Source organism: Poromitra crassiceps (assembly GCF_964638095.1).
Source record: "Poromitra crassiceps genome assembly, chromosome: 9".
Taxonomy (NCBI): Eukaryota; Metazoa; Chordata; class Actinopteri; order Beryciformes; family Melamphaidae; genus Poromitra; species Poromitra crassiceps.
In genome coordinates, this window is record NC_139630.1 from 42549787 (window position 1) to 42621875 (window position 72089).

At 42.3% G+C, this 72089-nt stretch overlaps 1 protein-coding gene across 1 annotated transcript; it reads right to left on the reverse strand.

Moving 5' to 3' along the window:
- Positions 1-15781: 15781 nt before the first annotated feature.
- dlgap2b (discs, large homolog-associated protein 2b) lies at positions 15782-56962 on the reverse strand (the record flags this gene model as incomplete). The annotated part of the gene is made up of 5 exons (XM_083642541.1): positions 15782-16581; positions 26705-26924; positions 29437-29590; positions 35626-35837; positions 55889-56962. 5 exons carry the CDS (start codon positions 56960-56962, stop codon positions 15782-15784), a joined length of 2460 nt encoding a protein of 819 aa, XP_083498667.1.
- Positions 56963-72089: the final 15127 nt, after the last annotated feature.

The following is a 72089-nucleotide window of genomic DNA, read 5'->3' on the forward strand; positions in this document are numbered from 1 at the left end:
GGGGAGACAGACTGGTCTAAGAGAGCTAGTGTGGGGGTGAGGAGAGGAGGGGGAGACAGACTGGTCTAAGAGAGCTAGTGTGGGGGTGAGGAGAGGAGGGGGAGACAGACTGGTCTAAGAGAGCTAGTGTGGGGGTGAGGAGAGGAGGGGGAGACAGACTGGTCTAAGAGAGCTAGTGTGGGGGTGAGGAGAGGAGGGGGAGACAAACTGGTACCTGGAGGCGGCTGAGCTCGGTCCACGCTGCAGGAAGTAGGGAGACGAAACTGGATCCCTGCAAGGAGCAAGTGACACCCGTTAGAGACGTGCGATGGAGGACAGACAATCTAGTTCCCACATATTGTGGAGCATCTTTCCATACCTACCATAACTCACTCCCAACACTTGCAGAACTCAAGTGACACATTTTGAATATTTACACGTACATTTCCTCTTAGCTAACCACTGGTGTTAAGTCTATCGGTAACAGGCAGAGACAGAGACACAGATATGCTGGATTTATAGTGATAGAATGCTTCACAGCTGTGTTTTCTCAATTACTGAAAGGGCAGAGTGGGCGACCTCGCTGGGAGGAGCTGCACCTCGCTGAGAGGAGCTGCACCTCGCTGAGAGGAGCTGCACCTCGCTGAGAGGAGCTGCACCTCGCTGAGAGGAGCTGCACCTCGCTCAGAGGAGCTGCACCTCGCTGAGAGGAGCTGCACCCTACAACAGTTTATTTTGCACTCATTTAAACTGAGAGCTTACAGTCACAAAGCCTAAATGCTCCTTCACCCTGTAAAGAAATCATTCTGGGGGCAATCAGAATGTCTGATTGACACTCAGTATCCAGCATTAGCTGTGTTCCTATCCTCAATATGCAGACGCCCTAAATGCACTGGGACAGCGGGCAACTTTATGGACAACGCTCACAGGCAATATTGCCTAAGGAGTTGCCTGCGTCTTGTTGCATTGATTTCAAACAAGCTTATTTTAAACAGCAAGCATTTAAATTGTTTTTTAACCTGGTTTGGTTTCCGTTTGCTGGGAAGGTTGCCTCTCTTCATTGTCCATAAATTGCTTAATGAATTATAATACCAATAACAGCATCAGGCTGGTAGTCTGATAGAAATGGTAAAGGAGGGGAGTAGCAAGGCGATGATCCATGGGACCAAACGTGGGCAAACTGCCTTTAGCAGGGATAAGGCTTAATAACTGGGGCAAAGCTACGTAGGATAAACAATGCAGCAATAAATAGAGTCATCACTGTTCAATAGAGTCATGATAAATCACTGTTCAATAAATAGAGTCATGATAAATCACTGTTAGTCAAAGTTGTTCGCAAATTTGCCCTTCTGCATTGAAAATGTTGCCCATGTATCAGACTAGGCTCAACAGGTCAGTAAAACACTGTGGCACACGACAGAAGATAACATGCAGCATCTGAAAACTTAAGACATACTGTACATACGCATACACAGACATAAGACAAAGAGCAAAACACAAACAGAACTATGATTCATGAAAATCAAGTGAAATAAATAAGGATGTTTTTAGGGGCTGCATTATTAAAATTGAATTAAATTATTCTGATTCGTGATTCTAAATTACTATGTGAATTGGTCTTTGAGCTGCGTTATTTTCAGCAAGGCCCCTAAGTGATGAAATATACAGTAATATGCATGTTAAAAGAACTGGGTATTTAAAAGTAACAGAAATGTTCAAAGAAAACACCAAATGAAAGAGTTTGTATTTGTAAATTGTTTGAAAAGAAGAGAACATTTCAATAATTTTTAGTGTAAAGCAAAACAAAAATGTGGTGAGCAGACAGACTGAGAAGAGAGACAGAGACAGACATTAAAAACAAACATTAAAAACAACGATTGAATTAGCCAAATAGTACTACTGTGGGGAAATGCCACATGGATGTGAGCTTGAATTGGAACATTTGAGTTTGTGTCAAGGAGGTGGAGCTGCAGTGGCATTTTTGTAGCACTAGAGGCAGCAATGAGGTTAAGACAGTGGGGATACACAGAAAGTCCGACAGAGTGAGCTGAGGACAGAGACAAAGACCCCTTTAGAACAACAGAATAGCAAGGCTGTCACATCAAATCATCCTGGACTGCTTTTGGTGACGCAACAGTATACACTCACCGAGCACTTTATTAAGAACACCTTACTGGGTATCAGCTTTCAGCTCAGTATCAATCAGCTACCAAAGTGACATCCACCTCCAGGTTGGACGTGTTGCATTCTAAGATGTTTTTCTGCTCTCCACAGTTGTAAAGAGGTTATCTGAGTTACTGAAGCCTTTCTGTCAGCTCCAACCAGTCTGGCCATTCTCCTCTGACCACTCTCAACAATGCGTTTCCGTCTGCAGAACTGTCCTGGATGTTTTTTGCACCCTTCTGTGTCAACTCTAGATATTGCCGTGTGTGAAAATCACACACATCACAGGGGATCAGCAGTTTGAGAAATACTCAAAGCAGCCCGTCTGGCAACAACAGTCATGCCACGGTCCCAGTCATTCACTGAGATCACATTCCCGCCTGGCACCAACCGCCATGCCACGCTCAGTCACTGAGATCACATTCCCGTCTGGCACCAACAGCCATGCCACGCTCAGTGACTGAGATCACATTCCCATCTTGCACCAACAGCCATGCCACGCTCACAGTCATTGAGATCACATTCCTGTCTGGCACCAACAGCCATGCCACGCTCAGTGACTGAGATCACATTCCCGTCTGGCACCAACAGCCATGCCACGCTCACAGTCATTGAGATCACATTCCTGTCTGGCACCAACAGCCATGCCACCTTCACAGTCACTGAGATGAGATCACATTCCCGTCTGGCACCAACAGCCATGCCACGCTCACAGTCATTGAGATCACATTCCCATCTGGCACCAACAGTCATGCCACGCTCACAGTCACTGAGATCACATTCCTGTCTGGCACCAACAGCCATGCCACGCTCAGTCACAGATCACATTTTTCCCCATTCTCATGTTTGATGTGAACGTTAACTGAAGCTGCTGACCTGTAGCTGCATGATCTTATGCACTGCTTCCGCATGATTGGCTGATTGGATAATTGCATGAATAAGCAGGTGTACAGGTGTTCTTAATAAAGTGCTTGGTGAGTGTATATTGAAAATAGGTGCAGACTAAGCACAATCCTTGAGCTTTTTAACAATTATCACTCAAATCTTATTTCTGTAACGAAGGGGCATAAACCTGGCAATTCTGGTCATGGTCACAAATTTGGTTAACTTTAAGTCATAAAGAAGAATTAGTCATTTTAAATCCCTTTTGCACTCAGCTGAATAAGATCAAGTCACACTTTACATGAAGTAGTGTTTATCCCATGCTGTTACAGACAGTGCTGTACATAATTAGTTAATTACAGAGTAGTTAACTGCTAAATGATAATTATGTCTTGTGTTTAATCTTTGCAGGATGCAGTTAAGAGACGATACACACGATACCTAGGTAGCTAAAATTTAACTACATGCATGGGCTCAATGTAAAATGTGACCTAATGTAATATCATAAAGCTTTTTGGTATGGTGCAGAGAATGTCACAGACCTTCAGCCTCTTGCTCTTTCAACAAGTCCTCTCAAACCTTTGCTCCCTTGAGGACAAGACCTTATTTCAGAAAAATCGCTGACATGTTCTGACGGACAGCCCCTCCTCTCCGTCCGCCTCCCTCCATTTGTGCCAGAGGCCGTCCTTGCCATAGATGCAGACTCAGATTGGCAAAGAAGTTGGTGAGATACTGGTCTTACTTCAAGTCAGGGTGGACTGGCTTAATGAGGTGGAATGATTGACAAGCGGTGCACATGAGCATGGGGGCAGCAGATGTGACGGGGTGAACGGGCGTCTTCACGTTACTGCGGCACGTTAAATAATAATAATAATAGTGCTGATCATGCTAAATCAGTCTACAGCCTCAAAATCTTGGCTTACAATAATCACAATGCAACTCTTCCTCTCTGCCCTTTCCTCTCTTAACAACTTGCTTTTCTGTCTGAGCCGTCAGAGTGGTAAGGTCACAGGTGCACACAGGCACATCAAAGTACATAACATTCAGCTTCAAAGCATTGCAGCTATTTTACACTTTTGCAAAAATACGGCATTGACTATTACATCCGATTTCTGTTAAACCAATGCAACCTAAGCATCTTCTCTTACAGCATAACACATTACAGCTTCCTCAACCTGAGAGTGACTGAGCACAAATCTCAATCTGTCTAGTTCACTTGATATAAACTAACGCTAAGGTTCTATGCAACGTTAGAGAGGGGGAAGCTGACAACACAAAAGCTATAGCTGCAGTAGGAACGCACTAGATAGGGATGCTGGCTGTCCGGTGTGCTGTAACTAATTTATACTGTAGGCAGGGGGTTGAATTAGACAAGTAAATACTGTAGGCCTTGTGTTGACTAAATACTGTAGGCCTTGTGTTGACTAAATACTGTAGGCCTTGTGTTGACTAAATACTGTAGGCCTTGTGTTGACTAAATACTGTAGGCCTTGTGTTGACTAAATACTGTAGGCCTTGTGTTGACTAAATACTGTAGGCCTTGTGTTGACTAAATACTGTAGGCCTAGTGTTGACTAAATACTGTAGGCCTTGTGTTGACTAAATACTGTAGGCCTTGTGTTGACTAAATACTGTAGGCCTTGTGTTAACTAAATACTGTAGGCCTTGTGTTGACTAAATACTGTAGGCCTTGTGTTGACTAAATACTGTAGGCCTTGTGTTGACTAAATACTGTAGGCCTTGTGTTGAAGTAGATGAGTAAATACTGTAGGCCTTGTGTTGACTAAATACTGTAGGCCTTGTGTTGACTAAATACTGTAGGCCTTGTGTTGACTAAATACTGTAGGCCTTGTGTTGAAGTAGATGAGTAAATACTGTAGGCCTTGTGTTGACTAAATACTGTAGGCCTTGTGTTGACTAAATACTGTAGGCCTTGTGTTGACTAAATACTGTAGGCCTTGTGTTGACTAAATACTGTAGGCCTAGTGTTGAAGTAGATGACTAAATACTGTAGGCCTTGTGTTGACTAAATACTACAGGCCTTGTGTTGAAGTAGATGAGTAAATACTGTAGGCCTTGTGTTGACTAAATACCGCAGGCCTTGTGTTGAAGTAGATGAGTAAATACTGTGGGCCTTGTGTTGAGCAACTTAAAATGCCAATTCACTGATGGATCCTGGCATTGCATAACAGGGAAATCAGCCTCATTTGAGCTAAATTCTGGCCCATAAAGTGATTTTTTTTTCTATTGGAAACGTTCTGGGAAAACATCAGTTCCTATAGACCCCTTATACAGCTTGTCAACATTGAGCTGCGCGCGCAACGTGTAGGCAGAAAGCAGTAAGCTTTGCATAGACAGACAGCGAAAACTCTGTCAAAGCCCCGCTGTCAGGACTGCTCTATGCCCATCTGCAACACACAGTTATATTTTAGTTTTAAAATGCAGTTCTCGGCTTACTACCACAGCTTATCGCCTGGTGATAAGCAATGTTATGCATCGAAATTAACGTTGTTTAATGGGACATGTCTTACAGACCCATACGCACTGGCGCTGTCAATTGGCCAAGCCTAGTGGCCGGCAATTTATATAGTGCATTCCTTTATAACTGTGGATAGCGTAGATAATTATTCTGTAACTTGCAAAGATATATTGTTATGTTGATAATGCACACAATTCAATGACATTATGTAACGTTACTTGGTCGTTAACTAACCGAGCGATGTGGCTGAGCAGCCTACAGCTACAGGCAGCTTACCTGATTATGAAGAGCACTACAAAGTCGGGCATTTTTAATGATGTCCTCGTTCCAATCAGTTCAACTTAATAATGACATTATTTAACGTTACTTGGTCGTTAACTAACCTAGCGATGTGGCTGAGCAGCCTACAGTTTCAGTTCAGGCAGCTTACCTGATTATGAAGAGCACTGCAAAGTCGGGCATTTTTAACGATTTCCTCTTTCGGCTTGCAACCAAAGACACCTACGGTTAGCATTAAAAGCAGTATGAGTTGACGGGATTCGGTAAAACTTTACTCCTTGCTTTGTTGATAGTGTAACAGACTGTGTTGTGTTGTGTTCTATTGCGTGTGTGCGAGGCTAACCGTAGGTGTCTTTGGTTGCAAGCCGAAAGAGGAAATCGTTAAAAATGCCCGACTTTGCAGTGCTCTTCATAATCAGGTAAGCTGCCCAAACTGAAACTAGGCTGCTCAGCCACATCGCTAGGTTAGTTAACGACCAAGTAACGTTAAATAATGTCATTATTAAGTTGAACTGATTGGAACGAGGACATCATTAAAAATGCCCGACTTTGTGCTCTCATAATCAGGTAAGCTGCCTGTAGCTGGCTGCTCAGCCACATCGCTCGGTTAGTTAACGACCAAGTAACGTTACATAATGTCATTGAATTGTGTGCATTATCAACATAACAATATATCTTTGCAAGTTACAGAATAATTATCTACGCTATCCCCAGTTATAAAGGAATGCACGATATGTATTGCCGGCCACTAGGCTTGGCCAATTGACAGCGCCAGTGCGTATGGGTCTGTAAGACATGTCCCATTAAACAACGTTAATTTCGATGCATAACATTGTTTATCACCAGGCGATAAGCTGTGGTAGTAAGCCGAGAACTGCATTTTAAAACTAAAATATAACTGTGTGTTGCAGATGGGCATAGAGCAGTCCTGACAGCGGGGCTTTGACAGAGTTTTCGCTGTCTGTCTATGCAAAGCTTACTGCTTTCTGCCTACACGTTGCGCGCGCAGCTTGCTTTGTTGTCATTGTGACGTAGGCGTATAAGGGGTCTATTCTAAACCTGTATTTTCCTAAATAATTGATGTTCTAACCTGAACATCTTCTCAGCATATGCATGTAATACAGATATTACCATGGGCAAAACAAATTAACGTTACTGTGTTTTGCTGAAAAAGAGCATGGGCTAAGGAAAATCGATGCTTTCCAACTACTGACCCCACTATATTGAAGTGTGTTATTTCGTCAGACCTAAGAGCTTGAGTATGGCACTGGTGGTTTGCAAAGTGAAGTCTTGACATCATTTCAATCAGGAAGACTACTTGGCACGCCCAGTTTCATTCATACTTCTCTCTATCCAATCAGTTATCCACACTTTCCCATGCTATCAATAGCCAATCTGGGCAAGCCATCTTGCCTCACTTTGCCGCTGAACCAATCATCTAAGGGGTTGAGAACATTTCACGTTCACATCTCTTACTATGTGGTTTCGCTACTCACCAATATGTTGTCACTCTGCAGTTGCTGTCCTTGCCGTGTACCAGTTGTTTGGCCCCGCCTCCTCCCCTGCCACCACCAACGTCATGCTCCAGAGGGATTCCCCATGGGGGGGATTTTCTATTCTATGCATTCTTGACACCCTCCCCTCATCATCGCAGGAGGAGCGTCATCATGGAGCCATAGGCCAAACTTTAATCTTATTTGTTATATTAATAAATGCGATCTTGAACCTTTACACTAGTCTCTCCTGATTGAAGATGGGTAAGTGGCGGGAGTGATCAATGAATGATTGAATGGAAGAATGGTTTGACAGAGGACAAATAGGAGGACTGGTTGAGGGTGTGTATAGCTCATTAACCCCCAGCAGATTCCACTGGAGGACTGGAGGTGGTTAAAAAGTATAGTTGTAACCCTATTGTCAAGAGGTGTTGGAAGTACAATCAAACAAGCATGTTGTCCATAGACACATACATATATACATACAGTGGTGATGCCCCCATGGATGCAAGGTGGATTAACCTTTTATGTATGAAACATCACAACAAACCATTACAAATCAATGGCCTGAAAGAAACATTTAAAAAAGATAGACCATCCTTTAATTGCCTTTGCTCCTATGATGTAGTACAGCTAAATTTACACTAAAAAGTGTCGAAAATAAATATGTAAACAAATAAAAAGATTTAGTAAACCTTCTCCGCAGCCCTCTCTGAATTTTAAGTTGCTGAAGTTGAACTTGCAACTAGAGCAACGAACTTCCCACGTCTCAACCATTAAATTAACTTTGCTGCTGCAATTGCAGTTGAATATAAAGTTTGCCACCCGATATAGATGTTTCAATGTGAATAGACCGCTCTCCACTGTTATTGCAGGGTTAATGCATGTTCAACATCCATGTAACCTACCAGCCATATACTGTATACATGTCATTGACAGTGAAAGAGATAAAAACTATAACTACCCAATAGTATATCTGACGGCATAACTAGATTGTGTTGTAGAAATGTAGACTATTCTATCCATCAATCATCATCCATCTTCTAAATCCTCCCTAGACTAGTTTAGCAGTAGCAGTATTTATCCATCCATCTGTACTCAAAACCACTGCAAAAGCTCACTTTACTATACTTATGGAAAAACAGCAGTTCTCATTTTTCAACATTGCAAATTGTGTTGCTCAATGGAATATAACACTAATTGCCTAAAAGCAGCATTGATTTGTGGTGGTTTGTATAACAAAGCTGTTATGTTGCTCATAACCTGCCTTGCTGCATGCCAGAACATCTAAAATAGAGACACAATACTGTGCTGATTTTATTCCCATCTATTCATTTAAAGAAAAAAAGATATACAATGGTTAAAGTAAGAGGGTGATTCAGTACTACCGGTAATACTAATGGATTTGAACGGAACTATAATATTAAAACATAATAAACCAAACCAAACCAAATGAATTATCCTGTACCAGTAAAATGTGGGATTTGTTAAAGGTCACACGCTCTTCTCAGGTGAAGTACGTTAAACTAACTAAAGTTGTGCAGAAGAGATTTTAAATGGAACAATTATTCTCGTGTCTTACTGTAATTAAAAATGCCAGTGTTTTAACACAAGGCCAACATATGACATGAGATAGCAGTCAACAGGGATTTAGTTTTTGTTTGAATAGGTCAAGTAGCATAGAAATCATTATCCAGTACCTGTGCATCAAGCTGCACAAAATTTAGAGATTTCTATTGGATTCAATGTATTCAGTGGCAAACAGATGAAGACATTTACATGTATCTTCACATACTAAGTGAGTATGACAGCATCTTCAACTTGGGATGTATCTTACTTTACCAAGTGGTAAATGTCAATGAGTGGACAAAATGGATGAAAAAATGTATTAACAACATAGAAAAAAAGATATAATAAAGTGGTTCCCTACCAGACCTACCGTACACTCTACGCCCCCCAGCTAAGCTACGGGCGCCTACAATGAAAACAAAGGAAAACAAAAACAAAAAGGGTGATAGCTCAGTACAAAAGCAGTGCATATTGAGAGGATCAAAGTAAAAGACACTGTGCCATGCTGTGTATTCCGGTGGTTTAAGTGTGTGAACTGCCCTCCTCTAGGGACAAGTTGAAACAAAAAGTGTTGTAAGAATTATATCAACTTACATTCAGATTCATCTTTGGATGCCATTGTAAAGCTATGATCCCCATCCTACCATTTCAATTACCATCAACATAAACATCATAAACATCTTGATCAATTGTTTTATATCAATTTATGAAAAATACATAAGGCCAATAAAAGTTGTAACTGAAAGTTCACAAGAAACACCACAATAAGCAAAAAATAGAAGGAAATTAAAACAGAAATACAGTATCACTGGAATAATTTGTATAACAAAATCAAGCAGAAGCTAACAGATGCAGGCTAAACTTCATGGTCTTTAAAAAGGATCGTTTATAATTTTGACAAAATCTGATTCACTAAACATTGCAGTCTGAGATCCCTGAAATTTGCGACATGATTGGTGCAAAACAAGAAGCATGTTCCCTCCGACAAATGTTGGCTAAATGCAGGAGGGGAACAGAGGGGTTGCAGTGTTACAGGTTTCAGCTGATTTTTCAGGTTTCAGCTCATTTTTCACATAGATTCCATCCAAAAACCTTGGTCTCAATAACTGGACATCATAGAGGTGGCACAGTAATTCCATCAGATCTCTGGATGACAACAAAATGTCAACATAAAAAAACTCATGGGCTAAATGACAAGCCTGGAAAAGCCATCCTGATAACATGATCTCACATTCTGTTGGGCTCTACGTATCAGTCTTGACTTCTACCTGCTCACATCGATTTCAGTGGGTGGGAGTACTTGCCTTGACAGACCACTCCTTCAGCCAATCAGCGTCGCCAAATCCAAATCCACTCGGAAGAACGGGGGAAAAGTATTTTCAGCTGAGAAACTCCGCTGGTGCATACTCTTGTTCTTGTTTAATTCTTGGTATTGAGTATTTCTGCAATAACTGCACTTGTGGCTATTTACTCTACCAATGTCAACGTTACCGCTCATTGCTTAGGGAAATGCCATTACGGTTTCAAAAGTGGTGTCCCTGATTGGCTGGTTACCTTCTAATTTCTGGACTGTCTGTCTGGAATGTCTAGACTGATCCGTGGAGCCTAAGTGAATGTGAGTTCACGTGATGAAGAATGGTTTACCAGGCTACTACTTGGCTATGTAACATATTGGATAGACACAATCTGAAGTTCATACACATACGTATATATTTCAATACACAAAATATGGTTTCATGGATAAAAAAATATTTTAGATACCCTTGTCCATTTTTCTTTAGTATTTTTAGTATTCTCTCTTCAGTATTTTTTACATTTCATAAATAGAAATCTTTTTGTCATAATCTTTAGATCAATCTCAGCATTTTGCTACATCTCAACATATTTTAAGGGAATGTTAATTTCTTTGGGCTATGTAATGCAATGATAGTCAAACACTGGATTAAATGTAGGAAACAGTTCAATGGGCCACTCCACTGGATTAAATGTGTAATGGTATTTATAGTATGGGTGAGTTCCCCAGCATCGACTAATCACTACAATTCACAATTGAACAAGTTATAAGAATTTAGAGAACTTTCTACAGCGCTAATAAACATTTCAATAATATTATCACAGGCTTTGTTTACTAGTCAGTTTGAAATCAGAAAAGAAATCATGAATATATGATGTGCTTGTAATTGCTTTAATTTGATTTGTGATATAAAAAAGCATACCACTGTGATGCTGCTGCTACTATGCAGGTCATTCAGGTACAGATATGCACTGTGTATGTCAGCTCTTGAATACTTTTCATTTCTTGTGGATTAAAGGATGTTTTTGTTTTTTTCATGTGATAATCACAGCATTTGGGTCTCTGAGTTACAGCCAAATACATTCATATACAGTACTGTATGATATATATATACAGTATATATATATATATATATATAGAGTACTGTATGACAGAAGCGAAAGTAGACGACGTGACATCACATCCAGATATCTCCAGTGCAGTTACAATGGAGCTTGATAGCAGCTATCTACTGTAAACCATGAACGGAAAATGAAACGAGCGAGAGCTTCTTTCACTTTCATTTTGCACCGACGTTAAACAATCACAGAGGAAGAAATCCATCTTGGAAGAGACAGAGAGACCAATTTCTCCACTGACGGTAGCCTCAAGACCAGAATGCAACGCAGCAAAGACATATGTTGTGTTCTGAAGGGTCATAGACACCCCAATATTCACAAACTAGTTAGCTAGCTAGCTACAGTATATTATGCCCATCGGCCGCTTTGATGGAAAGCAATAAATTCACACCCTTTTTCTGAGGGTTGTTAAAAGTCATTCTGAGGAACACAGGAAATCTAACTGAAGTAGAAGTAGACAAGGCAGGTGGAGGGAAAATAAAAACACACTGAGCATCACTAATTGATATCAAAGAGTGTAAGATTTTCCAGTGGTAGATTTCTACTAGTGTTAACAGTGGCAAAATTCTCGAAAATCAAATTCGCCATTCCAATGTCACTAGGGCCATATACTGCACAGGGTCAAGACCCATGAATTACTACATGAAAAAAACCAAACTTGTACTTTAATGTCGAATATAGTGTCATGTGTCATATTAACAAAATGTGCATGAATAGGTTTCAATGTAATCAACATGATTGAAATTAACTTTCTGCTTTGTGCTACAGTACTATACTTTCAGGAATCTCACCCACAATCTTTTAGATTATAGTATATATGCCAATAGAAAATAAATAAATAAGCTATTGTTTCTGACAAGATCATGGAAAGAAAACATTGGCTCATGCAAATAATTATCCACAGAAAGTTTTAAATCCACTCCATTCTGGGCGCTGATGACTTGCATGAGGGTACTGTAAAGAGCTAACATCTACGATTGCAAATATTAAGATGACATAATATATAACGGAGAACAAAGGACTTGCATAGAATGAATGAATGTAGTTTTGAGACCTCAAGATTGGCCAGTCTTCATCATGGATTCAGCACCTTTAAATTAGTTTGCACTCCCCAGACATGGGGAATGATGCGAGTAAGGAATGCCACTACAATCTCTTCTTAATCATTCAAAAAAAGGAAAATATGAATACAAGCCTTCTCAAAGTTTTTTTATAGGCTATATATTATATACTAAAATGATTAAAGGCTGATTTGTTAAACGCTCTCAGTCATACATGTATGTCTTTCACTGAAACATGAGGATTTATGCCAACCCAGCATGTGGCTGTAGTGGTCTCTAATGAGAAACTCAAAATATTTTTGTTTTGGATTGATAACCATAAATCAGTGTAGAGCTATATTATTGTTACTCTGTATTGCAAATGGTGGACAATGGCAACAGTTGAGCTCATTCACAACTTATATTTCTTTGTACCAAAAGCTGAATGTTCACTTGAGTTTCAGAGTTGTTGCCAGAGAACAGAATTGCCAAGAAAACATGCCCTAAGATAGTCTGCCCCTGTAACAGAAAAAATTGATTATCAAGGCAAATGACTACTCAGTTGGGCATTTGACCTCAGGTTCAATGAGTTATTGTAACAGGTGTGTGGGGGATGAAGCTAATAACAGGTGAAAATGACTTTTTTTGTCTTTATTTTCCTGTGTGGCTTCAATTTTAATTTTGATGTTATCTCTAGTACAACCTTTGTATAAATATCTTTTCAATGTGCCACTTGTGTCTCAAGTATTGTCTTTTGGTCGTGCAAAGGGGGAAGAAGATCCACTTTCCTGATAAAGTGAGAGATGTTGCCTCTCCTTTATAGGAAGTCTTTTGGAAAGGTTCACATTTCAGTCAGGGGTCTGATACATACAGGCTTCCCATGGTCCTGTGCTGCAGTGACCGTCCAGAGATAAGTGCTGTGAAACGTGGAGAAGTTTGATGCAGGCCTCAGTTCCATGGGTCTCAGTAATAACTTTGGTATGCCATGTTGGTACAATGGGACAATGGAGCAGATGGGTATTTAAGGGGAATGCGAGTGGCTAATGACCAACTTTTTTTTAATGAGGAACAGACAAAATGAGCAATTGGCCCAATGTAGCAGATGATTGAGGGCTCCCACCCATTAAGGTTTGCCAGGAGCCCGGCGAAGCCATCACTAGTGAGGCGGTGTTAGTACATTCAGCGGTACTAGACTGCACCTCTGGACATGGTCGGAGAGGTAGAGGCCCTCGGCGGCTCTGATTGTCTACGAGTATGGACCAGTGTTTCTCTCTCATCTTTCAGCAGTGATGAGCCAGAGGTTTCTGGTGGCTCAGTCTGGCACGTTCCATGTAAGCATTCCATCTTGGGTTCGAATCAGGCACAAGAGCATTGTCACATATCCTCCCCTTTTTCCTGCCTCTCTCAACTTTTAACTATCCAATAAAGGCAATAATAATAATGATAATTATAATCATCATACTCATAACCATATATAATCATACACCACCAAAAAAACAGCAGGAAGCATGGTGATGCAGCTTTCTCCAACTGTGCACCATGGATTTGGAACATGCTCAAAACTTATTTTTATGGCCTTGCTTTTAATTCATTTACCTGTATTTCATATTGTTGTAATGTTTCTTTTTATTTGTATCCCTCTTACTAAATTATTAACCTAGTGGTTTCATTGCAGCATTTTCCCCTTTTATCACCATATGATTTTATCTCTTATTTTTCTATTATCTTAATATTTCTTATTGTTTGAATGTTTCCTATTTTTAAATAATTTTTGCTTTTAAATAATTTCTTCTGTAAAGCACGTTGAGCTGCATTTTATGTTATGAATGGTGCTATATAAATAAAGTTAATATTAATACTACTACTAATAATAATAGAGAAAATGCAGTGAACCACCACAAGAAAAATGCCCCAATGCCTTAAGAAAGTATTAAAGTAGCATAAAAAAACACCCAAATGTCTAGAATTACTACTTTTATCAAAACAAAGCATCAAGATACAACCTCCACTAGAACCAAAAATGGAACTAGATGGGAAAGACATTGAACCAAATGTTAAATTACCTTCGGCCACCACTGCTCAAACAACTATAGGAGAAACACTGGTATGAACTATGAGGTGCTCAAATAGTTGGGTGATGTACATGATGAAATGAATGGAGGCAGACCTCTAAGGTAAGCATTATGAATGGAAGCAGACCTCTAAGGTAAGCATCATGGAAAAAGTGCTGGGTTTGGTTTAGAACCGCAATTACTACCGTAACCCCTCTCAGAGCCATGTCAGAACACAGTATGGTTATAATTGCAAACAGTACAAGTATTGAATATAAGTTTCTCTATATACAAAAATGGTACATTTATATACATATATAGAGTTCAAACATGAGCGCAGTTTGTGCAGGAATGAATTTAAGCCAATACATTCATACTTCATGATCTTTCTTAATACCAAATATTCTCTTTGACTGTTTTCATCTTCTTTAAGTAATTTCACAGTCCTGAACAAATGAATCAATTGTAAACATTTTAACCAGGGACTCTGTACTGGAAGTCCACTGGACTGTCATCCACACAGTATTCCAGAGGAATACGCGTTTATAAACTTTTGTAGGGATATATAAACAACCTGCCTTGCCTTGCTGGGATTATAGGGGTTATTGGGATTGTATAAGGATTATTGACTACCATTACTTCCCACTGTGTTACAGTAAATGATTACAGTTACCACTACGCTCTTTGGGTCATCAGTTCACCATTGAGATAACTTTCTTAAAGATTACCATAAAATTAGAATTTTTCAAAATGCCCGTTTCTAGTGGTACTGGCTACAAAATGAATGGAAGAGGTAAGGGTAAGAGAATGCTTTGAATAACTAATGAGTAAATTACATAACAATATATTGATAAATAATGTATTTATCGTTTGATGCATTCATTAAAAAACTATAAAGTTATTCACAGTATTTTACCAGTATACTCAGGTGCTCAAGAGAATGTTTCTACATGAAGAGAAACTGGAATGAACATGAGCTTTTTTAAATTCCTCATGTGCAGAGACAAGCCAACTTAAGTCTCACCTTAAACTGATTCTGACACATTAGTGAGCTTTGTGGCTAAATGACCCTTGGGTATTACATCACTATTTTCATGCTTACTTGAAGTAACTGCTTATCTGGAGATTGGCTATTTAAGACAGGGGCGGATAGATAACACTGCACTTATTGGCACTTGAGGATCTTAACATCAGTCACATTTCTCTTTGACATTCTTCTGTCACCTCATTGTGTTTTAAAACAATTATTCTCTTTTATTCCACCCATGGCTAAGCAAGACACCTGTTGAAAGATTGTTTGAACATCATAACCTGTTCAAAAGATGACAGACTCTGTGTCTGCATAGAGTAAAGGGACATCTAACAACCTTTCTTGATGGATCCAGGTTTTCACCCTAGCTTCCTGGTCTGTCTCTATGTTTACAATGGGAATGATTAAAATGACATAGACAGGTATGACATGGGCCCACTGGGGTACTTCCTGCTCCACAGTTCCAGACTGGCACTTCTGTGGCCACCTGAGTCTGACTGCTTGCGGGCCTTTTGTTTTTTGATCTCCCATGTGAAGTCCTCTATGGGACGCGGGCTGGCAGGGCTGCTCGAGCCTTCCGGCGTGCTCTCGGGGGTTCCCTCTATGATCTCGATGCAGGGAGCGTCCATCAAATCCATGATGCTGAAGGGTGCTGGCTCCGGCTGACACATCACCGACTTGTCCTCTGTATCCTGCCGAACCGGCCAACTCGAGCCCGCTTGGATCCCTACAGACACTCGGTCGTCTGTTTGTGTGGTGCTGTCGCTACCGGGCTCGCGGCACAAAGTCCACATGTTGTAGCACTGGGTGAAGTTGAAGAAGTTGCTGTTGAAGGTCTTCAGCTCGCCACACACATCCCTGCGCAGCTCCGCCAGCTCGTAGCGCATCGCAGAGATCTCATCTTTCCACTGCATGTTGAAGGCAGCCACCATGTTGGCAGACTCCTTGAAGGCCTGGATGGCTTGAGGGACAGGGGGATCAGAGGTGGATATGGGGGAGGCAGCGGGGACCCTGTACGTAGGTGGGGATGCCGGTGGGACAGAGATTGCGGTTACGGTGGAGCTAGTACTGTGCTGGCTGCGAGCGGCAGCCGTCTCTCGCTCCAGCTTCTCTAGCTCCACATAGGCAGAGGAGCTCGCACCGTCATCGTCGTCTATCATGTCTTCATTTAGTAAAGAGGTGCCATCCAGAGCATCATATCCCTCTGGAAGACAGATTTAAATATGCAAACAAAGGGACATTCAAAGTGAAAGGAACAGCTGGAGTGTGATTTGATTTGGATTCTGAACTAGGAAATGAACACATATCTATGGAAAACATACAGTGTGTGAGTCATTCCAAATACTTAAAAAGATGGGACCTCAAAGCCTCCCTGCTTGGTACTGAGGATCCAAGAGTTGGTCAGGGGTAAGCACCCGCCATGGATTGGCATCCTGTCCAAAATGGTGTACTGTCCCTAAGATGCTTCACCCCACATGAACAAGAGGTAAGCTCTCACCCTATGGGCCATCTTTCACCCCACATGAACAAGAGGTAAGCTCTCACCCTATGGGCCATCTTTCACCCCACAGACAAGAGGTAAGCTATCATCCTATGGGCCATCTTTCACCCCACAGACACAAGAGGTAAGCTCTCACCCTATGGGCCATCTTTCACCCCACAGAAACAAGAAGTAAGCTCTCACCCTATGGGCCATCTTTCACCCCACAGAAACAAGAGGTAAGCTCTCACCCTATGGGCCATCTTTCACCCCACAGACACAAGAGGTAAGCTCTCACCCTGTGGGCCATCTTTCACCCCACAGAAACAAGAAGTATGCTCTCACCCTATGGGCCATCTTTCACCCCACAGACACAAGAGGTAAGCTCTCACCCTGTGGGCCATCTTTCACCGCACAGAAACAAGAAGTATGCTCTCACCCTATGGGCCATCTTTCACCCCACAGACACAAGAGGTAAGCTCTCACCCTATGGGCCATCTTTCACCCCACAGACACAAGAGGTAAGCTCTCACCCTGTGGGCCATCTTTCACCCCACAGAAACAAGAAGTATGCTCTCACCCTATGGGCCATCTTTCACCCCACAGACACAAGAGGTAAGCTCTCACCCTGTGGGCCATCTTTCACCGCACAGAAACAAGAAGTATGCTCTCACCCTATGGGCCATCTTTCACCCCACAGACACAAGAGGTAAGCTCTCACCCTATGGGCCATCTTTCACCCCACAGACACAAGAGGTAAGCTCTCACCCTGTGGGCCATCTTTCACCCCACAGAAACAAGAAGTATGCTCTCACCCTATGGGCCATCTTTCACCCCACAGACACAAGAGGTAAGCTCTCACCCTGTGGGCCATCTTTCACCGCACAGACACAAGAGGTAAGCTCTCACCCTGTGGGCCATCTTTCACCACACAGAAACAAGAAGTATGCTCTCACCCTATGGGCCATCTTTCACCCCACAGACACAAGAGGTAAGCTCTCACCCTGTGGGCCATCTTTCACCGCACAGACACAAGAGGTAAGCTCTCACCCTGTGGGCCATCTTTCACCACACAGAAACAAGAAGTATGCTCTCACCCTATGGGCCATCTTTCACCCCACAGACACAAGAGGTAAGCTCTCACCCTATGGGCCATCTTTCACCCCACAGACAAAAGGTAAGCTCTCACCCTATGGGCCATCTTTCACCCCACAGAAACAAGAGGTAAGCTCTCACCCTATGGGCCATCTTTCACCCCACAGACAAGAAGTAAGCTCTCACCCTATGGGCCATCTTTCACCCCACAGACAAGAAGTAAGCTCTCACCCTATGGGCCATCTTTCACCCCACAGACAAGAAGTAAGCTCTCACCCTATGGGCCATCTTTCACCTCACAGACAAGAAGTAAGCTCTCACCCTATGGGCCATCTTTCACCCCACAGACAAGCAGTAAGCTCTCACCCTATGGGCCATCTTTCACCCCACAGACAAGAAGTAAGCTCTCACCCTATGGGCCATCTTTCACCTCACAGACAAGAGGTAAGCTTTCACCCTATGGGCCATCTTTCACCCCACAGACAAAAGGTAAGCTCTCACCCTATGGGCCATCTTTCACCCCACAGACAAGAAGTAAGCTCTCACCGTATGGGCCATCTTTCACCCCACAGAAACAAGAAGTAAGCTCTCACCCTATAGGCCACCTTTCACCCCACAGACAAGAACTAAGCTCTCACCCTATGGGCCATCTTTCACCCCACAGACAAGAAGTAAGCTCTCACCCTATGGGCCATCTTTCACCCCACAGACAAGAAGTAAGCTCTCACCCTATGGGCCATCTTTCACCTCAGAGACAAGAAGTAAGCTCTCACCCTATGGGCCATCTTTCACCCCACAGACAAGAAGTAAGCTCTCACCCTATGGGCCATCTTTCACCCCACAGACAAGAAGTAAGCTCTCACCCTATGGGCCATCTTTCACCTCACAGACAAGAGGTAAGCTCTCACCCTATGGGCCATCTTTCACCCCACAGACAAGAGGTAAGCTCTCACCCTATGGGCCATCTTTCACCCCACAGACAAGAAGCTCTCACCGTATGGGCCATCTTTCACCCCACAGAAACAAGAAGTAAGCTCTCACCCTATAGGCCACCTTTCACCCCACAGACAAGAACTAAGCTCTCACCCTATGGGCCATCTTTCACCTCACAGACAAGAACTAAGCTCTCACCCTATGGGCCATCTTTCACCCCACAGACAAGAACTAAGCTCTCACCCTATGGGCCATCTTTCACCTCACAGACAAGAAGTAAGCTCTCACCCTATGGGCCATCTTTCACCCCACAGACAAGAACTAAGCTCTCACCCTATGGGCCATCTTTCACCTCACAGACAAGAAGTAAGCTCTCACCCTATAGGCCACCTTTCACCCCACAGACAAGAACTAAGCTCTCACCCTATGGGCCATCTTTCACCCCACAGACAAGAAGTAAGCTATCACCCTATGGGCCATCTTTCACCCAACAGACAAGAGGTAAGCTCTCACCCTATGGGCCATCTTTCACCTCACAGACAAGAACTAAGCTCTCACCCTATGGGCCATCTTTCACCCCACAGAAACAAGAAGTAAGCTCTCACCCTATGGGCCATCTTTCACCCCACAGAAACAAGAAGTAAGCTCTCCCCCTATGGGCCATCTTTCACCTCACAGAAACAAGAAGTATGCTCTCACCCTATGGGCCATCTTTCACCTCACAGAAACAAGAGGTAAGCTCTCACCCTATGGGCCACCTTTCACCTCACAGACAAGAGGTAAGCTCTCACCCTATGGGCCATCTTTCACCTCACAGACAAGAGGTAAGCTCTCACCCTATAGGCCATCTTTCACCCCACAGACAAGAGGTAAGCTCTCACCCTATGGGCCACCTTTCACCTCACAGACAAGAGGTAAGCTCTCACCCTATGGGCCATCTTTCACCCCACAGACAAGAAGTAAGCTCTCGCCCTATGGGCCATCTTTCACCCCACAGACAAGAAGTAAGCTCTCACCCTATGGGCCACCTTTCACCCCACAGACAAGAAGTAAGTTCATCCTATGGGCCACCTTTCACCCCACAGACAAGAAGTAAGCTCTCACCCTATGGGCCACCTTTCACCCCACAGACAAGAAGTAAGCTCATCCTATGGGCCACCTTTCACCCCACAGACAAGAAGTAAGCTCATCCTATGGGACACCTTTCACCCCACAAACAAGAAGTAAGCTCTCACCTTATGGGCCATCTTCCACCCCACAGACAAGAGGTAAGCCCTCACCATATAAGCCACCTTTCACCCCACAAGCAAGATGTAAGCTCTCACCCTATGGGCCATCTTTCACCCCACAGAAAAGAAGTAAGCTCTCACCCTATGGGCCATCTTTCACCCCACAGACAAGAAGTAAGCTCTCACCCTATGGGCCACCTTTCACCCCACAGACAAGAGGTAAGCTCTCACCCTATGGGCCACCTTTCACCCCACAGACAAGAGGTAAGCTCTCACCCTATGGGCCATCTTTCACCCCACAGAAAAGAAGTAAGCTCTCACCCTATGGGCCATCTTTCACCCCACAGACAAGAAGTAAGCTCTCACCCTATGGGCCACCTTTCACCCGACAAACAAGAGGTAAGCTCTCACCTATGGGGTACCTTTCACCCCACAGACAAGAGGTAAGCTCTCACCCTATGGGCCACCTTTCACCCCACAGACAAGAAGTAAGCTCTCACCCTACTGGCCATCTTTCACCCCACAGAAACAAGAGGTAAGCTCTCACCCTATGGGCTACCTTTCACCCCACAGACAAGCGGTAAGCTCTCACCCTATGGGACACCTTTCACCCCACAGAAACAAAACGTAAGCTCTCACCCTATGGGACACTTTTCACCCCACAGACAAGAGGTAAGCTCTCACCCTATGGGCCACCTTTCACCCCACAGAAACAAGAGGTAAGCTCTCACCCTATGGGCTACCTTTCACCCCACAGACAAGCGGTAAGCTCTCACCCTATGGGCCATCTTTCACCCCACAGACAAGAAGTAAGCTCTCACCCTATGGGACACCTTTCACCCCACAGAAACAAGAGGTAAGCTCTCACCCTATGAGACACCTTTCACCCCACAGAAACAAGAGGTAAGCTCTCACCCTATGGGCCACCTTACACCCCACAGAAACAAGAGGTAAGCTCTCACCCTATGGGCTACCTCAGCTCCAGCAATGATTACTGGTGTGAGGAAATGGTATCATCCCCTCGAATGGAAATTCACTTTTGATTCAAACGTAAATGTACTGGTGGCGGCATTCATAGCAAAATGCTTTTTGGCAGCAGTGCTTATCACTAGTAAAAGCTTATATAGGTGGATATATGTTTATGTATTAGCAGTGCTTATCACTAGTAAAAGCTTATATAGGTGGATATATGTTTATGTATGAGCAGTGCTTATCATTGGTAAAAGCTTATAGGTGGATATATGTTTATGTATTAGCAGTGCTTATCATTAGTAAAAGCTTATAGGTGGATATATGTTTATGTATTAGCAATACTTATCATTAGTAAAAGCTTATATAGGTGGATATATGTTTATGTATTAGCAATGCTTATATCATTAGTAAAAGCTTATATAGGTGGATATATGTTTATGTATGAGCAGTGGTTATCATTAGTAAAAGCTTATATAGGTGGATATATGTTTATATATGAGCAGTGCTTATCATTAGTAAAAGCTTATAGGTGGATATATGTGTATGTAAGAGCAGTGGTTATCATTAGTAAAAGCTTATATAGGTGGATATATGTTTATGTATGAGCAGTGCTCATCATTAGGACAAGCTTATATAGGTGGATATATGTTTATGTATTAGCAGTGCTTATCATTAGTCAAAGTTTATAGGTGGATATATGTTTGTATATGAGCAGTGCTTATCATTAGAAAAAGCTTATAGGTGGATATATGTTTATGTATGAGCAGTGCTTATTAGTAAAAGCTTATATAGGTGGATATATGTATGAGCAGTGCTTATCATTAGTAAAAGCTTATATAGTTGGATATATGTTTATGTATTAGCAGTGCTTATCATTAGTAAAAGCTTATATAGGTGGATATGTTTATGTATTAGCACTGCTTATCATTAGTAAAAGCTTATATAGGTGGATATGTTTGTGTATGAGCAGTGCTTATCATTAGAAAAAGCTTATAGGTGGATATATGTTTATGTATTAGCAGTGCTTATTAGTAAAAGCTTATATAGGTGGATATATGTATGAGCAGTGCTTATCATTAGTAAAAGCTTATATAGGTGGATATATGTTTATGTATTAGCAGTGCTTATCATTAGTAAAAGCTTATATAGGTGGATATGTTTATGTATGAGCAGTGCTTATCATTAGAAAAAGCTTATATAGGTGGATATATGTTTATGTATTAGCAGTGCTTATCATTAGTAAAAGCTTATATAGGTGGATATGTTTGTGTATGAGCAGTGCTTATCATTAGAAAAAGCTTATAGGTGGATATATGTTTATGTATTAGCAGTGCTTATTAGTAAAAGCTTATATAGGTGGATATATGTATGAGCAGTGCTTATCATTAGTAAAAGCTTATATAGGTGGATATATGTTTATGTATTAGCAGTGCTTATCATTAGTAAAAGCTTATATAGGTGGATATGTTTATGTATGAGCAGTGCTTATCATTAGAAAAAGCTTATATAGGTGGATATATGTTTATGTATGAGCAGTGCTTATCATTAGAAAAAGCTTATATAGGTGGATATATGTTTATGTTTGAGCAGTGGTTATCATTATTAAAAGCTTATATAGGTGGATATATGTTTATGTATTAGCAGTGCTTATCATTAGTAAAAGCTTATATAGGTGGATATGTTTATGTATTAGCAGTGCTTATCATTAGTAAAAGCTTATATAGGTGGATATATGTTTATGTATGAGCAGTGCTTATATCATTAGTAAAAGCTTATATAGGTGGATGTTTGTGTATGAGCAGTGCTTATCATTAGAAAAAGCTTATAGGTGGATATATGTTTATGTATGAGCAGTGCTTATTAGTAAAAGCTTATATAGGTGGATATATGTTTATGTATGAGCAGTGCTCATCATTAGTAAAAGCTTATATATGTGGATATATGTTTATGTATTAGCAGTGCTTATCACTAATAAAAGCTTATATAGGTGGATATATGTTTATGTATGAGCAGTGCTTATCATTAGTAAAAGCTTATATAGGTGGATATATGTTTATTATGTACTTTTTATGTGCAGAAGGGTAGCTTTTTCCTAAAAATCCACAAGAGGTTCAGCAGCTCCAGTTAATGGTGAAGAATGATAGTTAATTCTTATCATAAACCCTACAGAATAGAAAACACATGTTACTGAAATAGGTTCTTGAGTGTTATTGATCTCACATACTACTGAATATCATTGGACTCACATACTGTAGGCTTTTCATAGTGTTTTTACACTGCCTTCTCAATCATCTCAAATAACATCAAGCTTCTTTCCAGCTTTTCACAGCACAGCACAGTGTAGAGCAGAATCAAACATATGATATATCAATCATTTTAAAATGATAAATCCATTTTCAGAGAACCTCTCTCAAAACATATCTCTCAGATCGATGTTTCTGAGTTTAAATTTGTGCCATTTTTGTGCAAAAGAAAAGATGTAAAGGGAATAGGAGAATCATTACCCATTGGGCCAAGAAGCAGATATGAACCCTATTGAACATATCAGGTCCATCGCCACAAGGCTGATTGGACCATGTGGAGTAACCCGGTTGGGGGGGACTCTCCCCCCCTACAGGGTTGCACCAGGGAGAGGCTGCAATCCCACAGTCAAAAACAGCTGACAGACTCAATGCCAAGGGTTAGACTGGCACACACATGTGGCCTTTACGGGACTTTTACAACTTTCAAGGAAGGAAAAAAATATAAAAATAAAGTTCACACATGTACAGCAGACACATGCTGCTCTCACAAATGATTGGAGACAGTGGCAATGCGACAACATTCAGTGCTATTTTATGGTTACGTTATGAAAACATTACGAGAAGTTTGGAAAGTACATTTGTGTCATACATTTACACTGATATGGTGGTCTTAGCACACTTAAAATAGAGACACAGCAAACAACTCACAAAAGCCAGTGTGGCATTCATCAATATACTGTCATCAATATTCCTCCTTCCATTCAAAGAATTCATTCAAACGTAAGAAGGAAAACAATAGAGCAAGACCAAGCGTCTGAGTTTTGTGAGTTGTTTGGAACCCTGTTTGCTGCTCTGTATACCATAACAGAATATTTCTACCTGCTATATATATATATTTATTTATCTTTACTGAGAAGGCAGTGCAAAAACACACATATACATAGATATATGTATGCATGTCAACATTAAAATACCTGCGACAATCATCATTGACGCCTCCAGCTGTTCTTTCCCCCAGGTGATGTCTGGTCAAATGGAGAGGGATTTGCTGCATCATGGGATCCCTTCCCCACTCAAGGGCCCACTAGCTTCACATGGGGTTTGGTTGGTAAGCCACTTAGAATCAGTTCTTAAATAGTGTACTGTACTAGCATACTGTATAGATATCAATACTTGTCCTAGTCAAGATAGGTTGGAGAATTTCCTTTATTTATTTATTTATTTATTTTGCGGCCACTATTCCCTCATAACACTGCAAAGAGGACACCAAAGGTTTATACCAGAAATATTATTTACAATATGGCTTGCTTGGGAGGTGACAGCATATAACTAATCACCCTCCAGGGAACCCTCCGTCGCCATAGCCTTGTCTCATATGCTGTAATTGATGCATCAAGCCAATCTTCAAAATACAGCTTCATAACATAGAGCCAACTGCTTTGTTAATCCATTTAGAGCTAGCAGAATTGGAGGAGAGAGCTTATTGGCTGAATAGAGTTCAGCGGGTAAGACAGTGGGATTGGAGAACGCTCCTTTATCCTCTGTACTTCTGTCACATCCAAGAAATCGTAGACACCCAATCGAACATGAGGATAACAAAACAAAATTCCAGATTGAACAAGAAACAAATCCCACAAATGATTAAAAGTGCAAATGTCTCCAATATTAAATTGACAGAATCAAAAAGTGTAGAAAAACACTAAAAATCCAGGTCATAATATAAAAAAATGCACATAATTAAATAAAAGTGTTTCAATAGGGTTCATAGCTTTACTCTTGCAGGCAAACACCAAATGCACTTAAGATTGAGGGAGTTACTGCAATTGCTCTGTTTGCACAAAGAACCTGTTGATTTTAGGGCTATATTGTGTGTACTGTATTGCATTAAGCTTTGAAAGCCTTGCAGTATGTCGTACAAATAACATTTCAAGAGTCCAAAAACTTGGACTACAAACATGCACTGTCATCAGAACTCTAACATTTTAAAAAACATCTATTTGAAAAGTGTTTTTTGTGCATTGTTACACAAAAATGGAAGCTCAAATTGAAATATAGTGAATAATATTCCATTTGCTCAATCGGAAACTTGCAATTCAAGGGAAAACTGACTAAGACCCATCGAGGAGTGTTGTGGTGATATCTACTTGGCATTACTAAATGAGTTATTTGGACTGAGAACACTGCTCAAGCGTTATACAGTTTCATGCAACACAATACAACAATCTTGTCAATAACTCAGGGCATAACTGGGCAGTTCCTTTGTGCAACCAGCATGTGTGTACTGTATGTGTGTGCGTTCTAGTCTCTAGACGTTGTTGACTTACCTTAAATTGTTACATGACTGACTTGTATTTTTCTGCCTTGTGTTCTGTAAACTTATGATGTCAATCACAAGGTCAGTTAAAAAAATGTTCTGCTAATTTATTGGCGTAACGGAGCAGGGGGAGGAAAGGCGGGAGGCGTGTTCAGTGTATCCTCTCAACACAAATATGTCGCCAACCTAGCCCTCCCCTACCCCTGACCCGTTTCCTCCTTTCACCCCCTCCCTACTGTATGTAACTCACACTCTCCTCACAACACATAAAGTACACCACAGTTTCACATGCTTAGGGTAGGGCCTGGTCCTCTTAGGCATGCCATGTAACGTGACTGTGGCGTGTTGTGATGCCGTGTACAGTGGCCATGTGTTTTGCCGTTTGAGCGGCTTGAATGGGACCCTCCCACCACCCCTTTACACTTGTCTCCAGCTCCTCCCACCGCCCCTTTACACTCGTCTCCAGCTCCTCCCACCGCCCCTTTACACTCGTCTCCAGCTCCTCCCACCGCCCCTTTACACTCGTCTCCAGCTCCTCCCACCGCCCCTTTACACTCGTCTCCAGCTCCTCCCACCGCCCCTTTACACTCGTCTCCAGCTCCTCCCACCGCCCCTTTACACTCGTCTCCAGCTCCTCCCACCGCCCCTTTACACTCGTCTCCAGCTCCTCCCACCGCCCCTTTACACTCGTCTCCAGCTCTGCAACATCACAAGTGACCGAGCGGAAGCTTGGCTAATTATGCGTGGATCGACCGGAAGCTTGGCTAATGATGCGTGGATCGACCGGAAGCTTGGCTAATGATGCGTGGATCGTGCAAGGTAACACACACAAGCAAACCCATCTAAACACTCAGGAGTATGCAGAGGCAAAACAAACACGCACGCACACACGCCATAGCTTCCAAAGAAAATGACTGGACTCATTCAGCCCGGCATCTCTCAAGCTCAAGGGTACCCCACTGTACATATGTAGGTATGTCAGCTTTGTGCGCATGTATAGGATGTATGAGGATATGTAGTCTAGGCCCTCTCTCGTTTGGGGATTGGGGGGGATTTTTTACCTGTTGTGGATCTGAGAGTTGAAGTGACAGTGGAGGATGTCATTGAAGGCAAGCAGTCGTCATCTTGGGAATAACCAGCCTGAATTGCACGGAGGTAACTGTGGCTTCGAGTGCGGAACGAGCCAGGCAGGTCCAAGGCCTCCATGGCCTGGGATTCTACTTCACTAAAAACGGACTCGCAAACTGACTCAAACTGGCCATTGATCTCAGTCTCACTCACCTGAGAGACAAAAACAGGAATAGCAGTCCTTAATTTTTCCTCTTCCTTTCTCTTTCTCACTTTGATTCTTCCCCTTTGCACAGCAAATATGAAGGAGTGTTAGCATAAGGAAATGCCACTGTCAATTCCGACCTTAAACTGAATCAATGTCTTGACCAAATGAAAAAAATGGGCAGATAACAAAAAGACAATCAACAAAAGTATTCAATTTGTTATAAAGCATTCTATTTAGCACAAACCCAAAGTTATCAAAGATGTATACGATATGTTACTACATGAAAAATAGGAAAGCAGGTGTCCTTTCAACCTAGTCAGAGGCAGAAAAAAGATTTAACACAGTAAAATAAAAAAAGAAAGAAAGAAAAAACACTGCATATAAAATAAATAAAAATAAAAAATGGTATCTGGTAGCTCTAGCAAGTCTCTTTTTGTGATAATTTTATTCTAAATTCTTCTAGCTGACACAAGATGATAAATTCATTTGGTTCATATTTGGGAACATGCAGTAAAATCCTCTCACTATAAAACAGAAACAGTCTATTCTATCATAGTCATGCTGTAAACTGTATAGTTTGGATATTATGAATATTATCTATATAGCTCAGTTGAGAAAATCAAATAATATTGATGGATGCTTTAAACATGCAAAGACAACAATGATCTGGTCAGCAGAATAGCATTAACATAATATTTTCCTCATCTTTTCAACATTTTTACTAGTATATTACCAAGGAGAGTGGGGTCCCACAATTTATTCCTAGATTAGAGATCTTATTCCAGCAATTTTGACTATCAGTGTGCTTTAAATGGGTGATAGCCCCCTCAATAATAAGTAGATTGTTCAACCATTCCCATGGACAGAAATGTCTCCTTCTACTCCTACTCATAGAGGCTACATAAGGTTTTTCATCTACTCCTACTCATAGAGGCTACATAAGGTTTTTCATCTACTCCTACTCATAGAGGCTACATAAGGTTTTGAATTCCTACTCATAGAGGCTACATAAGGTTTTGAATCTATTCCTACTCATAGAGGCTACATAAGGTTTTTCATCTACTCCTACTCATAGAGGCTACATAAGGTTTTTCATCTACTCCTACTCATAGAGGCTACATAAGGTTTTTCATCTACTCCTACTCATAGAGGCTACATAAGGTTTTTCATCTATTCCTACTCATAGAGGCTACATAAGGTTTTTCATCTACTCCTACTCATAGAGGCTACATAAGGTTTTTCATCTACTCCTACTCATAGAGGCTACATAAGGTTTTTCATCTACTCCTACTCATAGAGGCTACATAAGGTTTTTCATCTATTCCTACTCATAGAGGCTACATAACGTTTTTCCATCTACCCCTACTCATTGAGGCTACATAACTTTTTCATCTACTCCTACTCAGAGGCTACAGAACGTTTTTCCATCTACCCCTACTCATTGAGGCTACATAACTTTTTCATCTACTCCTACTCAGAGGCTACAGAACGTTTTTCAGTTATGTCACGAATCTCCTAGCAACGACAGCTGGTGCCATCATGGAGGTCCACTAGAGAATTGGCTGTGCACAAATAATGGCTAAATATATGACATCGGGGCAACAAAAAAAAAAGAGCCACTTTCAAAAGATTGTTGAGGAATGGGTGTAGGTCAATTCAGCAATGCCATGGGCAAAAATTAATTGTCTGATAAGGTAGGTTTGTTTGCAAATGTAGGTTTAATACTGTGATACCTGCACAGTAAACTGTCTCATCTTCAGCCCCTAGCCTTTACTCCAAAACACTCTGAGAAGAGTCAGCTCAACAGTTGTTTCTTGGCTTTGTTAGCTAGCTAACTATAGCCAGTAGGCTAATTTACTGTAGCAAAGCAAATTATGTTAATGTCAACATGCAACTACAGGCCACTACTCATGCTCGCTTCAACAAGATACATTAGCTTGTGTGCAAATCAGATGTGATAACAACAGGACAGTGTTGGATAGTTACCATACCAATCGGCCAATTTCCGACATCCTTTGGCCAAATCCGGACACACAATTGACTGGTCTGAAACTGAAATCTTAGTTCATCACTTGCATTTTGGTAGGAAACTCTTATGAGAAAAGACTGTAAACCACCTCAAAGAGCATGTCCAGAATTGGCCACTGGTACGTTAACTAACCAGATACTATGGTTAGCTAGCTAACAAATTGACATTATCTAAACAGAATTGATTAGATGATGAAAACAGCACAAAAATTAACCATGTCTAAGTCTATTGAATTATGTTGTGCTTCTAGACAATTAGCTGTTTTCAGCGGTTGTTGTAGCCCAAGAGTTGTGGACCTCCAATATGGCCGCCAGAGAGTGCGTTATGTCACCTGAAAGCCCTCTACACTAAAACATAACATTACTGCTATTAGTAATCATACCAATTACCCCAATACTCCAATTAGCTAATTCTCTGTGCTCCGCCTGTTGTTCCTGATCCATGTCCCCAGGTGTTTCCTCTGTGTGATGCATGTGTGTGAGACTCACCTGGCTGACGCAGCTAGCCTGACTGAGGGTGCTGACGGCGCGCATGTAGCTCTGGTTGCGAGAGCGGAACGGCGGGGGGTTGAAGGTAGCTGGGTCCAGCGTGACACTAGGGTGCGGCCGCATATCTCTTGTGGTTTGCAAGTGGTAGCCCTGGCTGAACAAGGAAAGGGGGTAGGGACGGACACCAATGCACAGTTCAAAAGCCACACGTGGTACATCACTGGATAATACTGTGCTTAGTCTGTGTGCTAGCATTTGATCTGTCTGGGATCATTTATGGTCAAGTGGAGAGGAGATTCTCTTCTCCTCTGCCTTCTCTAAAGTCCGCCCGCCTATCCCTGTGTGTTTGTGTCATGTTTGTCCATTGTCTGTTGCACTATCATCGTCGCCTTAGTGTTTAGTGTATAGTGTAAAGCATCTGAGTCCTTCAAAAGCGCTATATAAGTCCCATGTATTATTATTATTATTATTAGTCTAACTGCCTTGCACCGACATTTGACTTTTTTGATGGGTGGGTCATTACCGCCTCAGAGAAGAGTACAGCTGGGCCCCGTTCCAATACCCATACTTGTACTTCTTTCTTGTAGTATGTACTGCCGCTGCCCTCACAAAGTATGGATTGTAGTGTGCAGCATGCATGCAAAATGCATACTATTGGGACACACTACATCTGTCGTCACGTGAGCTTCCTGAACTCCGACCTCTTGCTCACTTCCGCCGACGTCCGCAGCGCCACATTTGAGTTTTTTTTTTTTTTTTTTTTTTTTTAGTTTTTTTTATTCAATAAACAAAGTCTGGCAGTAACAAACAGTACATTATACAAAAACTTCAGACTAAACATTTACAAAATTGGAACAGACAATCAAATAAACAAAATAAAATAAATAAAGCAAAAACATTAAGTCAGAGATCTAAACAGGAATCAAGATATACATGTTTTGGTACACACCATGCTTGTTTGGTTTTAACATATTTCAAGGCTTTCTTAAAGTTAATTATCTCATTCATGAACACGCAGCTCAGTCAGTGCGACGTAACTCCAGTAGGTGGCGGTAATGCACAAAAAGTTGTTTGCCAACCGCCATAAAACATTAGAAGAAGAAGAAGAAGACATAACTTCCTGCTGCGCAAAGGATTGTGGGGAAGTTTGGCTGAAGCAGCATGCATCGATGCATACTCCGAAATAGGAGCTGATGTAGTACAACATCCTGGTACTCTTGGCATACTGCATCTGACATACTATGTATTGGGACATACTAAATCTTTTTTTGCCTACTAAATAGTATGGAAGTATGGGTATTGGAACGGGGCCCTGGTCTTTGATGCGCCTTACTGACACAATGACAGCAAGGAGGTGCAATAATATAGAGCCTCAGGAATGAGTCCAAAAGTATAGAGACAGTCGGCATGTGTGAGAACGCCCACAAAATGTTATACGGCTGGCGCGCAAGTGGGGTAAAACTGCCCATATATCTCAATGGGCTGACTCACCAAAGGACGGTGCTGCAGCTCTAAACTACAGGTTTGGGGATTCTAGAGCAGAACACAAGATGTCTGTTCAGATGTGCGTTTACTGCGGTGGTTAAATCCCCCATCACATCTGCCTGGGCTGGGCTAGCAGCTAAATTCTAACTTTGCTGAATGGATAGAACAGGGGATTTATGACGAGACATCGCCTCAACCTATACTTCCGGGTTCGTGAGAGGAAAAGTCTATGGGATTTAACATGTGGGTTTCTCTTAAATGCATAAAATAAGGTCTGTGGTTAACAAAAGTTTATGGGAACGCGAATTTGGGTTCAGCATGATAATCATCACAAACGTGAATAACTTTTATGACTTTTGGAACGTAAATGGGGTTTTTTAACGCAATTTTTAGAAAACACTTCAAAAAGGCATAAAAGTTATTCACGTTTGTGAAGAGTATAATGCTGAACCCAAATTTGCGCTCCCATAAACTTTTGTTAAACACAGACCTTATTTTATGCATTTAAGTGAGATCCCCATTCTAAAACCCCATAGATTTTTCCACTGACGAACCAAATGGGGGCGATTTCTGGATAAAGCCTACAAAAATACGTCATCCCTGCGGTACTCTATATGACATGTTTAAATTCTTCACCGGAGAGTAGAAGAAGAAGAGAGATGATTTGTTTGTGGTCAAAGCAGGAAGTGATCAGAATCCCGGTGCGATGACGGTAAAATTCTGGTAAGAAAAAGTCAGAATGTGAGTGTGGAGTGGTAGTAGGGATGACAGATACATGAGGCTTCCACAGGCTCACAGACTTTGGCTCTACGTGGAAGCTGCACTGCCTGAAAGCACAGATCTGCTACAGCGATTGCAACACGCAGCGGAATAACAATAGGCTGAGCAGCAATACGAAGGTGACGCAGCAGCATCCTCTGACTGGGTCACAATTACACTTAAAGGAACATAGTGTAGTTTCTGTTGATTAACCAGGCTACAGACACCCGTCACCAGGGAGAGATGATTAGGCAACGTGCAAATGAGTGCACTTCAAGAAGCCAGTTAGTTTGAAAAATGGCTGGGAAATTGAGTAGCCTACAGTACCTGTAATGTTTTGACCACTTATATTTAAGGCCTGTAGTTTTCTGAATTATTAATGCTTACTGTTTCACTGACTTTTATTGGTGACTTTTATAGGGCAGTACATTTATACACTAACAATATTTATTTTCACCTTATTTATCCTCACAACTGTCTGTTTGAATGCTACACACAACATTGCTCCTCTGGGGAAAAGGAATATACTGAACTGAGCTCTACTCTACTTTGCGATGCCATACTGCATCATATAATGTCATGTCATATAATATATCAGCGTATAACTTGGGAAGGGAAATGGGGGAAATAGCATGATCATCCCACGCGGCTGGTGACGGCAGATGTATCGGAGGAAGCATGTGCTAGTCTACAGCTCTTCCCAGATTGGCAGAGGGGGTGGAGTGACCGGGACAGCAGGGGGAATCGGCCAAGTACAATAGACTACTTGCACAACTCCACTACTTCCTGAACTGAGTAGGGCATCCTGGTTTCCTGTCCTACACTATAGAGGGTATGCATGTGATGTCACAGAGGCAGAAGTCACTGTGGGGTCACGCCCACTGAGTCACAGCAAGACTGAGCTTGAATGCAGTAATCAACCTAGATAAGTGACACCTGCTGCTCAGGGAGGAATTTGACACTCATTTTGACACTCATTCCTGATTGAGAGGGCGTGTTCCAGTGGGTGTGCATACCCTCTATTGGATGAACTGATTAATGTCAGGTGTGCCTGACTGCTGCAGTCACAACAACAGTGATCAGGCACACCTGACATTAATCAGTTCATCCAATAGTGTAGGACAGGAAACCAGGATGCCCTACTCATTTCAGGAAGTAGTGGAGTTGTGCAAGTAGTCTATCCACCTTATTTTTGAATGCCCCACTGTAAAAAAGAAGCGTGGGTACAAGGTCCGGTTTAACGTGACTCATTGTTGCCGCTTGCCATTTCCTTTGTTATACTCTGGCTGCAGACCCGAATTATAAACCGGAAGCTGGAGTCCGGTATAAAAGTTATAAATATAGTCACGTTATAAACAACTAACCAACGCTGGAGGTCCGTATGTAAACTCGAAATGTGTGTTACTCGAAATGGTTAAAAGTTAAATCAATTTGGTGGCGTTTTACTGCCATGTAACATAGCTAGCTAGCCGCTAACATTAGCCACAGTTAGTAGCCGACTACCCACAATGCATTACGTTATCCCAGCACCCGAACGACACGGCTGTAGAGCAGAATGGCTCTGCTGTAAAAGGGTAAAATCCTCATAGACGTTTTTTTTGTCAGGGGCTGGGGGGTTATCTAAATTGGTTACACCGGAAATAGAACCCATACTTAACGTAAGGCAAAATGGCCGCCAAAAATAAGGTGGATAGAGGGAATGCACCGACGCCACGCCCCCTCCCGAACACGCCCCCTCAGCCGGACTGAGCAGCACTGAGTGTCAAATTTCCAAAACAAACAGTGGCTTGCGCCAGGGGTAGTAGCGAAACCACGGCTAATATAAACGATTATCTGCTCAAATTAAAAGGCAGTTGGACTCTAATGTGACCCTTACAGCTTGCCAAAGAACCAGTGGTCCATGGACGTAGACATGTGGCCAGGAATAGGGTTTCCTGACATTTATATGTACTTAATATCGACGCCGGGGAAATACACAAACCAAAGCATGAAAGCATACAAGAGCATGGACGCGTGGTCGTACTTCAAGGCTGGATTTGTTGGCGACATTAAAGTAACGAGGACAGCAATGGATATTCTGGTTGTATGTGGAGAGGTAAATATTTATTTTATTACAACTTTTATTAAGAAAAATATAGCATACGCTGTCACTAACACACGCTAGCTTTGTTCAATCATAGTTAACACTGTCACTCATGTAACGTTATATCTGTGCAGGTAAAACACAGCCAGAGAATGAATGAGCCCTCATTGAAACCCTGGATAGCTGCAGAGAAGACCGGGACCGTTTCATTAGCTTTCGGCAGCCTGTAAAAAGATACCTCCGACACCTTGTTGAATCTATTTTTACAGTCAATGGCACAACAGCACTTTCCCATTTTCGTTGTTTTCTCGCGGAAGCTGAACGCTAAACACCGTGACCCGGCGGCGCCACCTGGCTTGTTTAGACGTTTTGACACTCACTGCAGCTGAGTGGGCGTACCCGCACTGACTGTCGCGTCCGTGACATCACGTGCATTCCCTCTATTGGGGAGACAAATCTGACCAAAAAAAGAAGAAAAAAAGATAAAAAAACAAAAGAAAGAAGAATACAGTGACTTCCACATATCCACTTCCATGTGTTAATGTTGTTTTTCCCATTGGGTAAACCCAGGTGCACTGGAGCCTGCTCTCCAGTCTGACATTGTAGAGATGTGACCGTTTTTCTAACATGAGGCACATTGCCCGGTTAAGACGTTGGGCAAATATTGAGCTAGCAGATGATAAAGGTCACAAACACTATGACACTCAGCAGAGCACTGATTTACCTGATCAGGGCTCCAGTAAAGCCAACTACACTCAAATAACAAGTCACAAAACAAGTCAAGCTCTTAGTAACATCATCATAACAACGTCCACGCATGCATAACATGATGTCACGAACAATAACCAAAGCTGCTCCTCTTACTTTCATTCTGGCATCACTAAATAATGCAACATCTCTCCCAATCTCACAGGGATAGTAGAGCAAAAAGCTGCATCAGCAGATCTAAAGTCGACCAAAAAGGCTGAAGCCATGAATTCAAATTTGAAGCAGGCTGTGAAGAAGCTATTGAAGGCAAAGTGAGGTATGTTTACAAGCCAATCCTATTTTGATCTCTAATCAAGCCTCTACTTAACACATTCAATGAGTTTTCACTCTAGACTAGAGCTTTTGTTTCTGCATAACTGACACCAGCCTACAGTTAGCAGCGCAAGTGCAAGTCAGGTGAGTATGAAACATTCACTCACGTAGTATACTCACAGCCAGGTACTTACTACTACAGTACATACACTGTACAGCTGACATGCACGGGCATTGCTAACTATCACTAACACTAACTGATGCAGATTTGTCACAAACAAGAACCTGGGCATGAAAACCTTTTGGATGTCCTAAGAAGGGCCTTTAAGGGCGGTCTAATAGGCTTCTATTGTTTAGTCGATACACCAGACACAGGTTACTTGAGATGTTCCCATTAGAATAAGGTCACAGGCTAGCTTCTTATGTACTGTATGGCATGGTGGGTATAATGGTGGCATAGCTACAGGATGTAGGTGTATGGATTCCATTAGATATCCATCGATTCCCTGCTTCAAATTGTATATAATCAAGACAAAATGCATCTTGGTCTCATGGAACACAGTTGGAACACCTATTGGAAAAATCAGATTGCTTGGTTGCAACTACACATTGTGTAAGTAATGCAGAACATGTTTACCAACTAAATAGCGACAACCATTACCAATAACATATCATTTTTAAGAATGCCAATTCATTCCATTCTGTCATAAGGATTTCCCGTCTAGTCTGTGTCTCAATCTCTGTTCATCCTCTCCTGCTTCCTTGATAGATAAAACATGAACTCTGACACGTTTGACACAAAGCTTTTGCATGGACAGAACAGGCATGGTGGCCAGGCCTACCTTTCTAAGTGGGGTCTCTGCATGGCTGATTTGAGGACGAGAGCGTCAGGTCTGATGGCCTTCTGCGGGGAGGTCTTGGGGCTGGTGTCAGAGTCACCACTCTCATCATCCACCTCTCCCATAGCTTTCACATAGCTACTGCTGCGCATCCGCCGACATGGGATCTCCTCATCCTTCTCGCCGGGGTATCCACTCCACTCGTCCTGAGGCACCTGTGGGAGAAAATCCACCCCAATCAAACACCTCACCTTCACACCCTTAAAGCCATTCCATCTGAAGATAATGCACTTCAGAGTGTGATGATAGAGGCATGTTGAGCTTTGCTGGAGGAGAGATGTAAGTGGGTTGTCCTGCTCAGAGACAGAACAGTGTGATGATAGAGGCATGTTAGGTTTGCTGGAGGAGAGATGTAAGTGGGTTGTCCTGCTCAGAGACAGAACAGTGTGATGATAGAGGCATGTTAGGTTTGCTGGAGGAGAGATGTAAGTGGGTTGTCCTGCTCAGAGACAGAACAGTGTGATGATAGAGGCATGTTAGGTTTGCTGGAGGAGAGATGTAAGTGGGTTGTCCTGCTCAGAGACAGAAGAGTGTGATGCTAGAGGCATGTTAGGTTTGCTGGAGGAGAGATGTAAGTGGGTTGTCCTGCTCAGAGACAGAAGAGTGTGATGATAGAGGCATGTTAGGTTTGCTGGAGGAGAGATGTAAGTGGGTTGTCCCGCTCAGAGACAGAACAGTGTGATGATAGAGGCATGTTAGGTTTGCTGGAGGAGAGATGTAAGTGGGTTGTCCTGCTCAGAGACAGAAGAGTGTGATGCTAGAGGCATGTTAGGTTTGCTGGAGGAGAGATGTAAGTGGGTTGTCCCGCTCAGAGACAGAACAGTGTGATGATAGAGGCATGTTAGGTTTGCTGGAGGAGAGATGTAAGTGGGTTGTCCTGCTCAGAGACAGAAGAGTGTGATGATAGAGGCATGTTAGGTTTGCTGGAGGAGAGATGTAAGTGGGTTGTCCTGCTCAGAGACAGAAGAGTGTGATGATAGAGGCATGTTAGGTTTGCTGGAGGAGAGATGTAAGTGGGTTGTCCTGCTCAGAGACAGAACAGTGTGATGATAGAGGCATGTTAGGTTTGCTGGAGGAGAGATGTAAGTGGGTTGTCCTGCTCAGAGACAGAACAGTGTGATGATAGAGGCATGTTAGGTTTGCTGGAGGAGAGATGTAAGTGGGTTGTCCTGCTCAGAGACAGAACAGTGTGATGATAGAGGCATGTTAGGTTTGCTGGAGGAGAGATGTACAGTAAGTGGGTTGTCCTGCTCAGAGACAGAAGAGTGTGATGATAGAGGCATGTTAGGTTTGCTGGAGGAGAGATGTACAGTAAGTGGGTTGTCTTGCTCAGAGACAGACAAAATATCAGGCTTAACGGTGTTCTGTAAGTGGCTTCATTTGCAAGTACAATTGGGCCCAATTAGCTGAACAAGTGAGAACTAAGTCAGACAGGCAGTATGATGAGCTCTGGCTGAGATTTGTCCCCAAACAGTAAATTGAGCAGATTGACAATTTGACATCCATCCCCAGGTCCAAGTTCCACCTCTAGCACATACTGTACCCCTTCAAGCCTCCAGGGGCTCTGTAACTAGACACGCTCGCTGCTCAAACAGACCCATGAGAACAGTGTCCAACTGTTTTCTCCTCTACTCTTGCACATGCTTTGCTTTCGCTTGATGTCACCACATACTCACCGTCTGCAGCCATTTAATAATGGCCATTTTGCATCACTCTCTTATGATAAACATTAACTTTTGGTGGAGAGGCAAAATTACTTGGACCAAAACAACTATGGACCATAGCAATTACAGGATTAGCCAAAGCCTTCCAATGTCTCTAAGGGCCTGTTTAGATAAGTACAGTTTCTGGATAAAACAACAAACCTTTGCATTTTGGCCTTCCATTCACATGACAATGGCGTTCTGGGGTACTGTACATCACTGGCTGTAAGAGATCTGTGTGTGTGTGTGTGTGTGTGTGTGTGTGTGTGTGTGTGTGTGTGTGTGTGTGTGTGTGTATATACTGTACATCACTGGCTGTAAGAGATCTGTGTGTGTGTGTGTGTGTGTGTGTGTATATACTGTACATCACTGGCTGTAAGAGATCTTGTGTGTGTGTGTGTGTGTGTATACTGCACATCACTGGCTGTAAGAGATCTGTGTGTGTGTGTGTGTGTGTGTGTGTGTGTGTGTGTGTGTATATACTGTACATCACTGGCTGTAAGAGATCTTGTGTGTGTGTGTGTGTGTGTATACTGCACATCACTGGCTGTAAGAGATCTGTGTGTGTGTGTGTGTGTGTGTGTGTGTGTGTGTATATACTGTACATCACTGGCTGTAAGAGATCTTGTGTGTGTGTGTGTGTGTGTATACTGCACATCACTGGCTGTAAGAGATCTGTGTGTGTGTGTGTGTGTGTGTGTGTGTGTGTGTGTGTGTGTGTGTGTGTGTGTGTGTATATACTGCACATCACTGGCTGTAAGAGATCTGTGTGTGTGTGTGTGTGTGTGTGTGTGTACTGTACATCACTGGCTGTAAGAGATCTGTGTGTGTGTGTGTGTGTGTGTGTGTGTGTGTACTGTACATCACTGGCTGTAAGAGATATGTGTGTGTGTGTGTGTGTGTGTGTGTGTGTGTGTGTGTGTGTGTGTATGTGTGTACTGTACAGTACATCACTGGCTGTAAGAGATCGGTGTGTGTGTGTGTGTGTGTGTACTGTACATCACTAGCTGTAAGAGATCTGTGTGTGTGTGTGTGTGTGTGTGTGTGTGTGTGTGTGTGTGTGCGCGTGCGTGCGTACTGTACATCACTGGCTGTAAGAGATCTGTGTGTGTGTGTGTGTGTGTGTGTGTGTGTGTGTGTGTGTGTGTGTGTGTGTGTGTGTACATCACTGGCTGTAAGAGATGTGGGGCAGACGGCAGGATCAAATAATAAAGACAGAATAGTATAGGAAGAGGAACTCAAATGGCCTTTATGGAGGGAAGAAAAGCAGGAGGAAAGGAAAGGTTAGCATGCTATGAATTGAAGTAATAATCCTCCATCCGCCATTTCAATGTAACACAACAGTGATTCATCCTTGACATTTGCTGTTCTAAACATCTGGAGTCTGGTCTACTATAATAAGGTGGAGGGTTCCGCTGTGCATGGGCAAGTGAGCAAAGCGCGTGAAGCACATTAAAAATTAGTGCTGGTAAAGAGAGGAGTATTACATCTGACAATGATCTGTGAAACATTTGATTCAATTTGATAATAATCACAGATATGGTCACTCTTCCCATACCATGCAGTCCAATATGATGATTACCATACCTAAGAAGAAATCATAAAATATACATATATACATATATATATATATATATATATATATATATATATATATATATAAGCAATATAGCATGAGAGCCAGTGTGTTCTGGCAAATATATCCCGCTGATCAGTTGTTATAGATAAAGTTGTTGTAGATAACTGCTGAGCAGCGGGATATATGCCACAACACACGCTGCTCGAGTGCTATATTGCTTTTATAAAACGGTTTCCAAGTATGATAATATAAATATAATAATAATACTATAAGTCCGACTGGCATGGTATTCTGATAAAGTCAGTTGAAACACTACTGTAAGGCGGGACCTCTAGCAAGAAGATAGACGTGCGGGTGATTTGATTGGATCGTTCTGGAGACTGAAGTTGACATTGGCCAATCCTGGCGCTTGCTGAGAAGCTGAGAGCTTTTTGCAAAGCCCGACACCAGAGCCGTATGCCGACACCAACTAACGTTACGTTTAGAAATGCGGGGTTAAGAGTGAGGGCGCGCGAGAGAGGGGTTAAGACATTAGCCCGCGTCTATTCTTGTACAAAACATAATTTTCTGCGAAGTATTAGTAAAGTTATAAGCGAAGATCGATTCACAAGGATCTGACAGCTGTCTCCGCCATTAGGTTTTTTCTACACTGTCATTTGAGGTAACCAAAGCCTTTTAGTAAGAGTTAGTGGCAACTCAATAACCCATGGCCATGGGTTATTGGAGTGGGTTATTGGATTTATACAATGGCTGTGAACCAATCAGATTGCTTGATTTGAGAGAGCCGTTTTATAAATATACAGTATATATCAAAACCAACTTGATCATCACAACCCCACCCCCCCCCCCCCCCCCCACACACACACACACACACACACACACAATTCCCAGCCACGGCACAGCAGATAACAAATTAATGTACTGGGGAATGCATAAACAGCATAGTTGCAGAATACTTTTACTTCATTATAGTTTAACGTCAACACCTGTATTTAACTTGCCTACAGTCAGTTTGGGTTGACCTACCTACCACTGCATAAACTTGCCCCAAGACAATGTAGCCATAGGTCAGTGGATGCAGCAAAGCATAGTCTATAGCCGTGTTATATGGCAATGTTTGATAATCCTACTGTGCATTTCTGTTTAGACCTTAGCATAGCTCCATCCTACTGTGCATTTCTGTTTAGACCTTAGCATAGCTCAATCATACTGTACATTTCTGTTTAGACCTTAGCATAGCTAAATCCTACTGTGCATTTCTGTTTAGACCTTAGCATAGCTCAATCCTACTGTGCATTTCTGTTTAGACCTAACTTTAAGATACAAGGTCTCTGCATCTTTAGCTCTACCTTTAGCAGCAACCGAACTGCGTATGTGAGCCCGCGAAGTGGGCAAGACCTCGAGGGTAAACCAACAAGGTACGGTAGAAATGAGCGATGAGGAGGAGGAGGGGAAGGAGGACGACGAGGCAGGGTAGGCTAGAAAGGAGCATGCTCTGTTTCTAGTCAAATCAAATATTGGGCCCATTTTCCACAAGCCACATATCTTCTGAACATTCTGACACTAAAATGGCATTTTTCAGACAGACTGATTAGGAGACACCTGTCTTTGTCTCAGCAACACACTCTTGCGAGATTTGGCAACAGGAGCTCACATTAGCAGGGAGCGATTAGCTAAAGCTACATGTGAAGGTTGCAGGTGTAGTAGCTACATCTGTGGTTGGAAAATTATTTTTTTCAGTGAATATCTTAGTTACAATTAGATTAATCTAACAAGGGGCAGTTTTGTGTTTATGTGTGGTGTGTGTGGTGTGGTTTTACGATCTCTAGCTCAAGTTAGCTAGATCAGCACAACACTTAAAAGGGAGAGGTGACCATTAGGGTTTAATATTTCTCCCGAAAATGAGGCATACTGGGAAACGGGAAATGAAGCCCTCTTTCCCGGGGATCCCAGGAAATTGATAGTTTATTTTTTATGTTTTATGCATCAAGGAGAAATATAACCCTAGCACAGCGCACAAAGCCCCATATAGCCAAAACAGGCCCCCCAAAAAAATTATTCCGCTCTGCAAAGGATATATAACATTTCAAATTACAGTAGCATTGTTCCTCCAACTTACCAAGACTGTGCTTCATTGCAGATTACAACCACTGCTCAAACCAAATCAAACAAATAGTAATGAAACACTGGTCAATTTGACAAAATGGAAGCCATGCTGAATGATGTACTCATTAACTCTCCTCTCTTTACATATAGAAGAGCTCCAACCCTCAGAGACACACTGGTCCACTCCTTCTCCAAGCCTGACCGCTCCACTTGGCTGTCACTTAAAGGCAACTAGCGATGTGGACGGTGTGCACAATGTAACAATACTGCTGATTGTAAGTTCTTTACACATCCACTGACTGGAAAAAAATGTCAACATAAGAACTTCATCAACTGCAACTCCACCAATGTGGTATATATGCTTACTTGCCCTTGTGGCAAAGCAAAGATGTCTGAAACTACGCATCTCTGAACACAAAACTGCAATCCGCACAGGAAATGTAGAATATGCTATGGCAAAGCTTTATCTTGAAGCAAACCATGGTTCTCCATCCACCCTCATGTTTGTTGGGATAGAACAGGTCACTGCTCCACCTAGAGGGGGAAACCTCCCCAAACTCCTGTCCCAAAGAGAGATGTTTTGGATCCATCAATTAAAGAGCATGCAACCTAAGGGACTCAATGGTGACTTTTCATATTGCCCTTTCTTATAAATAGATACAGTAGGTGGCTTGGCTATAGTTTCTATTTTCTATTTCTCATCCTTTCTCGGGAAAGGCTATTCACCTTACAGTATGTAGCCACGCCCATTTGACCCGGTTGTGTGGACGTGTGACAACTTCCGGCAAAAAAAAAGAAAAAGAAAATGGCTGGCTGCTCCAATATCATCTAACTCTGAATTAACTAATATTTTAGCCAATTGTATGTAACATGCCAAATAAAAGCAAACGGCAATGTCTAAGAATGCAACGCCATGTAACTGGCTCGTTAAGTCTCGCATTCCAGGGAATTACGTTAACGTCTACGGGTCTTATAGATGTAAATGGCTCGAGCTGCACTCGGAGGAGAGAAAACTATCTGAAGCTTTCTTTGTTGGAGTCCAGGTATGTTTTACAAGAAAGTGCTCGTCATTGTCGAAGATAACGTTATCTGACCTGGCTAACAGTGGTTACTCGCTTGCTTGCTGTGTACCGAGCTCAAAGTAGTAGGCTACGTTCTTTGTTTTACCCCCTGCACTGTCCGCTACAAAAACAACTCTCTTCTTCATGACGTTCTTTCATATTTCGCGCCGTGACCGCCGGAAGTGTTAACACGACCCGGAAGAATTTGACCCACCCCCGCATCTGAACATAAGGTGAATAATAATCGTGTCTTGCTCGCTTTCGCTCTCACCGCCACCTGGCTGGACAATTGTTGGGGGTTCCTCTGCCTTTCCGACATGCTGCCACTCCGAACGTTAACTTCCATTATTCGGACTGGCGGTCGTTCACCTTAGAAGCCGCAATGCCGACCTTAGGTTTAGGCGTGGGGGTGGGAGAGGTTAGGTTTTGGGTTAGGGTCTGGGGGAGGTTAGGTTTAGGCATGGGGGGAGGTTAGATTTGGCGTGGGGGCTGGGAGAGGTTAGTGAAAAACGGGGAATATAGACCCCCTTTCTGAGTGCCGATATTTCGGAGTGGCAGAACGTCGGAGTGGCAGCACGTCGGAGTGGCAGCATGTAACCCAATTGTTGCTAAACATGCAGCCCATCCGAGTGATGTGTGGATATGTTCAGGAGTTCACTGCATGTTTAGAAATGGCGGCACTTTACGGAAGGATTTTCAGAAAAGGAGCAATAGAATGTTCCTCACACTCCAAGTTGCCAATTATGCACTTTGTGTATTTTTATAATTCTGCTTGCACAGCAAAGGCTGCCAAACATCCCCCCGAGGCTAGGGCTGGAACTTTCAAACCAGCACACTGTCATTAATGGCACAGCATTAATTAAGGCGGCAGTGATTTTGAATAACAATTAATCTAGGTTATTAATAGCCGTGTTATCACCTATAATACTGAACAAGGCACTGGCTACTGAATTAGCCGATTACCAAAAGAGCACATACTGTACATTAACTCTAATATCAATTCAATTCTAAGGGGAATGTGTATGTGTGTTTTTTTTACCTTTAATTATTCAGGGGAGCCTCACTGAGAGCAATGCTCTCTTTTTCAGGAGCGCCCATTCAGACCTGGAAGCTGACCAGTACAACCACAACCTCTGATCTGCTGGCCACTGAGCAGCTCCACTGGAGTGGTTGGGGTTAAGGGCCTTGCTCAAGGACAGCTCAGTGCTGGTAATGAGGGAGGGGCAAGCGCTGCCTTTTCAGTTTCCCCACCCAGATTTATCCTGCTGGTCCCGGGGATTGAACCCGACGACCTTCCGGTCACAAGCTCGCTTCTCTAATCGTTGGGCCACCACTGCCCAATGTTGGCAAGTATCTAGGTTGCAGCCATAGCAACTGGACAAGAACTACGCACACAAACAAACATAATTCAAACACATCAGCACAACCTTTACTTTATGTTAGTAAATATACATTAAAATAGTGTTTATAAAATATTCAATGGAAACAGTGGTTGCGCTGAACCTTATAGCAACAGGATTAACTCATTCTCCGCCATTGACGTATTTTTACGTGATTTAAGAGACACCGCTTCCGCACCATTGACGTGATAACACTTCACACCGTGTTTTCACCGGCATGCGATAGATGGCGCTCTTGGACACCTTATGAAGTGCTACTTCATCACTCCTAAAGTTGCCCAGAAGAAGCCAGCGTTATTGTCCCACAAAACGCCAGCCAGAGGAAAAAGCAACAATGTCCCTTCAGAGGAAGCTCCATAAAACACCTCCAGCCTGGTGCATCAAAGGGCTACAACACCCGAGCTCCACGCGCTGTCACACGGGCTCGTGACAGTCACTCAAAGCTGAAGGATTTTTTTCACCAGACACTGGTAAACGCACACAAATCACTTCTCCTGTCAGGTAGATTAGTAATCCGCTTTGTGAACCCTCACATCGTGTACATTTCAGCCGTCAAATATGCCCCAGATCTCCACACATTGAGCTCCAGAAGCCGCCGCCGGTGAAAACGACCTACATTCAAGTCTCGATAAGTAAAGAACTTGTTTTTCTTTTGAGATATTCTGTGTTTACATAGTCATAGAAGAAAATATTCTGTGGGGCTTGGAAGAGCAGTAGGATAACTGTGTGTCACTGTGTGCTGCACATGTAGCAGCAGTAGGATAACTGTGTGTCAGTGTGTGCTGCACATGTAGCAGCAGTAGGATAACTGTGTGTCACTGTGGGCTGCACATGTAGCAGCAGTAGGATAACTGTGTGTCACTGTGGGCTGCACATGTAGCAGCAGTAGGATAACTGTGTGTCACTGTGTGCTGCACATGTAGCAGCAGTAGGATAACTGTGTGTCACTGTGTGCTGCACATGTAGCAGCAGTAGGATAACTGTGTGTCAGTGTGTGCTGCACATGTAGCAGCAGTAGGATAACTGTGTGTCAGTGTGTGCTGCACATGTAGCAGCAGTAGGATAACTGTGTGTCACTGTGTGCTGCACATGTAGCAGCAGTAGGATAACTGTGTGTCACTGTGTGCTGCACATGTAGCAGCAGTAGGATAACTGTGTGTCAGTGTGTGCTGCACATGTAGCAGCAGTAGGATAACTGTGTGTCAGTGTGTGCTGCACATGTAGCAGCAGTAGGATAACTGTGTGTCAGTGTGGGCTGCACATGTAGCAGCAGTAGGATAACTGTGTGTCACTGTGTGCTGCACATGTAGCAGCAGTAGGATAACTGTGTGTCACTGTGTGCTGCACATGTAGCAGCAGTAGGATAACTGTGTGTCAGTGTGGGCTGCACATGTAGCAGCAGTAGGATAACTGTGTGTCAGTGTGGGCTGCACATGTAGCAGCAGTAGGATAACTGTGTGTCAGTGTGTGCTGCACATGTAGCAGCAGTAGGATAACTGTGTGTCAGTGTGGGCTGCACATGTAGCAGCAGTAGGATAACTGTGTGTCAGTGTGGGCTGCACATGTAGCAGCAGTAGGATAACTGTGTGTCAGTGTGGGCTGCACATGTAGCAGCAGTAGGATAACTGTGTGTCAGTGTGGGCTGCACATGTAGCAGCAGTAGGATAACTGTGTGTCACTGTGTGCTGCACATGTAGCAGCAGTAGGATAACTGTGTGTCAGTGTGGGCTGCACATGTAGCAGCAGTAGGATAACTGTGTGTCAGTGTGGGCTGCACATGTAGCAGCAGTAGTCCCAGCGGACCAGGTAGCCACGGATCTTGGACCAACAGCCCCAGGCTCAGGGCTCTCCCTAATGCTCTGCCTCTGCCAGTTACTCACTTTACTGGCTAAATCTTCTCTGCAACACTCTCTGTGCTGCTCTCATAGAAAGCAGAGTGGCTGATAGCCCCTTTTACTTTGCCTGAAGGTACTGTATCTCTGCTCTTCTCACTATGTTCCCCTCCTGTCCACTCTCCCTCCCCTTTCACACCGTGTTGCCTCTCTGATTGGTCAGCCTATTTTAGTGGGGCAGACAGGTAAGGACTCGCTATCATAAGGCACTTGCCTGAAACTGATGAACATTTGTCTCTTCCATGAGGGATCAGTTAGGAGGGGTTTGAGGATGCCATTAACACTGGCCATTCCTTTCCACCACACTTTTATACTATTTTGCAATGCTAGGGTGCTCGATTCCTAGGCTCATCCGCTGCACGGGCTCACTAGCTCAGCCACTGGGTGGCCTCACCCGCCCTGCAGCTCGCCGAGGTGGCCCCTACAGATCGCATACAGCTTGACCGCTGTGTGGGCTCATTGCACTTATGACATCACTGATGATGTCCCAACTTCACATCACTTTTTTTTTTTTTTTTTTTTTTTTTTTTTTTTTAATTCAAACAGACAAGAGAACATTGAATATTGGAACAGACATGTGCTCATTACAGAAAATAAATTAAGATGGACAAGTATGATGGTACAAATTACAGTCGAGAATCAAGTAGCAATGACAAAAGTGAAAACAAAAACAAATTATTCCTCTTTAAATAGTTCACAATATAATTTGACAGTTTTATTACTCTTATTACCATCTATACGTTTAAGAGTCCTAATGTAATCATTAAACTCACAAAGAAACCTTATGAAATTGGGGGAAGATTTTAGCACTCTGGCCTTATGTATATGAAATTTACCATATAAAATCCACAGGTTAACAATGAATTCAATTACACTATTCTCATGATCAAAGTAGGTAATGACATGTATACATTCAATCCTGATGTTATATTTAGTTTTCCTTAGAATGTAATCCTGCATTTGAGTCCAGAACGCAAGTGAGTGCAAACAATGGTAAAATAAATGAACAAAAGTTTCAGGGTCAACACTGCAAAAATTACATTTGTTATCTACTTCTAAAAATTTTGAAAAATACAGGTTTGTTGGATACATACTGTGCAAAATTTTGATGTGTACTTCTTTAATCTTATTATTGATACAGAATCTATGTGGTGAAAGCCATGCTCTCTGCCAGTCAATGTCAGCAAAAATACTGTTCCAGTAAGCCTTCCCTCTAGGAGTAATTTTCTTTTTTTCATAGAAAGCATTACGGATATGTTTATTGTTACATTTAGCATTCAAAATGTCAATACCATTTATCTTCAGAAGGGTTTCCAATCGCAATGCTTCTTGATATTGAAGATGAGTTTTCATTAGATGGGAAAGACCGTTAGGGATGGCTTTCATCACATAGTTGAATTCCTTGCTTGTTACTGGAAAAGCTTTACGCAGGAGGAAATGCTCATAGCTAAATAATAAACCGTTTGCATCAAAAAGATCACTTACAAAAATAATATCTTTATCAATCCAGCTTCACATCACTGTTGACATCACAATTGCTCTTATGACATCACTGATGATGTAACAATGCATATGACATCGTCAGTGATGTCAGAATGCACAATTGCTCAAGTGGCATCACTGACTGCCCTAAGCCCCATTTAGATAGATAGATAGATAGATAGATTTCCCCCAATATGTTTTTGTTGACAAGGTAGAAAGGCTTCTGAAGCATTAGACATACAGTATACATATGCCACGATAAAGCTCTTTTCAAAAACCAACACAAATGGAATTCTATGGGCGCATTCTTCTGCCTCAGGTAAAATTATGTGAACACCATCAGTCTATATGCAACACATTCAACAGAGTGGAGCAGGGAGAGTCGAATAGCTTTCCTCGTGGGCTACCGATAGTGTTTTCAAATGACTAGGAAGCCAGGTGAGATGTAATGTGAGTGAAATGTTTGAAGCTTTACTATGGGTCTCTTAGTTACACTTGTATAGAATATACCATAGATGTAACTAAGATCAACTAAGGGGGCACGGTGGCTCAGTGGTAGAGCTGTCGCCTCACAGTCAGAAGGTCCTGAGTTCGATTCTTGCCTGGGACACTGTGGGCGCTGTGGTTGTGTTCCCCCCCATATCTTCAGTGCCTACTGCCCAGGTGGGGTATCTCGTCGTAAGGGCCTTTCTCTCTGTGTGGAGTTTGCATGTTCTCCCCGTGCTCCCCCAGGGGGTTCCTCCGTATATAACCCCCCCACTAAAAACATGCAGAAGATCAGATCGTCATCCGACCAGTGACGACAACACCCGAAGTTGGTCCCCGGGCGCTGTACGAGAAAGCGACCACTGCTCCTGGCCTGCCCCCCGGAGGAAAGGACATGCCTGGATGGGTTAAATGCAGAGGACACTTTTCACCGGCCACCGTCAGCATGAGTGTGTTGTGGCCGCATGCATGTGTTGTGGTGTTCGTGTGACAATAAAAGACGGGGCTTGTCCCGTTACGAGAGAGATGTCCAATGAACTTTAAACTGGAATGTTTCTAGCCAATGGTCCAGTACAGTATTAATCAGAGAATGCAGTACAGTAACCATAGTCCTACACACAATATGAATGAACTGGAGTTTGGTCCCACTTCTAAGGAATGGAGTCGTGTACAGTAGCTGTAATTGCATTGTTGTTGGCTGGAAGTTTAACAGTGATGAAGCTGCCTGGTTGTGACATAAGAAGCCAGCCATCAGATACTTAGATATTTGGATGTAATGCAAAAGGTACTGGAGCACACAGATCAAGTGTATAATGAAGTTTTTTTTTAAATACAACAGCACTTTACACTTGTCTTTTTATAACCTCCTCAAAGATGCATTGTTGTATTGTATGTTTTTTTTTTGACTAAGCTTATCCATTGTGGATTGCATTGATGTGATTTCTTATATGTACATGAATTCTATCTCTGTCATGTTAATGTTTACATGGCAATAATGCAATCTTCCACTTATCACCTCCTCCGCCTCCCTCCAGCCTGAGCTGGATCAGTTCTGATTATGGGAGGAGGTTATAAAAAGACAAATGTAAAGTGCTGTTGTATAACTCTGATGAAGACACAGTAGTGTCGAAACATTAGTTTAATAAAAAAAACTTCATTATACACTTGATCTGTGTGCTCCAGTACCTTTTGGATTACATCCAAATATCTAAGTATCTGAAGTCTGCCTTTTCTGAGAAGCAGAAGCTGGGCTGCAGAGGTTGAGGCGCGCTTAACTACAGTACATCCTGCATGAATAAGAAGCCAGCCATGTTTGTGTGCCATCTGCTTCAAAACAGAGAAGAAAAGTTCTCCCCACCCATGTCCACCTTGGGAAGGCAACATGATACTGTAATTTGTGTCTTTGAAAGACCTATCAGCAAAAGTATCACGCATGCTAAACTGCTGTGTGTGCACTTCTCCTCTCCCACATGAGTAGGAATAAAATGCAGCAATTGTCTGGAAACTAAATGAATCAGGCTTAAAGACAGCAATAAAGAAAATGAATAATTTCCCTCCTAATGCACTGCCATTGATCATCTGGGACCGTGGTTAACAAGGCAGCCATCACTCATGGAAGCATAGCGCTAGCTCATTAGCATTCCCTCATTTCTGTGCTCATTTGATGCTACACCTGAAAGAACATGTTCTGCTGTGCCTCTGGGGCAGCCAGACAGGCAAACAGCATTACACCATCATTAGTTACTACTACACACTGAGAATACTTTGTTCGAAAATAAACTTGGGACAAAGCATCCTCGCAATGCACAAGTTGATAATGTATGTCTTTATTTATTTATGTTATGGCATGCTGTCATGTTACGTCTTGCCATGTCGGTCAGGAGTATTTGCTTTTAAGGTTTTGGGTAGGCTGCGAAACTGAATTGCCCTTCTGGGATAAAGTCGTCTGAATCTGAATCTGAATCAGAGGTAAGCATGGGTCCAGCAATTTGAAAACATTCAACTTTGCCTTTGAAACTCAATAAACTAATAAAAGGAATTTCATAACTTCTAACTTTCCCATAACAGAATACTAGTTGGTTGAATAAAAGTACTAAAAACAGACCTACTACACATTATTACATAAAATAAATAATAATAAAAAAGGCATCTTAGCATTATTTGCAGACAAGCTAACGCATCTAATTAAATTAGCGCTGCTAGTAGTGGCTAGTAGTCACATTAATATTAATTACCTTTGGGTGCTTTGCTAAATTAACCTACTGGCTAGTTAGGTAGCTACAGTAACATTTAACTGTTGGTTGGCTTATGTGCTGCTGACTCCCCAGTTTCTGCAATACAGTTTCTTGAAGTTTCTTCCCAGATAATCGTTTCAAACTTTTGCCATCTCCAGGGAGATCTCCAGATTACACCAAAGGAATAGGACTTCACGTGCAATAACATTTGAAACCTATGTACAATTTCGCCTTACTGCACACTCAACATGGTTTCTCACTTGCACACTGTTTCAAGATCTTGGGACCAGCCCAAGCCATTAAATCAATTATTTGTAATTTATTTATCCAGCTTAATCCTGTTGCGATCAAGTATGCCTGGCCAGCAAGTTAGCAACAGAATTATTTGCAGAGTTACAATGAAAAGCAAGAAAATAGTAAACAATCCATTAGCACATGCCTACAGAATGCATGGGTGTCAAAAGTAGAATCAATGAGTTTTATCAAGTTAACTTGTATGAGATTCAGAAACTACAAGCACCATGCATGACGCAGAGGTACAGAAAGTTATAAGTCCAGGACAAAGACAAGGACAAGCGGTTAACAAGAAGGCCAATAGATTTTGGGGTCACAGTGAAGGAGAAGGAGCCACAAACTGGCAAGACGGCAAGGCATCACACACACACACACACACACACACACAGACACACACACACACACACACACACACACACACTTCCCTCTCTTCTCTGTGGCACGAGGACAGTCGGTAAGAGGCATGCAAACATTTATTGTTCTCCATATGAAATAAACATAAATTTGTAATACATACAGTAATGGTTCTAATGCGTAAACCAATGTGCTGAGGAAGCCCTGTGCACAGCACTGTCTCTCTCCTGGGTGCCAGCTGGTGCATGGTGAATCACATGAATCAAAGCAAAACTGATGAAGCAAACATGCGAAACACGTAGTTCGCTTTTTCTTTTTTTCTTGTAAAAAAAAATAAGTAATTAAATAGTGTCTATCCTATCCCAGTGCGTGCTGGAAAATGTCCTTTGATTCGCACAACCAATGTGTGTAGATGGTGTGTGTGTTTTATTTGATATCACCAAATAGTGCCTAAGGGGCCGTATCCACAGGAAGCGGTTCTTTGAGCTGCCAGCGCCTTCCTGCAATTCATTCTCCATGGTAAGGACGGTACAGTACACGTAGATCTGTAGACGTGGAGCTCTTAGAGAAGAGATTTCTCCGTGATATTGCCATCATTATCAAGCAAATTAACCATTTGATAATAGTGTTGGGAGCGTACCTATGTTCCCCGGGTCCTATATTCCCCGGGTCCTATGTTCCCCGTTTTTGTGGGACCGGGGAACATAGAACCCTTTCTATGAAAAAGGGTCCTATGTTCCCCGCTTTTCCCAAATAGGGTCCTATGTTCCCCGCTATGTTCCCTGGTCCGATGTTTCTCCCGAAATGCCAAAAACAGCCTACCTCATATGATCGCGTGATTCAATCAATGCATATGGGCGCAGACAACACTCTCCGTAACATTTGGAAAGGGCCTGCCGACTAGGTCATTTTTTTTCCCACCATCATTTCTGAGTTCTGTCTCGGGGATTACCAGGCCTTTTTTAAATATTATGTGAGTGTTGTCTGCGCCTTGATATATTGATGTATTGATTGATTGATTCATTCATTCATTGAAATCCGTTGTGGGGGAATCTCACGGAGGAGCAGGCTGCTCGCTCATCCATTCGACCACTGCTTCAGCCTGATGCGCTGAAAATAAGTCTGAAGTTTATTGCACAGGCCATGAGAACTGATTTGAAAAATACTCTTTCCATAAGGACACTGTGAAACGCGCCTTGCAGACAGCGGGAGCAGACTCGTTCCCTTATTTAGGCTACTAGGACTAGTTGAGTGAATAAAGTGGATTCGCTCAGTAGCAGCATCTCACCTACTCCTCATCTATTACGTGCCAGCGCCCAGCATACGTGTTTATTCTACCGGACAAACAATGGCTGCAAATGGCTGTATTATTTGAGCCACCTGTAGCCTAGTAGGCTATTGCACTGGCTGCCTGTGTGCTCCTGCATTGATTTTAAATTAGCCCTCACTGTCCAAATGTTACAGAGAGTGTTGTCTTTTGATTGAATCACGCGATCATATGAGGTAGGCTGTTTTTGACATTTAGGGAGAAACATCGGACCAGGGAACATAGCGGGGAACATAGGACCCTATTTGGGAAAAGCGGGGAACATATGACCCTTTTTCATAGAAAGGGTTCTATGTTCCCCGGTCCCACAAAAACGGGGAACATAGGACCCGGGGAACATAGGACCCGGGGAACATAGGGATGACCCCATAGTGTTTCATGCACATAGGTTGTTTTTTGCTACAAGAGGCACATGGCATGCATGATACTACTACTGAATGTGCTTTCATTCATTTGAACGACCTGTCAAAGCGTGCTGGCAAGTGACTGATATAAAGAAAACCTGCTATTTTCTTGTATGATTTTGAAACTACTGTAACAACATTGGTTTGTACAAAAATGTGGTCAAGGTAAATCATGGAAGGACAGTGTTGCACATTTTCCGAAAGATCAGATGCACTCCCAGCCACTTAATTACAGTACATATCCCCATTTCTGGCAACAGCTCGCTCCTCCAGACAGTGAGTCACACACATATAAATAAAACACAAGTACAGTGTAAAGCATGGGGCGGAGAAGTGACTGTGAGTTACTGTCAAAATAGGCACAAAGCATGATTTAAGCAACAGGCTTTGATTGTTGTGCCAGACGCACCAGTTCCAGCATCTCAGAATTGGCCGCCCTCCTGGTATTTTCCTGGAGTAGTGTTTACAGAGAATGGGTTCAGGGCATCTCAGAGTTTGCACCTAGTTGAAGATGGGCAACAGCAACAGAAGACCATGCCAGTTTCCTCTATAAAAACCAGAAGACTAAGCTACAGGGGGGTGGGGGACGGGGGCAAACGATCATCAAAACTGAACAACTGAATTGTGGAAAACGTTTTGTGGATGGAGCTGGGCTCTCTGACAGCAGTGTCAGAGAGGAGGATGTTGTCCAAGTTACATTCTATAACATCTCCCAGACTCCCACCCACTCCATGATGAGCTGGTCGAGCACAGGAGCACTTTTAGTGCAAGACTGATTCCACCCAGTTGCACCACACAGCGCCGCAGGAAGCCATTCCTGCCTGTGGCAATCAAACTCTTTAACTCCTCCCTCAGAGCGTCAGACACTCTTGAGTCGGTCAATTCACCTTATGTTCAGACCTTACAGTGGGCCAAATTCTTCCGGGTCCTGTTAACACTTCCGGCGGTCACGGCGCAAAATAAGAGAGTTGTTTCTGGAGCGGACAGTGCAGGGGTAAAATAAAGAACGTAGCCTACTACTTTGAGCCGGTACACAGCAAGCAAGCGAGTATCCACGGTTAGCCAGGTCAAATAACGTTATCGTCGACAATGACGAGCACTTTCTTGTAAAACATACCTGGACTCCAACAAAGAAAGCTTCAGATAGTTTGCTCTCCTCCGAGCGCTCGAGCCACTAACGTCAATACGACCCGCAGACGTTAACGTAATTCCCTGGAATGCGAGACTTAACGAGCCAGTTACATGGCGTTGCATTCTTAGACATTGCCGTTTGCTTTTATTTGGTATGTTACATACAATTGGCTAAATTATTAGTTAATTCAGAGTTAGATGATATTGGAGCAGCCAGCCATTTTATTTTATTTTTAGCCGGAAGTTTTGACACGACCACACAACCGGGTCAAATGGGCGTGGCTACATAAGGTGAATAGAGCTGAACAGTCATCTTGACCCGGAAGTGAATTTCCCATTCATTTCCCCAATCCTTATATAATGACTTTTAAGGCTGGAACCAAGCCAACCCGTGACCTACTGAATCATAAAAAACATAAAAAACATTCGGTTTGAGCAAGAACAAAAAATAACAAGCGGTATCATCATAACATAAGTTAACATAGTAAATTATTACTATGTGTAATAACCTGTATGATACAGTATATGATCTGTATATGGTATATGATCTGTATATGGAAGTATGATGTTAATTAACAGAAGCATTAGTCTATAGTAGTTATGTTGAAACATGTATTTAAAATGTAAACCTGTTGGTCTGCAATAGAAAGTAATTTCACACAATGGAACATATTTCTTTTCCTGGCTCAGAGTGGACCTTTGGGAGGTTACTACGCACAAGCATGATGGTGCGCACATCTGACTTTTGGGTTAGTGTGGTCCTGCTTGCCCGAGACGATCAGTTTCCAGCACCTTGTTGAATCCTCGCCTCAAAGAATGCCGGCAGTGGAAGCAAAAGATCAGGTACTGTACTAGCTTAGTGGTAAATTGGCAGCGTGGGCTTCTTAAGGCCCAATTATACTCTATGTTAAGGACGGAGACGGACAGAGCCTTCTATCCGTACTCTGCGTTCATTTCGTACGCTTTCTGCCCGTCATCTGAAAGCTTACGGATGCATGAAACGCAGCAAAACCACACACACTCATGCATTTGACTCTCTACTGCCCACTGGTGAATGTATTGCTTAACATGATACCAATGTGAAAGACGCATGGCAGTACAGTATGTGGGCAGTGACAATTACACCGTTAGGAACGGACGCATCTATTTACGTATGAAAATGGAGTATAAATGAGCCATTAGTCTTAACAGGCAGTACATCTACTATAGTCAACCATTAGAATTAAACCAACAAGTAGGCTAACCAAATTAGATCCACTGAAAGTTATTACATTCCTGATGTTAACATTTACAGCTGGCTTTCTTCATCTCAACACCAGGTGATGCAGAAGCTGATCTCATTAATAATTACTAATATCAATTATGTCCCATGAAGAAACAGCTGATGATGGAGGAGATTCACACCATTTATTGTGAATTATTATAATTATCCAGGAAAAATAGGGTATCATCATGATAGTTAGGCTATATCATAATATGGAAGCACAATTCATTGTTTTGCTATACACTATGCAGTGCAATTTGCTATACAGTGCAATTTTGTACTGCAATGTTGTGATTTACAACATTTTACTGTTTTTCTTTTGATGAACGTGGATTTCTTGGTGCAGAAAACATGAAAGAAATAAAAACACTGCCCATCTACATATATTACCAACATTATAATGATACAAAGCGGGTTGAACATCTGCAAAGCCTTCCTTTAATAATTGAATACTATATATTTTTTTTTCGAATGTCAGCTTTATGAACAGAACGAATATTCAAATGTCTGAATATTTGAGTACAGCCCTACGAGTGAGTAACGCAGTTACAGCACCAAACCTGCATGTTTCCTACCTTGCTAGATATCATTGTCAGTTCTCAGTGTTTTCTGCCATGACATTGATCCACCCAATTGATCTCTACATCTTTAGACAATAACTCCCTGAGGTGACCACACAAAGGGGAATCCAGATTAAATAGATTGGCTTCTTACACTGTAATTACCCTCAGGAGAATGACAACAACAATGGTTGAATCCAATAGGTTGTCCTGACTAGATTTCTAATCAATACATCAATCAGGACCTCTATGGGGATCAGTGGAAATTAATCTCAATTATTGTTTGTTTATATCTTCAGATTTGTGACGCTCTACCGCACTTTTCCTTTACCACTAAATTTCAGCCTCGAAAGGTTTCTCGTTTGCCCTTTTTATTCACTGCTGTCTCCCATACTGTAGCTATAATGAAAAGAATTCATCCCATGCATTGTATGATGTCACACATAAAAATAACATACTGTATATGAATTCTTGAGTTGGTATCACGATATACAGTTAATATCATTAATTTTTAACCACGCCCTCTCTAGTGGATTACACAGAGAATAATGCTAACTATGATTCATCATAGAATAAGTTGAGGAATAGAATTTTATTGCTAATAGTGCCAACAGCCAATAGTTCCCCCAAAACCAGCAGTAACACACACACGTCACACGCGCACACACATGCGCGCGCACACACATGCGTGCGCACACACATGCGCGCACACACACACACACACACACACACACACACACACACACACACACACACACACACACACAGTCTAGTGGCCCCACAGGCTTAGGCACATACCATGCATACAACATCTTCAGTGTGAAAGCCATATTCCCTGTACTCTCTCTCTGTCTTTCCTGTTTCTGTCCACTGCTCACTTTAAAATAACTCTGAATAACAGTGGATTAAAAATAAGTCGTCCCACTCACCTGCAGGTAGTGACAGGCCCGCAGTGAAGGCTTCAGGTCTGTGTGCATCATGGGTTTCTCCAGATTGAGCGAAGACTTCCTATAGGCCTCCTTGGCCTGGCTGACAGTCAGTGTGGACCAGGAGCTCCTCTTCATGAATTTGCCCTCAGGTGCCATGGCCATGCTCTCGCAGGCCAAGCACTTGACATCGTTGTTGCTCTTCGAGGTTTTGAGCGACAGGTCTCCAAAGTGGTGGCTGTGCATGGAGTCTGGGTAGCAGTGGGCAGCATGTTCGCCATGGTGCCGCGACATGACGCTGGGTGTGCGGTAGGTGCTGTCGCTATCCAGGTTGTCGTCAGAGCTCCACCAGCCGCCGGAGCGGTGCTTACGTTCTTTGCTCTTGCTCCTCTTGCTACCGTGTTTGGTGGAGTGGTGGCCGTGATGGTGGTAACCCCCCTGCCCTATGACGTCGCCTTTGGTGCCGTTCATTTTGGACGAGCCCTCCAGAGAGTGGGACTTGGTGAAGAGCTTCTGGACAGAATGAACCAGGTGTCGGATGCGGCCAGGACTCTCGCTGCGTTGCTCGGTGGTGGTGGAGGTGCGCTGGTACTGCAGCGTGTGGAAGCCGTCGCGGTGAAGTGGCAGCTGTTTCTCAAACTGGTCCAGCAGGTTGGCGGGGAGGCGGTTGCTCTTGGTGCCGGCGTGGTGAGAGGACGAGGCGGCCGCGGCGGCAGCAGCAGCAGCCACGGCGGGGGAGGTGGCGGAGGCTGTGATGGCGGCACAGTCGTCCCGCGTGGCCGAGTCGTAGTACTGGGAGCTGTAGTGCATTCTGGGAAAGGTGCTGCTGGAGATGTGGTCGGAGGTGGCGGCCGGAGCTATCATGACCGGGGACATCACCATGCAGTCGGAGTGGATGGAGCTGCGCGGCGAGTAGCGGTGGTGGAATTCCATGGGGCAGCTCTCTGTAGGGCTGAGCAGGTAGGACGAGTGGCGGGAGTCATGGTGGGCGTGGAGGTCGTGGGGGTGGGGGTCGTAGTCCAGACCGTGTGGTAAAGGGATCTGGTGCTGGGAGCGGCTGCCCGATAAGCCCTTCATGTTCCTGTCTGGAGGGAGGCGTCTGCCTTCATCCAAGTGTGGAGACGGGGACCAAGGTGGAAGCGTCTGGTCTGTTTCAGAGGAAAGAGAGAAGAAGACATAATTAGATAGGAGAGAGGAGGAGGGTGAAATGCAGAAGTCAAGAAGGAGTCACTCTGTTTCAAGTTCAAATCCCCATGAAGTCAAATTACTATTAAAGTTGTCCTCCTATAGAGCAGCATGAGAGACAAAAACTCATGAAATACATTACTATTAAAGTTATCCTCCTATACAGCAGCATGAAAGACCAACACTCATGAGATAGATTAATATTAAAATGATCCTCCTATACAGTAGCATGAGAGACCAACACTCATGAGATAGATTACTATTAAAGTTCTCCTCCTATGCAGTCAACCCATTCTCACTCCGAGCGAGTAGCATATAGACGCTTTGTCCCGTCCCTTGTGCGTCGCTTGTTACTAACATGGTACCCTTGAGCGACCCATGAAACGACTAGGGCTTTCCGACTAAACTCAATGTAAACCCATGGAAGTCATCTTTGACGCTTATGGCAACTGCTCCCCCATTAGCCTAACTGCTCCCCCATTAGTCAACTGCTCCCCCATTAGGGTCTGGGGGGAGGAGCTAACCTCTCCCAGACCCTAACCCTAAACCTAACCTCTCCCACCCCCCACGCCTAAACCTAACCTCTCCCAGACCCTAACCCTAAACCTAACCTCTCCCACCCCCCATGCCTAAACCTAACCCCCCCAGACCCTAACCCTAAACCTAACCTCTCCCACCCCCCACGCCTAAACCTAACCTCCCGTATCATGGGTCGCTCAAGGGTACCATGTTAGTAACAAGCGACGCACAAAGGACGGGACAAAGCGTCAATATGCTACGCGCTCGGAGTGAGAACGTGTTGATACAGTAGCATGAGAGACCATCACTCATGAGATACATTACTATTAAAGTTCTCCTCCTATACAGCAGCATGAGAGACCAACACTCATGAGATACATTACTATTAAAGTTCTCCTCCTATACAGTAGCATGAGAGACCAACACTCTCATGAGATACATTACTATTAAAGTTATCCTCCTATACAGTAGCATGAGAGACCAACACTCATGAGATAGATTACTATTAAAGTTATCCTCCTATACAGTAGCATGAGAGACCAACACTCATGAGATAGATTACTATTAAAGTTATCCTCCTATACAGTAGCATGAGAGACCAACACTCATGAGATAGATTACTATTAAAGTTATCCTCCTATACAGTAGCATGAGAGACCAACACTCATGAGATAGATTACTATTAAAGTTCTCCTCCTATACAGTAGCATGAGAGACCAACACTCATGAGATACATTACTATTAAAGTTATCCTCCTATACAGTAGCATGAGAGACCAACACTCATGAGATACATTACTATTAAAGTTCTCCTCCTATACAGCAGCACGAGACCAACACTCATGAGATACATTACTATTAAAGTTCTCCTCCTATACAGTAGCATGAGAGACCAACACTCATGAGATACATTACTATTAAAGTTATCCTCCTATACAGTAGCATGAGAGACCAACACTCATGAGATACATTACTATTAAAGTTATCCTCCTATACAGTGGCATGAGAGACCAACACTCATGAGATACATTACTATTAAAGTTATCCTCCTATACAGTAGCATGAGAGACCAACACTCATGAGATACATTACTATTAAAGTTATCCTCCTATACAGTAGCATGAGAGACCAACACTAATGAGATACATTACTATTAAAGTTATCCTCCTATACAGTGGCATGAGAGACCAACACTCATGAGATACATTACTATTAAAGTTATCCTCCTATACAGCAGCATGAGAGACCAACACTCATGAGATACATTACTATTAAAGTTCTCCTCCTATACAGTAGCATGAGAGACCAACACTCTCATGAGATACATTACTATTAAAGTTATCCTCCTATACAGTAGCATGAGAGACCAACACTCATGAGATAGATTACTATTAAAGTTATCCTCCTATACAGTAGCATGAGAGACCAACACTCATGAGATACATTACTATTAAAGTTCTCCTCCTATACAGTAGCATGAGAGACCAACACTCTCATGAGATACATTACTATTAAAGTTATCCTCCTATACAGTAGCATGAGAGACCAACACTCATGAGATAGATTACTATTAAAGTTATCCTCCTATACAGTAGCATGAGAGACCAACACTCATGAGATAGATTACTATTAAAGTTATCCTCCTATACAGTAGCATGAGAGACCAACACTCATGAGATAGATTACTATTAAAGTTATCCTCCTATATAGCAGCACGAGACCAACACTCATGATATCATTTGCATTCATCATACGTTCTCAATGAAGGGGAATCCCCTTATCCCAGAGGCAAGATTGTGTGTGCGCGTGTGTATGTGTGTGAGTCTATGTGTAAAATCTCCCCTTCCATCCCCATCCTGTATCCAGCACAATATAAACCAGTGATCTTATAAAGAGAGTGAAGCTTTTCACAAGGAGAGATGCAAGTTAAGTGCAAAGTATTGCCTATCAAAGGAGGATTTTACAATACATACTACAATAGCTGAGGGTGACAACTCTTAATTACTATTCTTAACTATTAGTAGAATAAATTAGGAATCAGAATCTATTTAGAAAGAAAAAACAGGTATAACTAACTAGACTTATTTTAATATACTGTACAGTAAAAAACAGTAGGTATAACTGAGTAGACTTATTTTAATATACAGTAAAAAACAGTAGGTATATGACTAACTAGACTTATTTTAATATAGAGCAAAAAGCAGTAGTATAACTAGACTTCTTTTAATATAGAGTAAAAAACAGAAAAAACAGTAGGTATACTGTAACTAACTAAACTTCTTTTAATATACAGCAAAAACAGTGGGTTTAACTAACTAGACTTATTTTGATATACAGTAAAAACAGTACCGGTAGGTATAACTAGACTTCTTTTAATATACAGTAAAAACAGTAGGTATAACTAACTAGACTTCTTTTAATATACAGTAAAAAAACAGTAGGTATAACTAACTAGACTTTTAATACAGTAAAAACAGTAGGTATAACTAACTAGACTTCTTTTAATATACAGCAAAAACAGTAGGTTTACCTAACTAGACTTCTTTTAATATACAGCAAAAAAACAGTAGGTATAACTAACTAGACTTTTAATACAGTAAAAACAGTAGGTATAACTAACTAGACTTATTTTAATATACAGTAAAAAAACAGTAGGTATAACTAACTAGACTTTTAATACAGTAAAAACAGTAGGTATAACTAACTAGACTTCTTTTAATATACAGCAAAAAAACAGTAGGTATAACTAACTAGACTTTTAATACAGTAAAAACAGTAGGTATAACTAACTAGACTTCTTTTAATATACAGCAAAAACAGTAGGTATAACTAACTAGACTTCTTTTAATATAGAGCAAAAACAGTAGGTATAACTAACTAGACTTCTTTTAATATAGAGCAAAAACAGTAGGTATAACTAACTAGACTTCTTTTAATATACAGTAAAAACAGTAGGTATAACTAGACTTCTTTTAATATACAGCAAAAACAGTACCGTAGGTATAACTAACTAGACTTCTTTTAATATACAGTAAAAAAAACAGTAGGTATAACTAACTAGACTTTTAATACAGTAAAAACAGTAGGTATAACTAACTAGACTTCTTTTAATATACAGCAAAAAAACAGTAGGTATAACTAACTAGACTTTTAATACAGTAAAAACAGTAGGTATAACTAACTAGACTTCTTTTAATATACAGCAAAAACAGTAGGTATAACCAACTAGACTTCTTTTAATATAGAGCAAAAACAGTAGGTATAACTAACTAGACTTCTTTTAATATAGAGCAAAAACAGTAGGTATAACTAACTAGACTTCTTTTAATATACAGTAAAAACAGTAGGTATAACTAACTAGACTTCTTTTAATATACAGCAAAAACAGTACCGTAGGTATAACTAACTAGACTTCTTTTAATATACAGCAACAAAAAACAGTAGGTATAACTAACTAGACTTCTTTTAATATACAGCAAAACAGTAGGTATAACTAGACTTATTTTAATATACAGTAAAAACAGTAGGTATAACTAATGACTTATTTTAATATACAGCAAAAACAGGTATAACTAGACTTATTTTAATATACAGTAAAAAACAATAGGTTCGTAAACTACAGTAAGCTTCTTTTAAATATACAGTAAAAAACAGTAGGTATAACTAACTAGACTTCTTTTAATGGGGTTTATACTAGGACTCAGTGACACTATGTGTGTCAGGCAGGGTTTATACTAGGACTCAGTGACACTATCTGTGTGTCAGGCAGGGTTTATACTAGGACTCAGTGACACTATCTGTGTGTCAGGCAGGGTTTATACTAGGACTCAGTGACACTATCTGTGTGTCAGGCAGGGTTTATACTAGGGATGTTCATTTTGAAAATTTTCCAAAATCGATAATCGGTGAAAATTAACGATCAATTATCGATTATCGATCATATTAATACTTCGAAAATTTTCAATATTTTTTTTTTTTTTTTTTTTACAAAATGAATGCCTATGGCAGAAAATACGAAAGACAACGTGTTCTCAATGAACTCTTTATTTCAATGTGTCTCCTCTCCAACACTGCTGTCCCCGGCGCATGCCGGTGTGAATTTCCCATGTTTAAAACAGTTTTGTTGGCACAAAGGCCCGTGCCCAGCCAGAAAACTAGAGACTATATGAAGCTCCACCGCACGTTAGTCGGCTGTGCAATGGAGTGGGGCGAGGAGGAACGAATAATTTCAATAATTAAAAAATCAATCCAAATGCCACAGGATCGATTCCAATCCTTAACGATCAATTATCGATTTTCGATAATTGATGAACATCCCTAGTTTATACTAGGACTCAGTGACACTATCTGTGTGTCAGGCAGGGTTTATACTAGGACTCAGTGACACTATCTGTGTGTCAGGCAGGGTTTATACTAGGACTCAGTGACACTATCTGTGTGTCAGGCAGGGTTTATACTAGGACTCAGTGACACTATCTGTGTGTCAGGCAGGGTTTATACTAGTGTAAAGTAGAGAGGGGGTGGGGGTGGGGGGTTATTTGGGCATGACCACACAATGGCGATTTGTGAAAACTGACCACACAGCTGTACTTCACTGTCTGAGCATATAGCCTTAAGTGAATCGCATTGACATTCAACAAACTATCACGACATGCAGAGTCTGAAAACAAGTTGCTAAAAATACATAATGGGCGATAACTGCGGCATATAATCGTTTGCGTTAGTAATTAATTAAACAACCCTAAAACTCACGCCCAGTTGCATCGATTTCCTCGAGTCTCAAGCGCTACAAAGAAAACAGGTCTTTGCTATGTTCAGTCCTAAAATGCATCAATCCTACTAGAATTATACAGAATACAGGAAGCTAGACGTTTTTACCTTCAAAATAAAATCAATGTTGTATTGCTTAGTAACAAAAAATCAGAACGGTCGACTCACTACGGGTTAAAATTGACTTTTCGAGGGGGGCACATATTCTTCCAGTTTATCTCTGTTCTGTATCTTTCGGATAACACACACAAAAAAAACATTACACGTGCATTTACTTTATTTAATTGCCATTATTGCGAAGGTTATACCCGGAAGTTATCGTTTTATACTGCCTGACTTGACGCTACGTGGAATTTGCGGTTCTGCACATGAATCTTCACAAATGCTGTGTTAAATCAAAGGCATGGATGCAACCAGATCCAGATACCCTACCTAGCGATGTCCAATAGTATTGGCAATACTGGGGGGGGGGGGGGGGGGGGGGGGGGGGCAATCCGCCCCTGATATAAGGGTCGGAGCTGGTCTTACAGCAGAAGAATAGGAGGGTCGGGGGGGGCGCGCATAGCTCACCAAAATGTGTTCATACATACACCGCCATCCAGATGCCCTCTAAAAAATTGTTATCTAGAGTCTAGATAACTCCCGAGTTCCAAGGCATGTCTGAAACCGGTTTATGATAAAGAAAGGAGGATCCTGGAGCACTCAATTCACTGGAAAGATTTTAATAAGGTGCAGTGACTAACATTTCGATGCACAGTGTCTTCATCAGAGTAAAAAAAAAACAGTCTGAACTAGGGGTGTCACGGTACACAAAAGTCACGGTTCGGTACGTACCTCGGTTTTGGGGTCACGGTTCGGTACGAATACGGCACGGTACGAAAACGGGGAAAAAAAGCAAAAAATCCCAAATTCTGTTTTTTTCCCTTTGAATATGTCTGAATTCTGCTTTTTACGCTATTTTTACCATCAGAAATAGTGTCTAATATGTGGGAATGAATAAATGTCCACTATTTAATAAGATCTAGGCAATCCACACAAAAAGGTTTTACTCTAGAGCAGTGATTTTCAAAGTGTGGGGTGCGCCTCCCTCTCAGATGTCTGTATTCCAGCTGTTTGACAGGGCAAAGGCATTTCCCCCCACTTTAAATCTTTATTGTACACAAGTTTGTAAACAGAGCGCATGTGAGTAGCCTAATACTCCCACCAACCCCTCCCCCTGTTGTATTTGTTTTATGTAGCATTTGCGTTTGATGTAAGCACTAATTTGGAATCCTATCTAAAAGCGGCCACTAGGCGGCAGTGTTTCTTTAGTCAACGTCAAAATACCTACATGTTCAGAAGAAGAATAAAACGGCAGAAGAAGAAAAACTTCTGAACCCTGTTGAAAGATACCCCCACTGTCTGACAGACAACGGGGTGGGTTTCACTTTCCCAGTAAGTACGGGAAAGAACCCTGTCAGCGCCTTAACGTTATTGGATGTGAGTTTTGTTTAGCATAATATGATTATGTTCGGTCATCTAATGGATTATTGGAACATGACAAGGAGTCATCGCCTCTTCCTCACCGCAGCTTGCCCGTCTGCATCCGCAGATGTCTGCTTGACCGCATCACTCATCCCACGCGATGTAAGTTGCTTGTTTACAAGTTAACAGCTTTGTCAGTGTTATGTAACGTTTAGCCGCAACGCGCAACTATAAAGGACTTTGTCGCGGCTACGTAACTTTACATTGGCAAGCTTACCTCGTTGGCTTGATGTTGACAGAATTTGCAAAACAGCTTATCGCCACAAAACGTCCCATTCTGTGAACGCGGATTTCTATGGCTTCTGTGGCGTTTAATTCAATTCAATTCAATGCCGTTCAAACAGCGTTTAGGTGCTTCTGGATTTGACGTATTCGTCGTGTCGTTTCATGTACCGTGAAACGAGGTACCGTGAGGGTCGTACCGTAAATTCACGGGACGAATACATGTACCGTGACACCCCTAGTCTGAACTCCTCCCAACCAACCCTGTAAGCCCAGTCTGAACACCCAAACCTGTAAAACCCCCTTTGGGTCTTTGAAGAAGATGAAAGTAGGGAGGCGATATTAATATAGCCTTTCCATAATTGTTGGTGCAGTCAATTTAGCAGTTCATATCTGTTTGAGTTACCCATGAACATACGTTTAATCTACAACACTGTGCGGTACTACAGTATGGGAGTACAGTATGAACCTTTGCTCCCTCTAGCTAATACCAATCTGTAACAAATGCACAACAGAGCAGTCCACTTCCAGTGGTGAGGCTTTCAGGACACAGTCCCCATCCATGCAACACAGGTTTCATCATTAGTATCTGGGGGCTGCTTTGCTTTGTGCGCCAATGGAGCCAGTTCTGTGTGACTGCATAATATCCACCATTGGCAATCCTTTGAAATTTGGAAATCAGCTAGCGTTAGCCTCTTTGGAGCCTTCTGCTAGTCTGAATATACACAAATGATCCGGCCAGCCAGCGCTGCTGCTGGCCATTTGGGTGCCCTAAGTGTAATTTTTTCATGGTGCCCCCTCATCCCAAGAAAAGCTCTTCTTGCTGCGCAATCTTTGGTCGCTGCACAATCTTTGGTTTCGGAATCTGTGGCAGAGTGAGAGGTCTGTCTGCTCTCCGCTCCTGTTCTGTGAGATCTTTGGCTGCTCTCTTCCCTCAGTCTAACTGTGTCGCATGTAGTTTTAAATGAAGAGATACACAACGTTCTTTTAAGGGGGCACCGTGGCCAGTTCAAAACAGGAAATGCCAAACTGGACGTGTGGAGAGTTAATTTTAGAAGGGGCATTACAGCCAAACTGCGGGGCATCCACTGCCCCTGTTTGACTGTGGTATTCCTGCTCTGGATGATGCCCCTCGCGGTACTTGGTGCCCTACGCACAAGCGCATGGTGCACATGTACGCAGCGGCGGCCCTGGATCCAGCACAGATCTGTCCTCGCTCTCCTAGTCTTTGTGACTTGGACCGGTATCGGTATGTCAAAAAAAAGAAGAAAAAACACTCTGCAATTTATTCCATCCTGCAGCATTCTGTGGTTTCCATGTTATGGTTTCTATGTTAGTATGGTTTTCTATGTTAGTTCAACAGCAAAAATCTTCCTTTGAACTTCTTGTCAACGTGAGCAAAATGCTTTAATGAGGCTTCATCAGTGAATTTGAGTGATGCAACCAGCTCTTATGCCGCTTTCTGTCTTCCTGCATCATTTTGGACTCACATTAAAAATTAGAAATAGATATCAAATGAAAGAAGTAAAAAAAATAGAATGACCACGACACGAGTTCTTGCATACAGATCATAGTGTAAAAAGAAATGGACAGAGTGAGTGTGATGTCACCTAGCTTGGCCTTTCGGCCATTGGTTCTTGCACAACTCGCGCAAGACCAGGGCCCCGTTCCAATACCCATACTTCCATACTATTTAGTAGGCAAAAAAAGATTTAGTATGTCCCAATACATAGTATGTCAGATGCAGTATGCCAAGAGTACCAGGATGTTGTACTACATCAGCTCCTATTTCGGAGTATGCATCGATGCATGCTTCACCAGCCAATCTTCCCCACAATCCTTTGCGCAGCAGGAAGTTATGTCTTTTTCTTCTTCTTCTAATGTTTTATGGCGGTTGGCAAACAACTTTTTGTGCATTACCGCCACCTACTGGAGTTACGTCACACTGACTGAGCTGCGTGTTCATGAATGAGATAATTAACTTTAAGAAAGCCTTGAAATATGTTAAAACCAAACAAGCATGGTGTGTACCAAAACATGCATATCTTGATTCCTGTTTAGAACTCTGACTTAATGTTTTTGCTTTATTTATTTTATTTTGTTTATTTGATTGTCTGTTCCAATTTTGTAAATGTTTAGTCTGAATTTTTTGTATAATGTACTGTTTGTTACTGCCAGACTTTGTTTATTGAATAGAAAAAAAATAATAATAAAAAAATAAAAAAAACCTCAAATGTGGCGCTGTGGACGTTGGCGGAAGTGAGCAAGAGGTCGGAGTTCAGGAAGCTCACGTGACGACAGATGTAGTGTGTCCCAATAGTATGCATTTTGCATGCATGCTGCACACTACAATCCATACTTTGTGAGGGCAGCGGCAGTACATACTACAAGAAAGAAGTACAAGTATGGGTATTGGAACGGGGCCCAGGGCTTTCCCACAGAGCCGCAGTGCCGCCTGCTATTGGTCCGTGATCGGCGATCACTGGACAGGCAACCTGTCAATCACGCCCAAAACTCTTGCCCCCAAATTTTTGGAATATGAAGTTAAATGGAGAGTTTACTGTAAATTAGACAATACTTTGAATTGTGTATTTGTCTTAATCCATGCAATGATTAACCATTATTTGAGTGTGTAAAATGATGTTTGCCTGTAACATCTAAGATCTATCAAATGATCAGAATTATTTTTCTCTACTAACCAACTAACCAAGTGTTCGGATTACTATAATCCCATTAGGTGTAATCTGTTACTCCCCACTGAGGCGTATCAGGACATAAGCAGGCATCTGATTCTGAACTAGAAAGGACTTTCCAACATAATGTGTTAGAATGAGCAACGGAAGGATCTAACGCCATGCTTTGCCTTCCAGCTAACATTTGCAGTCTATATCTTACCAGTCTGTGCTAAAGGCTGCAAGGTGCAGAGAGACAATGGGGAGACGCCTTGAGTGTCTGTCACTCCCCTGTAATTAATGAGTTCTAAGTTCTCTGCAGCAGGAAACCCCGGTCATGAACACAGCACATGCTCTTACATAATGTTGGGGATCTCTGATCTCACACACTGTTTCAAAGGAGCCAGAAATAAAATGCAGTTGTCATGGCAACCACTGCTGAAAACCCGGGAAAATGTAATAGGATTTTCAAGGCTGTTGAGGGTGGATCCTGGTCTTCAACAAAAATATAAAATAAAATACATGTGTAATGTGATACACACACTTGAGCTTGTGACTGGTCATATAAGCTAATGTGTTTGGTGCACCGTTACAAACGGTGCCGCTGCTCCGCAGATTGCAGAGTTCAAATGAATTATGAATTTAAGTCTGAGCTGAAAGACATAAAAATGAGCCATGGATAGCTGTCCACTGAAGCGTTACATCAAGAGAGTAGAGTGCAATTTGAGCTGTTTTCATTTATTAATCCAACCAGGTCCTGACTGCCAGGGTGATTATCACATTAAACATGTCCTATAATACAGCTTGCACAGTTTGCATTGCCTCTCAGAGGGGCAGCCAGGCTGAATACACGAGCGTTAAAACAACACTGGAGAATGACTGAGCCTGATCATCCACCCTCCATGGCAGAGCTTTACACTGTGCTGCAGGTTTGCACCAAGTTATTGTTTGAACATCGGTGAGTGGAATTAGGCTATTTCTTGTTTTTGTTTGAAGTATGCCTTTGCCTCACTTCAAATAGCTATTACTGCTTAGAGGGTGTACTCAGCTACATTGTGTCATTCATTTTCACATTTGACTTCTGCACTTCTTTTAGCAGTGCTGGTAAATTAAAATCTGTGCTGATATTTATATGTCAGATCAAAAAATGTGGCACAAGAAAGCTCAACAGGCCAAAAGTATAACAATCAAGAGAAAAAGGAACTTCTTGGATAGTTGGAGCACATTTTAATCAAGTAAAGTACATGTGTACTGAAACAGTTTAACAAACAATGTACTGTACATGTGAAGATGTACATTGTTTGTAAACTGTTTCAGTACACATATACTTTACTTCATGATTAAAACCATCCAAAGTATCCAAGAAGCTCCTTTTTCTCTTCATTGCCATTCGTTCGTCCCTCCGTTGCCATAGGTGCAGCAGAAGATGCAGGTGACTAGGTGCAGCAGAAGATGCAGGTGACTAGGTGCAGCAGAAGATGCAGGTGACTAGGTGCAGCAGTAGATGCAGGTGACTAGGTGCAGCAGTAGATGGGTGTATAACATTGCAGGTGACTAGGTGAAGGCAGCAGAAGATACAGGTGACTAGGTGCAGCAGTAGATGCAGGTGACTAGGTGCAGCAGTAGATGGGTGTATACAATTGCAGGTGACTAGGTGCAGCAGTAGATGCAGGTGACTAGGTGCAGCAGAAGATGCAGGTGACTAGGTGCAGCAGAAGATGCAGGTGACTAGATGCAGCAGTAGATGCAGGTGACTAGGTGCAGCAGTAGATGGGTGTATAACATTGCAGGTGACTAGGTGCAGCAGTAGATGCAGGTGACTAGGTGCAGCAGTAGATACAGGTGACTAGGTGCAGCAGTAGATGCAGGTGACTAGGTGCAGCAGTAGATGGGTGTATAACATTACAGGTGACTAGGTGCAGCAGTAGATGGGTGGATAACATTACAGGTGACTAGGTGCAGCAGTAGATGCAGGTGACTAGGTGCAGCAGTAGATGGGTGTATAACATTACAGGTAACTAGGTGCAGCAGTAGATGGGTGTATAACATTACAGGTAACTAGGTGCAGCAGTAGATGCAGGTGACTAGGTGCAGCAGTAGATGGGTGTATAACATTACAGGTAACTAGGTGCAGCAGTAGATGGGTGGATAACATTACAGGTAACTAGGTGCAGCAGTAGATGCAGGTGACTAGGTGCAGCAGTAGATGGGTGTATAACATTACAGGTAACTAGGTGCAGCAGTAGATGGGTGTATAACATTACAGGTAACTAGGTGCAGCAGTAGATGCAGGTGACTAGGTGCAGCAGTAGATGCAGGTGACTAGGTGCAGCAGTAGATGCAGGTGACTAGGTGCAGCAGTAGATGCAGGTGACTAGGTGCAGCAGTAGATGCAGGTGACTAGGTGCAGCAGTAGATGCAGGTGACTAGGTGCAGCAGTAGATGGGTGTATAACATTACAGGTAACTAGGTGCAGCAGTAGATGGGTGTATAACATTACAGGTAACTAGGTGCAGCAGTAGATGGGTGTATAACATTACAGGTAACTAGGTGCAGCAGTAGATGCAGGTGACTAGGTGCAGCAGTAGATGCAGGTGACTAGGTGCAGCAGTAGATGCAGGTGACTAGGTGCAGCAGTAGATGCAGGTAACTAGGTGCAGCAGTAGATGGGTGTATAACATTACAGGTGACTAGGTGCAGCAGTAGATGGGTGTATAACATTACAGGTAACTAGGTGCAGCAGTAGATGCAGGTGACTAGGTGCAGCAGTAGATGCAGGTGACTAGGTGCAGCAGTAGATGCAGGTGACTAGGTGCAGCAGTAGATGCAGGTGACTAGGTGCAGCAGTAGATGGGTGTATAACATTACAGGTAACTAGGTGCAGCAGTAGATGGGTGTATAACATTACAGGTAACTAGGTGCAGCAGTAGATGGGTGTATAACATTACAGGTAACTAGGTGCAGCAGTAGATGGGTGTATAACATTACAGGTAACTAGGTGCAGCAGTAGATGCAGGTGACTAGGTGCAGCAGTAGATGCAGGTGACTAGGTGCAGCATTTACATGCAGGTAACTAGGTGCAGCAGTAGATGCAGGTGGCTAGGTGCAGCATTTACATGCAGGTGACTAGGTGCAGCAGTAGATGGGTGTTTGCAAGACTTGGATAGAGCATTACAGTGTATACAGTACCATGCACTGCTTTTCACTTTCTCCGCCGAGATTTATCCTGTCGGTCCCGGGGATTGAACAGACGACCTTCCGGTCACAAGCTCGCATCTCTCTTGTCTCTCCAAGTCCCCCCTCTATCTCTCTAATTCAGCACAGGGAAGTAGATGACATGGACTGGTTGCCAAGGCAACTAGGGCTGTCCCAAACGATTATTTTCTTATCGATTCGACTAACGATTATTTTTTTGATTAGTCGATTAATCTAGCGATTATTTTCTATTTAATGTTTTTATTATATAACAATAAATTTACCCAAAACAAATAAATAAACAAAAACTTCTCAATTTCAGTATTTTATTTAACCATCTCATTCTCGTTTGGGGAAAAACTCTTCCACACTGCTTTGCTTCCTGAAAAGAGAGAGAGATAAATAATAATATAATACTGTAGGGAGGGACATATTTAAAATTAGTCTAAGTCTAATTTCCATGTCTGTTATTATGATATGATCATATGAATTATTATTATTATTAATATGAATCTTATTATTATATAATAGATAGTGCCTGCCTATTTGTCAGTTGCCTGCTCTCATCACGAAAATACTGGACCACCTGACACATAGATTAAATTGATCATCATATGATTCATCACTGTATGTATGAACCCTTTCCCTAAACTGAGGAGGATCAGTATTTTTACAGGACATGGATTTATTTAATCACTGGAGTAATGTGCATTGTGCAGCTAACTCAGCCAAATGTATGTTTGCATCAGTGTGGGGGTAAGGAAATAAATAATACAAACGATTTACAGACTAACAGTCACAGACTGTAACAATGGTCTGTAACGTTAGTTTTGATCTCATCTTACATGGCCGTGAACCCAAACAGAAGAATGTAAAAAGCCGAATAGCACTAAATGATGCACGCAGTAAATTAACGTGAGCAGCAACAGACTAACAATGGTCTGTAACGTTAGTTTAATCAATTTTCTACATGTTAGCCGTGAAAGCAAACGGAAATATGTACGTTAACGTTAAACGGCCGAATAACACCGTTAAATGGTGTAATGTTATGTTCGCTGCGGTGCAGAAATGACTACTTTTTCCGGCCATCGCTGCCATCTTTTTTGTTTTGTGACGTGTCGACGCACGTAGCGTGCGTCGACGTAATTACGTAGTCGACGTCATCGATTACGTCGACTCGCTGGGACAGCCCTAAAGGCAACACAACGTGTCAAATAAGACTAACAATAGTAATGTATGCACAGAGAGCAACTGAATGTACATTGAGCTTAAATGTATTCTGATTTGAAGTTTCTGCATTGATTATGTTAGAACAGTATACCTAAGTTTTCTGGCCAAGAGGTCTGCCACTAAACATTTAGTCAAACAATGATTCCTTCCTCTCAGGATCTCAGGATGCTGTGTACAGCTTCCTTTCACTCTGTAGATTCTGCCTTTGTTCAGACTTCCAAAACAGAATGCCTTTTGACAGGACATTTCATTGATCATTTATCTTACTACAATATGCAGAACAGAACCCCCCGTCTACCTGTAGCAGTCATTCCCTAATAAGGTCTGTTTAGCTGGCCTGTGAAACCTGAAGGCACTCAGCCCACCATTATGGACATACTGTACATTAGTGCTGCCCTATACCCTGGTCTGCACTGGAATGACCACATAGCACACAACATCATAGCCCAGGATAATCAGGCAGCACCCCATACACCTGATGTGGCCCACTACAAGACAGGATAACAGATATGGATAACATTGTGTGTGTAAGGACATAAACTATGAGAAACACTGTTGGAAATCCTTTTCAAAATGACAATATATGCATGACGCCCGCCCTCCTCCCCCTCAGGTCCCACCCCAACACTTGTCACTCATCTTGATGATCGGTCTACCTTGAAACAGCATCTCTAGCCTGAGACTGTCCATAAAGCCGCCTCAGGCGTTGAAGAAGCAGATGTTGAACGCAGCCGATCTGCAATTAAAAAAAAACAATATTGATGTTGACTGTGTTTTTACTGACTAGTCTTCTAGTGTCAGTAACTCACTACACCATCTGTTTTCTCTCTGGATCTGTGCACTTTCTCTGTTTCGAGCTCCCTCAAAATCGAAACAAACTTTTCGCAG